The sequence below is a fragment of the Strix uralensis genome, chromosome 9, assembly GCF_047716275.1.
Source record: "Strix uralensis isolate ZFMK-TIS-50842 chromosome 9, bStrUra1, whole genome shotgun sequence".
Taxonomy (NCBI): domain Eukaryota; kingdom Metazoa; phylum Chordata; class Aves; order Strigiformes; family Strigidae; genus Strix; species Strix uralensis.
In genome coordinates, this window is record NC_133980.1 from 4,596,581 (window position 1) to 4,664,487 (window position 67,907).

The window sequence follows — 67,907 nt, forward strand, 5'->3', positions numbered from 1 at the left end:
CCTGTAATAAAAGTGATGAAAGAGAATACAGGCTTTTGAACTTCCAATCCTCCCCATGTCATGAGATTATGCATGAAGCACAGAAATTATTTCAAAACCAAACATTGTCTCTGTGTGTAATAGATGCAAAGCCAGAGCCCTTTGGCATCTATAGCACTCATCAGCATCACGGCCGGAGACTGCAAATCCTTCCACAAAATTCTGACAAACCTGATTACTAAAAAACTGTCAAATCTTCCCATGTCACGTGCAACCCAGCAATCAAATATGAGCCTAAACCAGCTTATCTGATAAATCCTATTTCCCAACCTGATTACCAAAGGATAAACTGCTACAACAAAACCCACCTTTTTTTTTTTTTTTTTTCCCACTGTTGCTCTGAGTTTTTAGAATATGCAGTTTATCTATATTTATCTGAAAAGAAATCACAAGCGTGACTGGGGAGACAAAGGGAAAGGAGCAATTTTAAATATGAGGTTTAAAGAAACTACGCAGCAAAACCTCACCAATCCCTTAGAACTGGCTAAGCATAAAGTTCACTGTCTCTTCTATTTCCACCTTAGGTCCTTTCCTTCTTTTATCTTTTCAGTCTCATCTGTGGCTCTTCTTGAATCTGTGGATTTGATTAAGGGCTTGTGCTTAAAATAAAGCTTCAAAATTATTTAATAACATTAAATCACACACGTGATAATGATGAGTCACGGCAGTGTCATGGAACCAAGACCCTTGAAAACAGTGTTAAATGGATGGCAAATGTTTGGCTAAGTGTTGTATTTAAATAAGCTTGCTTTGGTGTTGCTTATGCCTCAGCACACATTTTTTAGGACTAGGGCTATTGGTGTTTGAGTAATGTTTACTAAGACAAATGTCCATGGAAACAATTTTGAAATTATCGGTGTTCAGAAAATCTGTTTGTAGATAAAAAGAGTGATTGTTCAGGGACTAGAAGTATTTGTATACTCAGGATAATCAGGGAGAAGGATACAGCTGCTAGAAGAAGGCAGAGATAAACAAATTCAAATAGCAATTTTATTCAGGATCTTCCTTATAAACAGTCCTGGGTAAATTTTTAGTTATTATGAAAAATATTGCATTATTGTACAGTAAAGACACATGATACAGTTACATTATTTCTTATTGCTGATCATCCATTAATACTGCTACCAAAGCTGAATCTTTGTCTGTTTCTTGTACATAGAGTCTTTCTCTTGTTTTTTGAAAGAAGGTAAAGGACAGTGTTGAAAATCTCATCTCAGGAAACATTTTCCATTCTCTAATCATGTTAGTTTTATCCCCAAACAGTGTGCTGCATGCATGAATTGGTAAATCATATTCATTGCTTATGCAAGGCACAATATATTCATCCCACTGCATTCAGAAGATCAACGATACAGTGATTGTTTTATTAACATTAACATCATATTATTAATGTACAATATCAGCAGCTTCTTTATGCTAATAATGATTAATTGCACTTCTACTTTGGAAAACAGCCTACACCAGTGATGTATGAGAATAACATTTGGTGCAAGCATATATTCTGCAAAGCTTACAAATAATTTGGTATAACAGGTAAGTATATGACAAAGTCAATCAGTCTTATTAATTTCTTAGCAGATTTCATAAGACCATTCTGTTGTAGAAGTCAATCATTCTCCATTTTTTTGCTGGTTTTCACTGAACAGTCTCTCTGATGTCACCATAATCTGAGCATGCTAAATCATGATCTCTCCTAGATCTACCTCATTAACTCCACTGGAGTTGCACCATGTTTTATACAATCCAAACATTTCTGGAAGTTCTGAAATTCTGGGACTACATCTTTTTTAAAGAGAAGAGTGTGGAAATTTGTTCTAGAAATAATATATGTAATATGAAGTATTTTTAATAGAAATTTAATACTTAGTACATAATCAAGCAGGTTTCAGCCCTAGAAGAAGCCCAAACACTAGAAATTTAGTATGGATTCTGTGAGATACTGTGGTGGGTTGACCTTTGCTGGATGCCAGGTGCCCACCAAATCTGCTCTATCACTCTGCTCCTCAGCTGGGCAGGGGAGAGAAAGTATATCAAAAGGATCATGGGTTGAGATAAGGACAGGGAGAGATCACTCACCAATTACCATCATGGACAAAACAGACTCGACTTAGGAAATTAGTTTAATTTATTACCAATCAAATCAGAGTAGGACAATGAGAAATAAAATAAAGTCTTAAAACACCTTCCCCCCACCCCTCCCTTCTTCCTGGGCTCAACTTCACTCCTCATTTCTCTCCCTCCTCCCCGCCAGCAGCGCAGGGGAACAGGGAATGGGGGTTGTGGTCAGTTCATCACCCGTTGTCTCTGCTGCTCCTTCCTCCTCACACTCTTCCCCTGCTCCAGTGTGGGCTCCTTCCCACAGGGAGACAGTCCTCCATGAACTTCTCCAACATGAGTCCTTCCCACAGCTACAGTTCTTCACGAACTGCTCCAGCGTGGGTCCCCCACAGGGTTATAAGTGCTGCCAGCAAACCTGCTCCAGCACGGGCTCCTCTCTCCACAGGGCCACAGGTCCTGCCAGGAGCCTGCTCCAGTGTGGGCTTCCCACAGGGTCCCAGCCTCCTTCGGGCACATCCCCCTGCTCTGGCGTAGGGTCCTTCCCGGGCTGCAGGTGGGTCTCTGCTCCCCCGTGGGCCTCCCTGGGTGCAGGGCACAGCTGCCTCACCATGGGCTGCACCGCGGGCTGCAGGGGAATCTCTGCTCCGGGCCTGGAGCACCTCCTGCCCCCCTTCTTCTCTGGCCCTGGTGGCTGCAGAGTTGTTACTCTCACATGTTCTCACTCCTCTCTATGGCTGATGTTTTCTGTTGCACAGCTTTTTTTGCCCCTTCTTAAATACGTTATCCCAGAGGTGCTACCACTGTCGCTGATGGGCTCGGCCTTGGCCAGGGGTGGGTCCATCTTGGAGCCGGCTGGCGTTGGCTCCATCGGACATGGGGAAGCTTCTGGCAGCTTCTCACAGAAGCCACCCCTGTAGCCCCCCTGCTACCAAAACCTTGCCACACAAACCCAATACAGATAGACAGACAGAGTCAAAGTAAGAATTTTTAAACACTAATCATAGCATTGGCCCATGAAATGGTGGGGAAAGGTTCATAAAAATTCCTATTCTCAAAAGAACACTTCCAAATTAATTTTATTTCCAAAATAGGTCACTCCTTTTTATTAAACAACTATTGCTCTCTTGATTTCTTTTTTTTAGAGGAAAACTACAAGGCTGACATGAAATTTGGGAGGTATTTTTGACTGGAATGTACTTTTAAATGAGACCTACTTCTACTCTTCTTAGTTCTTTTCTACGTCTTGTACTAGTTCCTCTTGTTGAACATTCAAATTCAGGATGAGATTATGCCCTAATTTATTTCCTCTTCCTCTGTGTTGGTTGCAGAGCTTTTTTCTTTCCCCACTCTTTTCACTCTCATCACTTTTTCAAAAGGAGGTGGGATAAAAGAGGTATATTTATGGCAGTCCTTTGTGTTTTATTTTATATTTTTAAAAATGTGTTACATACTGGACCAGATCCATGGGTGCACACCTACAGACATTCAGGAACAAGAGAAGTCAAACAAAGTTGGCAAGTGGACAACAACTATATTTTATAGCATCTTGAGGGCAAGGTTTATTTTTTACCTAGCATATCCATAAGTGATATGATAAAGATGCAAGAAATATTCAAAACACTGAGTAGAATGCAATGAGACCTAAAAATATCACTGCGTTTGTATGTGAAAACATCAGCAGAGACTCAGATGGAGATTATCCAGATGGTGGAAACAGTAGAGCCAATTCCTCTCTGCATGAGATGCCCAACCCATCAGTCCATACGCAGTCCCCACACTGCAGCTGGCCAAATGACTACAGGCACTGTGACTCACGAGCGCTGTCCCTTTGCCCCTTTCCCCACCACCTGCACCCCCATAGATGAAGATGGGCCTGCTCCATCATGAATGCTTAGAAACAGGCATCTTCTCATTAGGTTTCCTGATAAGGAAGGAATTTATTACCATGGGCAGCTTGTCCCTCTTCTGCTTGCCACAGCATGAGAGCACCCACTGTAAAGATGGCAACCATGGTAACTGTAGCTGTATAGTTATATAGCTCGCATTTCTGACAAATTGGCGGCAAAGTGCTTCCCATATCTCTTTTAAAAGTAGCAATTATGGTATCTCCTGCATTTTATCTTGCAATAAACCACCTGATTTTAGAAGTTTTTAGGAAATATCAATACACAGTAGTTGCTACTTGCTGTTTGTTGGCCTCATAAACCCTGTTATTATTAATTTTGTTTTGCGTAACTGCATGCCAATTAATTTTCAGTTAAACGAACTTACCTAGGCAGGAACACACAATCCCCAACTGAGTAATACTTGTTCGCTTACCCTTCTCATTTTCTTCCCCAAATGAGCTGCAGACATTTTAGATACCCACTATAACTGTAAATCTCCAAAGCTGTCTAGGAGACGTGGTCTGTAGATAGAAGGATGCATTCCAAAATTTTTTCTAAATGCACTGGGATTGTGCCATGAAGATGAATTCTGGCAAAGCACTCATGTTTGAAAGGGACGCTCAACTATATTGCTTTTAATGTACTGGGTCTAATCCTCCAGGTTTTGTATTATTTCCTAGTGTTGTCAGGTCAACTTTAGAAATAGGTGACATATCAAGATATGAACAAGAAACTATTTTCTTAGACCTTTACCAACTAGAGGCAATTGTAGTGGATACATACGGTAGCTCTTCTGTGCTTGGTATAACCTATACCTGGACCAAAGTATTTATTGCATACAGTATCTTTGGAAGTATATGGCCCTTGAGACAACTGAACTGGCGTTAGTGCCAGAATAAGTTATGTTACAGCTAAATAATGTTACAACCAAAAGAAGATCATTGTGGTACAGGAAGAGGTGGGAAAAGGTTTAAAGGGAACTTTTCTTTCCCAAAGGCTCTATGTTTCTTCACCTTCCATCCTTACAATCTAAAAATGTTATCTCTATTACCTCAGCAATCTTTTTTTAAGACTTTACAGGTTATTTCTGTGTGCATGTACATTTTGGTAGCTTTTTTCCTCTTTTCTCTCTTTTATGCGTGTGTGAAAAATGAATAAATGCTAGGTGATAAAATAAAAGATATTTCATTAATAAAAGCTTTTCAGATCCTTACTTTATTAACCACTAGTACCACTACTCAGGGAAAAAAAATAATCCTTCACAATCAGAATTCCCAAGTGGATTCTCTTAGACAGAAAAAAAAAGGGTAAATAATAGCTGCATTAAAAAAATATGGAAAGTACCAATCTACTGCCTTCATTGCCTCATGATTATGTTACTTACATTTATCTGACAAAAACAAATACTTGCTATAAATGTAAAACAACATGATCTGAAGCAAAAGTACTGGTAGCCTGGCACACAATTGAACCATTTACATCAAGTAGACTGCAGTTATTGCTAACATACCCTGTTTTCCTGTCATATTTTGTATCTTTGTGACTAACCATGCACTGAAGAACTGTACACAAATGCTTCATTTAGGAACTTTTGATTTGTCATGAATGCTCTACAGCCATTAAATGAATTGCTGAATATTAAAAACCTTTGCTTTTTCATCTAAGTATGAAAAAGAATGACATATTTTATAGGATCAAATAATCATGTCCTTCTTCCTATATTCCTCTTTTTGGAATCTAAAAACCAATCTCACACTAAGAAATATTCATCTAAGTTTCCTACTCTGCATTTGTCAGATAAATTTTTATCATCATCATCATCATTTACATATACATGATATTTGGCACTAGCACACAGAAATACAAGAAGCCATCTTTCAACTTGTGATCCCTGCAGTAAAGTCTAACTTTAGGCAATTCCTGAGCTCACCTGAAGCCCTGTTGAGGCTGTGTAGCACAACATGCTCATACACTCTTTGCAACTCTCCCACAAAATCAGTCTTCACATCTACAAAGGAGCTCTTTAAGGGTGTGAGGTGAACTCCTAAAAATATTCATTAAGTATTCTTAAAAGGAAGAAAGACCCCAAAGGTTTGATGGTTCTATGAGTCAAAGGATCTTTCATATGAGATGGTTAAAGTGGCAGGGTGACATCATGTCTATACTTAATCAAATAAAGCCATGGTATTTTGGGAATACTGTTCCTGAAGAAAATGAGCCCCACATTGGCTAGGACTCAGACTTAGACTTCAACTGGTGCTCCATCCTGGGACATAGGATTTTATTTTAGATGGATTGGGAGTGTTATGATGACAGTTGTCATCGTGGTAGTTAGTAATTTCTATTTCTAGTCCAGGCTTGAAGTCTGAAGTGAAGAACCGTTGGAAAAATATTGTGAAGAAAAGATTTTGGTGCTCCAAAAGTGAAGATTATGTTGAGGCTCAAAAGGATGAAAAGAAGTGTTTGTACCAGAACCGATAAATTAATCTAAATGCTTCGAATATCCCTGTTTTATAAACAATGATTAAACTGTAATAAGGAATTAAAATCAGTACTGTTTGATTTCTCTTGCTAGTTATTTTTTCTAAATAGAGGACACTAGACATCTATGATGATGCTCTCTGACCCTTTGTACCAAACATGAAGAAAAAAAAAAAGATGTTGAAATGTTGTGCTTCAATAGTTACTGAAGTTGAACACATACATTCTAGACACCTCATTTCTGCAAAAACAGGAGCTGATTTTCCACTAACTGAGATAATTTTCTAGGTCTCAATGGAGACTCCTTAATCATATAGCTGTGAAAAAGGAAGGTCCATAGTGTTGCAATAATCTTTGTTTCTTGCCTGAAGATAAAGCAACCGGAATTACATTTGCAGCAGGAATAACCATGGCCTCTATCTTATTGATTTTCTATGCTATTGCAGATCTGGAATATTGTCTGCTTCTGCCCAGCTGGAGGTGTTCTGTGAATTTCTGAGATTTAAATATTTATTGTTCTTTCCATAATTTCTCTAACTTTTTCTGAGTTTTTCAACTCATCTAATCCTTAGACAATCTACACCTATGTAGAAGTAAAATCTTTAAAGTTGGCAAAAGCCAAAGTATTTTTAGAGAGGGCATCATGCATTGATTATTGCCAAATCTCAGTGGACTAAGACACTATGTTATTGTCAGCATTTTTATTGCTGCCATTGCTTTTTCTTTTTTTCCCTTTAATAGTTACAAGAGTCTCTAATATATTTTAGGCCAAACTGTTCCATGAGCTAGAAGGCAATGAGAACTTTTCATAAGAACCATATCCAGCTTTAAGAGACAGAAAAATGAATATACTTGCTGCGTTTCTGTCTCTATCACACATTGTCAGTCCACAAGCAAATAAAGAGAAATGCTGTTTCTGTTGGTTTTGATGAGTAAAGAGAATAATCTCGTTCTTTTCTTGATCTAGCTATCCCTTTGCAGACTATGGATAGCTTATATTTAATGTAAAAATGTTATAGAAATTGAAATGTGTGAAGGGTAGACAAAAAAAAAAATAATCTATTGGGATGCATAGGAACAGGAATTCATCAGGGGAGTTGGGCCCAGAATGCACACAGATAATTTGTGAATGATGAAGATTCTGCCCATCTGGAAAATGTTATGAAAAGTTTAATTTGATGCATTGTCTGAGAGGCAAAGCCCTCCTTGCTTCTGTTATCCTCTCTCTGCAGCTTGGTAAATATTTACCCTCTTAAAACAACCTTGCACATAGCACAAAGTCAAAAAGAGAAGCTCTGGCTCTTGGTCCCAAAGTGTTTATGGTCCTGTTGGAGCTGACAGGAGTGAAGCAGGGCTGGTGATAACCATAGACCACACAACAAATAACTAAATTAAAAATTCTGAGAACAATCTACCTGTTCTGCACATAGTGATGCATTTTAGTGGCTAGCAAAATTTTATTTCTGTATTTGTCTTTGATAAACAGCTTTTTATCTCTCCTGCTTTAGCTTATTCAGAAAAGAAAATCATATCAAGAGATTTTCTCCTTTCCTCATGACATAATTTGGCATACTCCCTGACATTAAGCAGACCTTTTTTTCAGATACTGATAGCACATTTATGTTCCCAAACAGACCCAGATAACCAAGGCCACTGCCAGCGAGAGACTTATTTGTGGTGTTTCTGTCAGAAAATGTGCAGTGTAACACAGGTCAAGTAAGCTGGGGCTTGAGTCAGAGAAAGGGAAAATTAACAGAAAACCCAGTTTACAACATCTTAAATAAAGCACTTGTTCAACTTGTTGTTTCCTCTGATTTTAATATTCAGGACACTCGGGCTGGCCTGAACCTGCTGTATTCAAGCTGTGCATACAGTACTCCTCCTCACAGGCATGCTAAATGATATTTTTATTTCTTCCGCTCCTCTCCTCTAGGTCAGACGGGAGTAGGGGTAGTGTCAGTGGGGGTGGTGTGACAGTTCAAACAGGAACCTCAGGATCCCCAGATTTCCTCCTGCATTTTGAGACGTGCCATTCCTGTGTCTCAGTGTCCCTTGTCAAACATACTGGGATGGAGGGAGGGCACCGAAGGAGTCCCCGGGAGAGCCGGAACGGAGCAGGTTCACTGCAGCTGCTTTCCACCAGCACGTGGAGGGAACAGAAACCCCTCCAGAAATGAGGTGTGGAGATAACTGATCTCCACTTGAAAGGACTTTAAGAAAACATGCAACTGCTCAAGTTACTGGGATCGGTGGGTGACAGAGAGAAGAGCTTCCCCTCTGTTCAATGCCTGCACAAGGCGAGCACTCTCGAAAACATGCTGGGCTCTTACCCAGGTACACACATTGTCAGCACCGGAGGTCTTTTCTCAGAAAATGTTTCTTCTTCTCCTCTTTGGTGTTTGCTATTGCTTAAGTAAGAGGAAGCATGGAATGAGAGTCAGAGCTATACAAACTCCAAGGATGTTTCTGCATTTTACAAGCCTGTTTGCTTATCTTCACTTGCTCTGGAGAGCATCTTTCAAACGATGTCTGCAAAGTCAAAACCTAGCATTGTCATCACGCTCATCCTTCAAAATAACGTAGATTTTTTTACCAAATTTCTAAGTAAAATCTAAAATCTTTCATAAATACTACATACCCAGAGGGCAGCTACAGAGCAAATAATATGGATGACATTGTGAGCATCCTAGCTAAACTCCTCCTAATATACAGCACAGTTCAGCAGAACAATTCTGCAGTGAATTTAATTAGCAGAGTTCTCATTTCTGCTTTTGTCACACACAAACTCTTCTTTGTACAAATAACATTATTTTCTTTTTTTGCTTTGCTTCTGTTATTCCCAGTGGCTATCTTTCTAGTGCCATTTTGCCATTTCTTACATGTTTCTCTGTACTGTAATTATGAAGGTGTGCTTTTCAAATATACTTTTTTGGTACTGAAATACAAAGGTTGGAACTACATGAAGAAAGGTAGAATAATTTTCACAGAATTATTTCAGTTACTTCAGAGACTGCACGTAATGTTTTTACAACTTTCCATAGATTTTCCTTTTCCCTATACTTGCACATATTTGGGAGTCACTCAGACAATAAGACATCCTGACTATCACAGCGTAGGAAAAGAAACTGCTGTGCCTCTATCTATTATGAGCACATAGTGCAGCCTACATAGATATTTTACACGAGACAAGTGGTTATTGTCAAAGAGACTGGTAATATCTTGCTTGAACATTTTCAAGCTGGCTCTAGGTCTGTATATGTAATGCCAGCAGTGATGGAGTAGGTACAATATTTCTACAGTAGCATAGTTCCCTGCAGACGTCAGTAGGTTTTATCAGGCTCAGAGGGAACGTCTGACTGTTTATTGTGCTGGTGAAGTTCTCCAGCTCTGAAGAGCTCAGACCAGATTAGGCTTTTAAAAAGTGCTGACACTTTAATTTTATATTTTAATACATTTCAACTAGGAGTGGGTCTGAACTTTTTTGTGAATTTTGATCATAAACAAACATGCAAAATGTTTCCCAGAGATTGCTCTACAGTCCATAATCTTGTATAATTTCAGGTCTGAAATGTGTAAACAGCACGATTAGGCAACATGAAAATTGCCATATAAGATAAAACTCCAAGAACTAAGTTTCTAAAATTCGCAGCAGACTTTGGGACTGGGTGGTAATAATTAAACATATAAACTCCATCTCTTAAGATAAACAACAGAAATCCACCGAGGCGGGCTGCGTCAAGGTACTGGATGGATATTCAGAGATGTCTACTTTAAAATATTTGTTCATCGGTATGTGAAGCCAGCTTTCTTGCATTAGCTTGAAACTCTCCCTCCAGCAAGGTTATAGAGTGCATTATAATTTCATAATAAGATGTAGTGAGGCATAGGATGAGCACAGTCTTCCCAATGATATGTATAAGACTATTCTGAACTGAAGGCACAAGGAGGTGCCTCACATTAAACAATGGGAAATTACACAGCCCAGTTAAAATATTGACTCAGAACTTTATGCAGCAAAGTGCTCCAGCTTAAGTTCATCCTTTTTCAGCAAAGCACTTATTTTTGTGGGTAGCATTAAGCACCAACATAAGTCAGTTGATTTTAATAGGGCTTTGCTGCATAGATGCAGCTTGTTGAAACTAAAACCAGAAAAACAGTTTAGCAAGGGCCATCCAGTTTTCCTGGCAGAGGCCAGGAAACATTAGCTCTTACATTAGCTCCCCTCTCTTGAGACGCCGAAGCAGAGACGAGATTTTTCTCCCTGCCAGCACAGCACCTTTGCCTTTCTCCAAGCCCTCAGCTCATTTGCTGGCCAAGGGACATGTCTGTCACCGTGCCAGGTGGTGAGGAGATGCTTCTACCCGAGCAGATTCACTCTGGTATGTGACCCAGGGCAATGGCATTTTGGCTATTCCCTTCCGTTTCCCGCTTGCATCTACCCCAGCATAACTCTTCTCATCACTCCTCAGAGCACAGCAGAGACAGTAATCAGCTATCTGACTCCATTTCCTTCCAGGCACCTGCTTGAATGAAAACTATCAAGCACTGTGATAGGATTAGAAGGATAACAACCTAAAACCTTACCCTGCCAGATCTGCAAGGCTGGTAGTGAAGGAACTAGAGGGACTTAAAAGTCCAAAAATTCTGTACCACATATGATCCACGACTGCAGTAATCCTGTTGATGGCAATTTTCTTACACACACACAAAGATAAAAAATAAGAAAAAATCCGTATTCTTAAGTCTACTGTTACACAACTATGATTTACCATCTCAGTATTCATCACAATGTTGAAGCCATAGCAAAGCAGGTAACCTCCATAGAATCCCCGGCTAAGACACTGGACTTTGCAGTGTCACACGTCGTTGTTCGTGAGATGGGAAGAAGTACGGAGAAGCGGGTGTATTGTCCCACGATGAGGTTTGCTACCATGACACTGCTCCTAACACGGGCCCTGCAGGAGCAAGCTGAAGCTGCTGAGATCTGCTTTATAAGGCCCTTGTACAGCAGCTAATCTTGTCCTATAATATATTATTGATATTTCCCTAAAGAAGGGGGATTCACCCTTTCTAATTATAAGAAGCTGCTAGAAAATATATGAAACCAATTAGTAATAAAAGACAGATATCAAGAGCATTGAATCCAGATTATCCATCGCAGATGTGAACTGGAGTCAGCTAATGGCAAAAGACTTCAGTCTCTAACTTCTCAGTTGAAATACTATGGCTGAGTTGGTGACTGTATTATAACACTATTTACAGGCACTGTGTGAAATCACAGTCATAATAAATCCAGAGAAAGTGCTAGTGAAATTGAGAAGGAAATTCGCACTTCATTGAATTCAGTGTCAACTTCCATTAAATTCAAAGGGACATGAGAGTCTTCACGGGGTTACTGAGCATCTGTAAACATTTCCAAATATGCCCCAAGTTACAGGTTTATTTTTCAGTTCAAAGAAATTGGCCAGGCAAAGGTACATTTATTTCTTATAGGCTTGATAAAAGAGAAAAAACATTTGAAAAATTGATCAATACCTTATGACATTTGGGGTCCTACATAGTTTGGGAACCCCACTGGATATGGGAAACCTAATCTAATATGATTTATGCTTTTTTTTTTTTTTTTACAGTACTTGGCAACACATATTCATTCTAGTGTGGCCTCAAAGGCACTTGGCATCCTCACGTTTCAGGTCTGATATGCTTCACGTTGAGGCACTGAACTAATGGACATATTTTACAGAATCACAGAATGGTTGAGGTTGGGAGGAAGCTCTGGAGATCATCTGGTTCAACCCCCCTGCTCAAGCAGGGCCACCTAGAGCCAGTTGCCAAGGATTGTGTCCAGAGGCTTTTGAGTATGTCCAAGAATGGAGACTACACAACCTCCCCGGGCAACCAGTTCTAGTGCTCAGTCACCCTCATAATAAAAAAGTGTTTCCTGCTGTTCCTGTGTTTCAGTTTTTGGTCACTGCCTCTTGTCCTGTCACCAGGCAGTACTGGAAAGAGCCTGGCTTTGTCCTCTTTGCACCCTCCCTTCAGGTATTTGTATACATTAATAAGATCTCACTTCAGCCTTCTCTTCTCTAGGATGAACAATCCCAGCTCTGTTTGGAGAATGCTTCCTCATTAGCTGTCTTCATCAAAAGGCAGAATATCAGCTAATCTCAAGGCAGGGGCAGCAAGATCTCTGGATTTTATATTAATGAATAGGAAGGTTGAAATAAGAAAAAAAAAAAACCACTGTGATGAGGTTAAAGAGGTCTTGTTCAAATGAAGCTTTTTGCCTAAAGAGAACAGAAAGAAAAGAAGAGAGGAAGGATATCTAAACATTTCAGTGATAAGCAATATTTAAAGTCTGCATCTCCCAGCAGTAATAGGAGAGGCAACCCTGTGTGCTACAAAAGTGAAGCTGGCATTTCACTCTTTTCTAAATCTTCCTGTGGTGAAGTTTATAGTCAACAAAACATTGCAATTCTTGGGCATGTGTGATGTGCTATTACTCATCCATTCATCTTAGTTATAAATACATGCTTAATTGTTTTGGAGTTTTTGTGTGTGTGTGTCAAAGCATAACCTGGACATTGACTTCTGTTGAAAGAGTTATCGACTTCTGTTGAAAGACTGGGGACTGGCTCAGCTGCTAAATCAGGGTTCACTTTAAAGCCTACAAACTTTCACTGAAAGGCTTTCATTGACTTCAATCACCTTTAGATGAGGTTTCTAGTGCAGATATTGAACCTATTTGTAGCAAAAAAATCTTAGAGAATGAAATCAAAAGATGACTGAAAAGAAAATCATAAAGTTTTCTTGAAATGTTGTTTTTTAATTGCTTCTCAGAGCTAAATGGGCAAACACAACAGCTGTGTTAAGCTCTACTAACCTGAAGCTTTAATAGTAATAAACAACTTGGAGTACTAGGAAAGCAAAATGATATTTGTTAAGAAATGGACTGCAGCTGAACTATGTGTATGGGAACACCATGGTTGGCAACCGTTATGGAAAATGACCTTGTCTTTTTATTTTTTATGATAGAGTAAAACAATACAGAGGTATCCTTTCTTAAGGTTCCACAACACTGAATAACAGTTGAGGCAACACAGAGAGGAAAAGCAAGAAATAGGAAGGACAGGGGAAAAAATACATGAGTAACTGAAACTACCTAATGCAATTTGGTAGGGATACAAAAGGAAAATAGAGAGATTACTTAGTTATTAGTGAGAGATATTAATTTACACCAAAGGAAAATGACCTAAGTGTTTTGGTTACGTGAATTTGGATTGAAACTGGAGATTAAAAAGTGTCACAATCAGGTGAACTCTGGATTCTGCTGTAGAAGAAAATGTATCTGTTCACATTATGTAGCTTTCCGGATTTTAATAATCTAAATATTGACTGGGATAGGTATTACACACACACACAAAATGAGAGGCTATTTAACTAGAGGAAATGGTACTTCTCTTGGAAGATTTGCTTGACTAATGAGTTTCTTCTTTTACTATTGTACATTTCGGGTTAGTCACAAATCCAGGTCTGAAGTTCAGTAGCTGTTTAATCTGGTTATGGGTGATGTTGCTTCTCTGTTTGGAATACTTGATGAGATAAAGTTCCACCAAAGGAAGCAGCAAAAAGTTTTCCTTCATTATGCAGGTGGTAGTGAAGAAAAACTACACTGTCAGCAGTTCTGACCACCTTTCTGGTTATGTTTGGCAATTCTGAGATCTACAATCAATCAATGAACTGAGCTTCTCCATATAGTATTGAATTATAGTGTGTCTCAGAAGCAGCTAAGATACCTGGCTAGGGGACTATAAAGTGAAGTCAAGCAGATAAGTCCTGATTCCCAAACAATGAATGAGAAGTTCCATAATTCAAACAGAAATACCCTTGGAGCAGTACACGTATTTATTGCAAACCACAATTCATTTCTTTACATTTTATTTTACAAATTCTCCATTACTTGCTTCAGTTACAGTGAAATGGCCTACTGTATTTCAAGATATTTCAAGCTGATCTTGTACTTCACTTTTCTATGTCAAGAAATATTCAGACAATTGAACAATCAGATTACTGAAAAGCTGTTAAGTGCTTTGTGATGCAAGGAAGTGTGAGCTATTTAAGAACTAATGTGAAAAATGGCAACTTACACACTATCAGGTAGGTCTAAAAGAGAAAAAAGGAAGAATAAGTCAATATGATTAGACAGGACTGTATTCAATGAGCACACTTTTGTTTTGAAATTGTGAGAGAATAATGTTATTTCTCAGGATATTTTCTTTTGGATTGTAGAAGAAGATACTTCTACTTTGTAACATGTATTTTGCCCTTGCAATCTCCATAGTTTGTAAAACTAATCTGATTGAAAAGAATTGGATGCACAGAAATGAGAATTTTTTTTACACTGGAGAAGTTAAAATGAATCTTCCATATTAAAAAATGCAAAGATTATTTATACAAGAGGTGTTCAATCAGTAATTTTTAAAGCAGAAATGAGGTCAAAAAGGAAAATGTTGCATTAATGATAGCTGTTTGGCAACTCTGCAGAGGTTTCTCTGGAATGAGAAGTTGTTGAGTTCATTTGAGTGGACACATCACAAAACCATTACTTTAAACAGCTGGTAACTTTGGCCAAAGGACTAAGTGAGCATTTGCCACTAAGTGCCACATAAAAACTGAATAAAACTTAGAATCGTAGAGTCTGTGTTTTGCTGCACTTTATCGATCGAGAATTCCCAAGCCCTCAGTACTGAACTAAATCTGCTCGATCAGAGGTTAAAAAGGTAGGTAAATATTAATGGATTAACTCCCACAACACCAATAGGCAAACTGAGACACAGGAGATTTAAATGACCGTGTCCTTCTTTTGCTCAGACTTTGAAGAGACCGAGCTTGCACTTGGTTTCTTTCTTGTGTGACGCATGCAGGAAAAGCCACTGCTGTGCGTTCTGAGCTTGTGTGCTTTTATCTGCAAAATTTGCAAAATGGGTAATTTAAGGCGGGGGGGGGAAGCAACTTCCCTGTAAAACCACAGCATTGCACTGAACAAGGTGTATGTGAGTGAGCAGCTGCTAAACAGACCCATGGCACATCCCAATGGGAATAGTGGGCCTGGGCCAGGCAGGAGTAGGAGGCAGGACTCTGACATAAACCCACTCCTCTTTGCTCCCAGACCTCGGGTTGGCCCAACTGCCTGACCTGCCCAGAGGGAAGCCATCCACCACTGATCCCCAAAGGGCGGCCAGCAGCACTGGTTTGTGTCCTAAACTGATGCATGTTGTGTGTAAACCCCTTTTTCATGCTGCCCCACTTTCCCTCACAGATACTGCAGTGCTGCCTGTAACAGTTATAGAGCTGCCTTTAGTGCAGTGTCAGAGAATGCCTGGTAGAATAAGTGACTGTTTTTAATTCTTATAGGATATCCTGATCACAGTAAATGAATGAAATCTGGCTTTCAAACACCAAAGCTGTATTCCAATTGCCAGCCTTTCACTTCCCAGTCTCAGAGATGCCCCCCTCCCATAGCACCATCATTTCTGCAATGTACAAGTTAACAGCCTGAGTTTATCTTCCTGAAATTCTACCACTCTAAAACATATTTAGGTTGCACTGAAAATCTACATCTGTCTTAGAAGGGACAAGGAAATTGGCAATGCAGAAAATTCAGTAATTCATGAGTCGTGTTCATAAATTGAGAAAATCCTTATATCAGAAAATACTTCTTTTTAATATTATGTGTCCAAAACATAGCACAAACTATGTTTTTAATAGTCTCCAGGATGGAAATATAACCAATGTCTATTAACATTTGAAAAAAATCTAAGAGCTTATGGTAATTGAAGATGGAGGGCCAAAGAATTTACCAGAGATGAGTGCCCATTTCCATCAAAATTTAAGTAAATGACAAACTATTAAGTCATTATCATGAAGTACAAAGGACTGCGAGAAAAGTGTAAAGATACTTTTAATTATAACATTTTCTATCAATATTTACAGAAGTAGATATACCCTACAGAAAGATGACAAGTATTTGTATGAAGAAAGGTCAAGAGGGTCAGAAAAAATGCACATTCTACAGAAAATAAGGGATATGGGCACTGTAATTAATGGATCAAATTGCCAAGGAATTGCAAAGAGGATCAGAGGGTAAAAAGATAATTAGCAGATCAAAGGGTAAGAAGCCAAGTGTTGAAATAAAGTGGTAGTAATACAGACAGCTAAAGAGGAATTATTGACCAATAATTGTATTGCTTTAGGCAATGTATGCTTTGCTAGAACCATTTTTAACAAGGTTTTTAATGGACTAGTCTATTTTTATAAATGTGGAATTATGAATGTCAAATGCCATGAATTCATTGTAGAGCCAGAGTGCACTAACAGTAACCTAGTTTTTAGGAGTTTGTAACAGTAATACCAATGGGAAATAGAAGGAATTCAGGCTGCAGTGGCTGGTTACATGGTCAAGGGAGCTTCCTTTGAATACAGAAATAACATAGAGTGTGATTTTCAAGGATTTGGCATAAGGCTTGTTCATCATATCAGCATAAATTTATTCAATATAAGTTTATTCTGGAGTGGGTAATTTTCTGGGCTAAAGCTTCCATGAACCGTCTCCATTGCCCTGAGTTTTATTTCCTTTGTTATTCAAGAGGGTTCAAAAGTCTGCCAACAGAAGACCATCTATTTTCACGCTACAGCACACCTGCCTCACCAGTAACGAGGCTCGATTGAATGAGTGAAAAGCTAATGGGGATCCAGGGGTTTCCAATTGTCCCCTGAAGTACTACCTCTGCCTAAGTGGAGATTTCAGTCCTGTTTTCATCTGACATTGAGTCCTGCTATGGATGACACCAAGGGATGTGTTTAGCCAGAGGTTAAGTAGGTGGAAAGAGCAGCTAAGCAGCTAAGTACCCTGTTTGTACTTTATATTTACTGACTTCAGCATAAAGTGTTGTAAGAAACCTCATACCATTGTTGCCTTACCCCTGTTTGAGGTAGCTAAAGTCATTATTCTGGCAGTTTTGTGCCCAGGGATAGGAAAAAAATTCAATGAGATTTTCTTTATTGCTTTGTTTGTTCTGAAGTGTTGTCAAATTGCATTTCTCAGGCCCAGTCCAGCTGTTTCTTGAAGTAAGAGTAGAGATCTGTAGGCTGAGTTTTGTCTAAGATCCCTTTTTGCAGACCTGGACCCACAGGGGATAGTTACAGGCTTGGGAGCTCCTGTAGTGGTTGGCTGTCAATACTCCTCTCTAGAAAGGGGTTCTTGAATATACTGTTCTTAATATTTTTAATAATACATATGCTATCTGAGTCTGGATAAGGATGGGAACTGCTACAGCAGATCAGATTTATGGTACTATTAAACGAATCTGTTGAGAACCTTGATGAGGTATCAGAAGATCCCCGGGTGAGCTGAAGGCATTTTGCCAGGGATAGGCAGGGGATAATTTTGGTTTCTACTTCCATTTTTCTGAGTCTAGTCATTAGCAAAATAATAGAAACATGTAAAATATAAAGTAAATGAATTGGTGGCATTTTTAGTTAGCATCTAATGGATTTTCCTCTGCAAAGAGGAGTACATAAATACAAATTGTTCACAGCTTTACTCTCTCATTTAGCTTGTCATTAAGAGAAATATGTGAAAAAAGTATGTTCCAAGGTGTGGAATTTTTTCTTAAATAGTAAATACCTCCCAGATTACTAAGTGATAGAGAAGATTGAAAGTGTCAGTCACAGGAGCTCTTGTGCTTCTGCTGAAGGCAATGACAAAACTTTAATTAACTCAAAGTCACCCAATGGTCTAAAACTGGTAGTGCTGAGGTCATTCCCAAAGATAAATGCAATATAAAAGTCTTAGTGAATAGAGGCAACTGTGTGTACATAAATATATATTTGCAGTTTTGCTTTGTAATAATCGTTCCTGGACTCAGAATTATACCTGCAGCGAGAGCTACAAGATCAAGCTCTTTTAGACAGCAGAGATGGGAAAAACTGTAACTATCCAAATCACTGTAGCACTGAAAACAAAACATGAAATGGGATGAACATCTAGATAAAAAAACATGCTGAAAGATAACAAAGTAAAATTTTTCTGCAATTCTAACTCCTAATTTTAAAAAAATAGTTAAATGTATTTGCTTGAAGTCAGGAAAAATGAGGCATGGTTAAAGTTATTTAATGACTGATGTAACTTCAGCTAGCAGTATCTATAAAATTTGTAGCTCTGTAATTAGTGAGTTAGAAAAGTTTAATATTTCAGAAGTATCACTTTGGATGTGTAATTCCAGCTGGTTCTCACAGTCCTAAATAAGGTTCATGTGAGTTACTTTCTAAACAATTCTTGATAAATGATCAGTCACATCTCTTGCTGCTTTTTCTGGGTTAACACCCTAATTGTCTCACATAGGAGATAATAAAATAAGATCAATCTAAAAACCTCAGTTGAAATGTATCTATTTTGTAAGAGATGGTGCTGTAATAGGTGCCTGTAATAGGGGAAGGATGATGAGGTACCCTGAAGTGATTAGACATGCTGCAAGAGTGAATTTAATTTGGAAGATTGAGAGGTGTGGAGATAACCACTTTCTGCCTACACACTTTTACCACTACTCAGTATAACTGAGGACTTATAAATACTTTATAAATTAAAGAAATTAACCAGAGCACTCCCAAACTGTAAGAACCACCTACACCATTTGTACATTGTTCTATTAATAGTGGCTAAAACATTAGCTCCAGCAAATGTGGCATATATTAAAATGGAGCAGAATTGAAAAGATCAGAAGCTGGTGTTCTTTTCCAGGCAAATACACGGATTTTGAGGGACTAGATACATTTCAGTTTTAAAACAACAGTAATTTCCTGGCTATCTCCAGATCCCTGACTAGAATGACAGTATTTTTAAAAAGACGGTGATGTAACGACCAGATTCACTAAATCTCAACAAACAGACACACATACCCCACCTCTCTATGTTTCCTCAAGCTGCTGTGATGTTATCAGGAAGGAAACTTTTTCATCATTCACATTTGTGTAACAGACCCTGTGCTGGAATTAAGCTTCATTTTACCTCCTAATTTTCCCCAAACTAACTGAAATCATTATGTGATTAAATCCCCGCCTCACCCCCCAGCCCAGCACTTCTGCTTGCAACATGCCTAGAAGCCTTACTTAATCTCACCTGCTATCCAATTAAAAGCCTCTCAAAAATTCACACCTGTGCTAATTGTAGATTCACATCACTGCTTTGTAGTCATTAAGTCTATGAGCTAAAGTTTTTATGAGTGCAACTTATCTAGTTTATCAACAAAATGCTGGAAGGTTTACGTGCTAAAACAAGATAATCAGTATTCATGCTTCAAGATTTCAGCAGGGGTCAGAAAGGAATTATCTTGTCTTATGAAGCATTTCAAAATGGCTAATTATGTTTGTTCATAAAATTTGGTCCTAAAACAATTGAAATCAGAGTAAAAGCTTTTGAACTTTTAACTGTGAACAACTAATTTGGCTGAGGTGTTGATCATTTTATTCTTCAGTAAAGACCAAAAAGATACACTTTGAAAATATACAAAACCTATAACATATAAGTTTCCATCTCCATGTGGCTTGCAAAGGTTGGAAACGTACTGTTGAGAGACAATTGTTGATGAACCTATATTTCTATGTATGTATGTGTGCACAGATGCATATTCTCTAAGAGACACATGATTTTAAAGCAGTGGTCCTCTCAGCTCACAGAACCAAGTCAAGGTTGTTAAATATTATCTGTTTGCACACAGTTGCCAAACGCATCTTGTAGATCCCAAAGATACAGTATTCAAAGTCTAAAATATTCTATTTTGCTAGAGATTTTTTTTTTATAAAAAGAAGTTTCTTCACCCTTATACAGCAGCAATCTCCTAGCAATAGAAAACCCATCTAGAACCTTAGACAGATGAGGACAAATGAAAACAGAGCAATGAGAGAGAAATACTTGTAATTCAGCCAGGAACCTTTTTTTTTTCCTAATGGATTCTTGCTCCCAATCCACCCAGAGTAAATCAACGGGCATACTACAGATGGATCAGCCGTGGTAAACATATACAGCTGCACATATCTGTTACACAGGTGCTTGGTTTTAGACTTGCTGGCTAGCCAAGAGCAGTCAGAGTTTTTGGCAAATGCCCGTAGTTCCATGGATTGGAAGAGAAAAGACAGTGAGAAAGTAGTCAGCTGGCACTAGCACTTTCCATAGCAGCCCCCAAGCCTGAGCCAAACCTGCCGGTCTCATTCCTCACCCCATATTCTGAATCGCTGTCAAATTCCTAAACTTATTTTGCAATTCAGTGGGAGGTTTTTTGGCTGGAGTTACTGGAACAGAGACACTGGGATACTTAGTACTTCTGTGTACAGTATTAAGCCCTTCAATTGTTGACCATTCTGGGGCAAAAGTGCTTGTGTGTGGTTTTTATGGTCTTTTTTTTCAGCCCCCCCCCCCCCCCCTCCCCCCCGCTTTGGTTTTGAGTGAGGTTTTTTCCACTCTTTTTTTTTTTTTCCCCCCTCAGCTTTTATTTTTTCCCCTCATTTGGGCTTTTTTCCTCTTGTTTTTTTTGTTGTGTTTTGGGTTTGTTTGGTTTTTTTTTTTTTTTTTTCCCCCAACTGGAGGGGAAGTAAGGGCAAGAACCCTCTGTGAGACAGGCTGGCATTTGGCAGTGGCAGCACAGGCTTCTCTTTACTAGCTGGACATGTTGCAGGTGTAACTGAAGTATGGTGACGTTCATGTCCCTCTAAATAGCTGCTGCTGATGTTGCAGAACTGGTGCTGAGCCAGTAGAAATGCATGAACCATAATCAAGCCAGAGAAGACAACGTTATGATGATGACAGAGACAAATATATATCTCTTCACTGTTAACATTACGTTCAGATTAATCTATGTTATATCTGCCTGTGACAACGGGCCAAATCACTTGCTGATGATCTGTTGTGATAGGAACATTAGAGAGGCCTACAGAGGTCATAATAAGCTTATACATCATGAAATAGATACACATTTTTCTGACATTTCCATCAGTTTTTCATAATCTAAGATAATTTTCTTTCCAACGCTCTACTTAATATTTTTTAAAAAAGGGACTTGTATTCCTTATGTTGCAAAGATACCTTTCCAAATATGAACTGATAGAGTTTTGCCTCCACTTCTTGATATTAAGAGACACATAAGAGTTGTCTATTCATGAAGATCTAAACTGGGCATGTATATCTATGTGTTTATAGGTAGTAATCTCTGCTCTATAAATAGCCTGAGCCTCTAGTGACCTGAGAGGGCCAAAAAGCCAGGCTTCCCCTTAAGCAGAAATTTGGCTTTAACAGTATGATAAACCTAGAGTGATGGCCAGGGCTTAGGACAGCAAGGCCTGATCACCCGTCCCAAAAATCCAAGCTATGAGTGTAAAATCTGCAATTGGGAGGAAGCCTGGAAACCTTGGGGGCATCTTAGTTCTGCTAGAGACAACTTTTGGGGTCTGAGGGCTCCTGTTCAAAGCCAGAAAACTTCAACCTTAGTTGGTCCAGCTATGCAGACCAGGGTGCCCTAGACCAGGCACCCTGAACACCCCTACTCCTCCAGTTTTTGATACTCCAGCAGGAGCACAGATGGGATTTCATTCAAATAATGCTTAACTTTACTGAAAGCTTATCTAATCCAAATTCCTTTAGACAAAACATTTAAAATGCAAAACCTGGTAGTTTTAATTAAACAGAGTTTTGCTGGGAAATTTCTGACTTCAGTCCACTTATGAGTCTCTCTAAAATATGTGTGAAATGTCTGTAATTTAATCAGCATGCTGTTAGCTTATAAACCTAATGACAACTGGTTTAATGCCAACATTTTTGTTGGCACTGCAGTTCATTTTGTTATAATCTTTCAGCAACTCTGGGACTAAATTCAGAATTCTTGCTTTGGATATCAAGAATGGTAAGAAAGAATCAACACATTTTCTTTGGTTTCACAGAGAAACCTTGGTTTCTTCCCTCTTTTGAGCCAAAAGAAAACATTAATTAACAACATTACATCTTCAGGGAGGTCTGGGTGAGATAGCCCTCTAATGTGTAATCAGCATTTTAAGCAATGACACAGTATCCTCAAACAATTTCCAGCATAAGTTTGTTTGACCTTTAGTTTGAAACTACCCACAATGGGGACTGGTTTTTTTTCACTCTTCATTACCTTAGCCACTTCCATCCAAGTACTCAAGGCTTTCCTATTTTTTGCATAAGTGTGGGATATGAATATATGACTACATGATATATTGATTTCATATGAATGATAAATGGAGATATTATTTCCCAGCATATGAAAAAATACAAAGCTAGCAATTTATTCACACCAAGAACATCAGTAAAACCACACTTCAAAAAGTTGTTTAACCTTTATTTTAATCTGCTTTTCTTTCCTCTTCCCTCCACCCTCATTCCTTCTTAGGAACATCACAAGCATGGTATGCATACTGTGGAAAGGATATTAGCCTTCAAATAGACGTTATCCACCCTAGCTCACAGTACATACAGACAAAGGACACCTTCCCAGCAAAATATTTTACAAACTGCTTTGCAATTCGCCCTTCCCAAAGGTTATTTGTGTATTTTAATTAGCTCAAGTTTTTTTCCCCCCATTGATTAGGCTGATTAGACAGTGAAATATAGCTAAGAGAAGGATAGCAAAATAGACAAATACTGCTTTTATCGTGCTTGGGTGTAGCTGATGCTGTGAAAGCTCACTGTGGCAGATCAGCACCCAACAGGTCTACGAGCCACACCACATATATAAAATGGGGAGTGCCAGAATGGGCTCAGTGATGGACTGGAAGTTCATCCCTCTGTGACTTTTCTAGTAGCTCATCTCTGGCATGAGGAATATCCAATAAATAACCAATACACTGTAGATTGACACAGCTCTCCATGCAAATATTAATAGCAGTAACTATGCTAATGTATGTAATGAACTAATTACCCGTGGTATAAACATGAAGTGCTGCATGAAGAGGGCTTTTTAATCCCAGATAATTTCAAGTTTTAATCAGCTTGCTCAAAAAGAACCACGTTTTTTGATTGCACAGCTTTGATTGTGTTCTCTGGAAATACTGTGCTAAAAGGTGGTTTTCCATAATTTAGTCAGGAAATAATTGTATTCTCTTAGAAATAACTATCATCTCTTGCAGAACTTGGCCTTTCTGCAAAAATAAATCCTTGCAGTGTAGGTATCCTGTGTGGTCAAAATGATGGCCTGAAAGAGAACACTCTCTGTTCATTATCTAGATCTCTTCAGTCTACTCAATTCAAGAAGGAATTTTGCAAGAGCTCGCAATCACTAGAACAGAAAATAGATGCACTGTAATGCTATTACATTTACAGAAAGCTTCAGGATAATTTATTTATGAGATGGGTTGTTGCTTTTACATACTCCTTATGTTTATCAAATTTTTGGCATTTATTCTTCCCAGTTGGGCCAGTGAAAAGCAGCCAATTAAGGTGTTATTCAGGCATAAAACTTCCAACCCCATCCAGAAGCAGGGAAGTAGGAAGAAGAATTACCCAAGGGTTGTTTGGTTTTTTTTTTTTTTAGAAGCTCCTAATAGATTTGGCTCAAGCAGGTAGAAAGGGGTATAGGAGATGCCTATTTGCATGGTAACTAGAGCTCACTTGACCATGTCAAAGAGCTGGTTCCTTCCCACCAAGGTCACAATGTCCCTCTGCAGTGACATCCTTCCCCAAGAGGAGCAAGGGCTTTGCAGCCAGGTCCTACTGTCCTGCTGAGAGCTGGCTGGCTGAGCAGGGCTTTCATGGATGATTGCTGATGAACCTGCTGACATGCAGATCAATGATCTTCTGCAGGTATAAAAATTGTCTGACATGTTCCAGTAAACATGGAGCTGTCCCTCAACTAGGACACAACTCAGTGGACAAAAAATACCATAATTGGAGCTTACGTCCTTAGCAGAGACTTTTACCAGTTGAAGACACTGGGTGCCTGAGCAGGGAAAGATGTGAGTTTGTTACTTTGTGAATCTGTAGGTCTTTACTCCTTGAAAAGTGAGGATAGCAGAAGCATAGGCACCAGTTTTTCTGGCTTGTTTCACTGTTGCACAGAGTGCCGATGATTTAGACCTTCAATACATAGTTTGAATACTTTCCTACTATGGCTTTGTTCTACAGATTTGGCCATAAAGATGCAATGATTCGGGCTTTAATGGCAGTCTTAAAACTTTTTGGTCTAACAAGCAAATATCATCTGGTGTGTCCAGCAAAGTTATTATCTCTTTATGTTTATGTCAATTAAATTATGTCTGAAGCAAGGTTTAAGTGCGGTGGCATTACAGTTAAACATCAAACCCGATTGTGTTTTGCATGGCAAGTGTAAAACACTGCTATTTCTATTAAAAAAAATCCATTTTTCTATAACAGATTACATTGTTTCTTTGAAGTGTGAATTTAAGCAGCTAGTGTTTATAATAATATGTACATCATTAATCTTCAGACTTTAATCTCTATAGCCCTATTTAACACAGTGAAGCTTCAAAGGGTACGGATGCCTTATATTGTTTATTGAGATATGAGGTAAAATATAAATGAAAGATCTGGGGAATCAAAATTATATCCGTAACATTTTTTAAATCCGCATAATGTATTTAATGCTAGATGTGTTAGAAAGCTACCTGTATATTTGCCTGATGAGCAGTAATACGGACATACTGGAAAGGGTAAACATATTAATTAGAGCCTGCACATCTCTCCTTCTTGCTAGTGTAATCATTAAATTGATTTTTCCAGTCTGACATGTAATTGTTCCAGCGATGGAATCCTGCTTTCCACTCTCGTTCTGCTTCATCAATATTTCCTGTAAAACATGAAATGGGATACATTAATCTAAATTTGAATCTCTTTATATGCTAATTGAAAAATAATTTTGATTATCAATGTCATTTGCTCCAAATACATTGCAGGATGGTCTTTTGTCTCTTTTCTTAAACCTGGAATGACTGAAAATTCAGTGATTAATACTTTATCTTTAAATCAGGAAGGAAGGATTGCAAAGATATTCTGGCACACTGCATGCTAATAAATGTACTTATGTATGTGCTTGTTGCTTCTGTCCATAAAATTCATCATTTTAACATCACCTTTTTTTTTTTTTTTAAAATCCTCAAAATATTACTTTGGTTCAGTATACTCTACAGTGAAACCTACATATCCTAAAGACTACGCTACGCAAACTGAGACAGGTGCTTGCAGAGATACAGTGAAATCATAGCTTTGTTCCAGGCAATGACGGTACTGCCATCAGTTTCAATGGATTTCAATGGATGGCCAGGATTTTCACCCTACTGTGGAATAAATCCACAAGTTTAATGTGTAAGGGGAACAAGTTTGGAGAGGGATACTGTAAAATGTGCACTATGTCAACATGAAACCATCTTCTCTTTTCTTTCTCATTCTAGCCTATAAAGCATTTGCCGACTAATCCTCTGTCCCAAGGCAATATTTACTGCCAAATTTGTTACAGACATCAGAGAAGAGGGTGAGGATAAGAAGAGTAATAAAAATATATCATTTTACAAGGTTCCCAGAGTATTTTACGGACAGGGATCACTTCCTTCGGTCCCAGAAGGTAATTAATGCTAGGGAGAAATGCAGTGACCTTGCAGGAACAACCCATATAACAACTAAAGGAAAGATAACGTATGTAGGCTGTATCGCATACTGTGGCTTATTATTTTGGATCAGTCGCAGACTTTTTCTTAAAGTGTAGAAGCCATTTATAATCTATGAATGCCTTTATTCATTCTGGACCTAATTATCTCAGTGTCCCATATTGACATAGCTTGCTTCCAGAAAAATTTGGTAATCTTGTTTGTGAGATAACAGTTCCATGGTTTCTTTATGCTCTTTTGACTTTATGTTCTTCTGCTGCAGTAGACTATAGGTCCTTTCCCTCCATAAATACACCCTTTTCCCCTTTTTTATGATCTGCCAGCACTGCAAGTTTAACTGGTTATGTGAAAATGAAATACTTTTGTGTTTTACACATCAGTAGTAGAAAATATTCTGGAAAGAGAGTCAACAGATTCAGAGATTTAGTTTGGAGAAGCATCCAGTAATTTGGTTGCTTATCTGCAGTTTAATTCAACATTTCCAAACCTGTTTGGTCTGGAAATCCAGATGGCAATTTAATGAGACTTTGAAATGAGATTTACATTACTTCTTGCTTTCAGTGAGACCAGAAATAAAACCAAGATACTTTTTCCTGGGGAGGGTCTGGACTTCTGTTTGTAGTCAAAAGGGAAAATGTGAAGAACAAATATAGAAAAAATTATTAAAAATTAACCGCACTCCTCTCGCCCAGTTCAAAGATGTAAATAAGCTTGGTTATATCAGAGACCAAAGAAAAGTTCAGAACATTTTAAATTTTTTTTTCTGCAGACCACAATGACCAATAACTCAAAGAGGATTTGTAAATGCTGGTAACAATAAAACCACGTTTTGATAACTAAGCTAGGCAGATATCCCTTTCAGAACTATGGGGAGAAGACATGCACAGCATTTTACTTTCCTGACTCCAAGAACTCGCCTTTGCATGTTTCTTAATTTAAAGATGTAGCCAAGGTCTTGGGTAAAGCCAAAGTTTCACATATATCAAATGGATTGGTAATTTAGAGCATGAAGCAGTACTAGTTTTACTTGGAGAAAAATTCCTCAACTGTGTTTCTTGTCTTACTCTTGATTATGGGTATCCGGTTTTATTTATCCAGGCAAAGCCTCCACTTATGAATTAAAAGAAACTCCTGTTCCTTCTTTAATTATTCAGGTTTAAATGTGTTTGAAGTCTGCCCAAATACTTTAGAAACTGGAATAGCTCTAGCATACACACATCTTCAATTAAAAGTCACTGTTTTAGAGTATAAATTATGAGGCATTTCAGTGCTTCTTAAAGATCGTGGTGAAGAAGTGAGTCAGCTAGAGAAAGCAGACAACAAGGAATTCAGAGTAGCCACCATTATGAATCTAAAAGACAAAAGGGGGAAGGAAAACACTGAAATAAGAACTTGGATTCCCATTTGTTTGCTTTTTTCAGTGATAAGATCCAAATTGAAGTCACAAGTCAATGCATCCCATTATCACCAACATCATCAATCTCTTTGAAGCAACCACCCATGACTTAGATGAGCTGACAGCTAGAAGGCAAAAAAAAAAAAAAAAAAAAAAGATTAGAGATTTCAACTTGACCGATAATTACAGCTCAGAGCACTGGGTTACTACAATGCACTGCAATACTACGGAAGTCAGCTAATAATACGGTGAGGTTATTTTGCTATATGTAGTCATTTAGGCAATCCCAAACTTTATAGTAATCCCAATTAGCCTCATGCAAAGCCCAGTAAAGTTTACAAGGAGAAAAGGGGATATTTCGGTAGGCGATGAATCATACCTCAGTGCTCAGAAAGGTCCCAGTTTAACAGACCAAAAAAATGAAAGTGCTTTTTTTATTCTTCAGCAGTGTCAGTGCAGACAGCTGGCACTTCTTTTCTTTCCACACAGGCATACAGCCCTGCTGTAATGCCATTAAAGTAAAAGTTAAATTTATCTCCATACCATCACTTGCTGAACTGCTAGATGTGCCAATAAAGTGCTAATCTTAAATGTATTTTTGTGGTATTAACATTAAGATTGGGAAAAAAGCCATATAGCAGTTATGATATAGTGTAATTAATAAGGGCTGACAAGTTAGAATTAATTTTTCTGTCCTCAACAGCTCATAAATACGGGTACCTGCAAACTTCTTGATTCATTAGTATGATAAATGCTACGAGTTTATCTGTGCTGTAGATTCTCATGGTGATAGTTTCTGCACAAATGTTCAGAAAGGAGAAAACAAATAGTACGTGTACTTCAGTATCTCAATTCAGTGTTCTTTAGTCACACACTCTGAATATCAATGATTTTTTAACTACAACAATATATTTGTTTTCATATGTATTTTTAAGGACTTCAGATTTTTTTTATTTTTTGAACTTTCTTCTTTCAAAAGTCAGTAGAGGTCTCTGGGAGATGAAATACTGTAAGGGCTGATATTTCTCCTATGACCTGGGATGCAAGGTACTGGAGTTAGAAAGAAATCGAATTGTTAAGGTACATAGTTTATTGCCCATAGGTGGACTGAGTACATCCTAACTTTGTTGGTGTGTTAATTTTGACTAGTTCACTTTTCTGCATGCATAATGAGTGCAGTATCTAGCTCTATGGAAATTGAAAACTAATTTTGATGTTGAATTTTCTAATTAGTTGCATTTTTAATATTCTTACTACCCCAAGTATTTAGCTCTATAGAATCCAGACACTATTTGGAGGATCATAGTAAATAAAATTATTTTGGTTTTTCACTGATCAAGAGGTTGAACTTTTCTCTGTCTCCTCATTCAAAGTCTTTTTAGAGTTGTTTTAAAATGTAATGTATTTACATTACCTACTTTGATGTTTGGTCTCTCTATAGATGAGATATGATGCAGTAATATCAAATAAAATAGAAAAATACGTATTGGGCACACTAAAACAGTAATGGAACACAAATGGAAAGCTTGGCTGCCTGCAGCTTTCCATAATCAAGAGGAAACGGGCACATATAAATAGTTAGGGCTCTAGATGCATTAAAGATTATGTTAAGGAGGTAGAGTCTAACATAGATGCTTTTATAATTATCATATGATTGCTCTAAAAGCTACTTAAGAGTCACTTACTGTTTACTGTCCCTCTAGTGTGTTTCTTTTAGAAACAGTCATCAGAAAAAGTTCTGGTGATTGTCCCAGTGCTCACTCCCTCAAATGAAATATTAAAAGCTGAATGCTCCCAGCTTGTCTTAGGGTGACTGGGAATGGAGGGTATTCTCAGTGCTTTCACAAGAGGGTTGAAACCTGTGTAGAAATTATGTCTAGTTGGAATTGAGAGCCCACGTAAGGCACGTCTTGGTCCAGTTTACTGGCTAGAGATTATTATTAAGCTAGACAGAAAGCTACAAGTTTTGACTCATGTCTTCAATTATAGTTTTATATATTGAAATTGAAGGGGAAGACATTGAGAAATCTTCCAAAATCATACAAAATACTTGAGATATTAAATCCAATATTTTATATATGTCTATTACTGTTATTTTAGTGTGTGAGGCTTTATTTTTTTCTTATTAGTTTTTCTCAATCCATAACCATGGTATTTTTTTTTTTTTAATATGTCAGATTTTGTTGCTTGAAGAAAATGGAAAATACCTAACTATAAACATGGCAGGGAATAACATTTTTCCTCTCTCATATATTTAATTGCCTCAAGGAACCTGTCTTACCCAGCCTGTCATGGAAACAGGCTTGCTCAGATGCTGAACACCTTTGGAGTTGGCCATTACATGTCGAGAAGAGCTCAGCAGGGGTAGCAAGCCTTGTGCTAGGAGTGGAGCAGTAGCTAAACAACTGCTTTGTTACCAAGAGCATCCATGTCAAATTCTAACCACTTGGCACAACAAGAAATCCCCCTGCAATTTCTGAAAAATAAGTTGGTTTGATTGTCCTCTTAAGGTTCTACCTGATATAATTCCACTTTGTCTATCTGAACCCTACTTGAACTATAACTTGCAATAATGATAACATATAAAAAATGCTTACTTCTTGTTCTCTGTCATCTTATATTATGTTAAAGCAACCTTTCAAATATTTGAAATATTTCAATGGAAGAAATTATAGAAAAGATAGACCCTCAGAAAATGAGGAAATAAGTGTATTTATGTCATGCACTGTCCTTTGGGCATAAAAGGAGATAGAAATGCAAAATAATATTTCAGTGAAGAAAATTATTACAATATAAATTATTATTTCATGTTTGTAACCAGAATCTTAAAGATATGTTTATCAGAACTGTATAAGATTGTATAGGGGAAATAAATATAATAACATAGTATTTCTGGTACAATATTTCAAGGGTTGATAGATGTAGGTACATGGCAAAACAGCACTACTTCTTGACAATATCCAGGCGTGATGGTTCTTTCCTTTTTTGCTAAAAATATGCTCAGGATTTTTTAAAATCAAATTACGTAAATTTATGTTGTAAATTACTGAATATGGCAAAGTGATGTATTTATGCCTCCTGGCAGATCCACAGTGTTGCTTTGTCATTCTTCATACCACAGGACCATGCAAAGCAACTCTACTGTCCTGCCAAGGTGTGCTGGGCTATGTCTGGTGATGTGCTCTCTTCTGCTCTGTCACAGAGCGTTTGGTTGTGCACAGTCCATTTGCAAGACACACGCTACTCAATAGGGGTTCACAGACAGGTTAAAGAATTATGTAAAATAGTTCAGTTCCCCTGGCTCAGCATAAAGGGCTTGTCAGAATTTTTGAAACCTCCCTAAAATCCATCCTTAATTTGGTATACTGTGATTTTAAAATCGCAGCGTATGCTTTATAAATTATTCATTTACCTACTGATTTTGCTTCTCTTGATTTAATTGAAAAACATCTATTGAATTGAGAGGGTATAAAAGTTGAGCCATAATACAGTTATAGGCTCAAATGAGGAAGGAATAAATTATTTCAGAAAGAATCATCTGTGCACCATGAAAGTTTACAAATTTTTAAGACTAACATTCAAACTGAATCTTAGAGAAAGCTTGTAAATTACCAATTAACATTTTAAAAGTGTATCTTATTTTTGAAATGAGACTTTCCTCCCCACCCCAGACAAACTGCAGAATGCCATTCCAGAGCTGCAAAATCACTTTATAAAACCAATTCCTTTCGAAGTCCAGAAGCACAGAGGCTTGGTCTGTCTGGTGGGCTTTGCAAAAACAGTGGCATAAGGCTTCTAAAGAAAATCCAAGTCCTTTCTGTTCAACTGAGTTTAAAGTTTCAAATAGCCCATTGTACTTTTCTAGGTAGTGAAATCTCATAAATTTAGTGTATACACAGTCAGGCACAAATCAGTTCTGTTTTGCATAGGCAAATCCTGAAGTCTTTGGGTTGTTGTCAATGGCTAACACTCTACAAATAAAACACAAGGTGCTCTCATGTGAGATGTAGAACAGATGCTGCCCTGCTTGGCAGCAGCAACACACTTAATATCCTCTGTGGATTAGTTGCATGATAATATAATCCCGTAAATAATTGATAATATAATCCCAATATAACATCCCACAATGTACCTCAGATACATGAAGCTTATATGGAACATCTAAAGCCTCCAGAGATCCCAGTGCAAGCTCCCCCCTTAGCAACATCTCTCCTGCTCTCTCCAGCACCCCAGGATCCCAGAGCCAGGCAATGCCAAGACCCTTGCAGGGGGCAGTTTGACAACAGAAGTTTCCAGCACTCTAAAATGTCTCACATTGTGGCTGCATCTGCATTTTGGGGCCCGAGAAGCTCCACACCACATAAATCGTGGGCCTTGGCCTGTCCCCAGGTTTTGTCCTAGGATATAACAGGGTGCCACAGGGTGTTGAGCCCATGGCCAGAAGCACAGGGCACATTAGACACCCTCACCACAGCATGGACAGTTTTGTCCAATCTGAACATCTCATGGAAATTCAGTTAAAAATAGGAATTTAAAGGTTTAAACTCAAGTATCATGTTAATATCAAGCAAATGATCCTTGTATAAAAGTTCTAGAAAAGCATCTAAAAAATCATCTTTACCTGTCATTTCCAGGACTTTGGGAAAAAAAATATTCCAGAATCGACACTGCTGAGCACGCAACTTTGTCAGTATCTCTGAAGTGTCGGTATTTAATGTCAAATATTTTTGTTCAGTACTAGTGAAGACTGGCCATCTTGTTCCATTAATCAGGGTCCCATTTGGAGTTCTAAATGAGAAAAGAAGCATTTCATCTAGAATGAGAAATTACCTCAGCACATCAATAAAACATTATTTGGTTTTTATTTAACAGTTATTTCAGCTTAAATATGTTAGTTTGGAATTACTGAAGTATACTTTGGTAAGTAACAGGAAAAAAGGAAGGTAAATTTGATTTAACTTCATTTGAAAAAAAAAAAAAAAGAAAATAATTTGTATTCCCCTTTTTGGGTGTTCTGGATTCACTTAAGGGGAAAAAAGTTAATAAACAGCCATACACAAACTACACTTGTTGAATCGAGATTCTCACAGAAGCTGTAATTTATTATGGATGACTTAAGAACAAACCAACCAATCAGTCTGGGAGGTTGAGTTGTTTATGTTTTAGTTTGAATGTTGCTGATCCCTTCAGATAGACAAATAGATTGGACTAAATAGCTCAGATAAAAATGCAAGTAAAGGTACAAATAATGTCTAAACTTTGGATAAGAGCTGTATTGGGAGAAAAAAAGGACAATATGTAGTATCTACATGACTAGAGGAAAAAATAATTGGTTTAAGTGAGTAGAAGAACAAGATGGGGAGCATTGCATTAGGGAACAAATGTGACAGAATATGATTTTCAGAAAAATCAGTACATTTATACTTTAAACAATCATAAATCACCATTAGCTTAGAAGAGGTTAAGAATACAAATTAAACATCTTATTGCATTGCAAGCAGAAGGACTCATTTTCTTTTCTGGAAGCTGGTATCAGGGAATCTGGGGTTTAGGGCTGAACAACAGTAGTTGATGATTCTTGGTGGGATAAATTAAGAGCACTGTTAGTTAAGTTAATTTGGTTATCTCTACTTTACTTTTCACCAAGACTCTTCCCAGAAGACAGTGGTCAGAGAGGAGTCCAGGGCGTGTGGAGCCCACTTGAGTTCTGCTTGCCAAGAGTAGGAGCAAGGTACCGGGTGTAGGTGGGAGCAGTCGGAGCACAAGATTCAGCTGCTGAAATAATATCAATATCTCTTAGTTGATTTGGAACCAATCAAGTGTTCGGCCCATGTTTTAGTATTCTGGAGTCTTTGGCATTGACTGCTTACATGATGTTAGAGTAAGAGATTCAGCATATTTCCTGAATTGCTCACTTCTTTACTAATTTTTCTTTACTAATTCAGCTCTGATTAACCTATGGCACCGTTTTTAACTGCACATTTATTTGTGGCTCATAAGAATGATAGCTTAAGCAGAGCTTGCACTTCAGTTCAAGAGCAGAACGCTAACGGTGCTGTCAGTATTCATTTAAAAGCTTTTATGCTATGAAAAAAATCATGACATTCCACATTATAATTTACAGGTGTGGGGGGATTACACAATGGCTACAGATGTATTTTACTAAAAATGATTGAAAGATCTGTCAGATGAAAACAGCATTTTGAAATACATGAACCTGCTGATTATGACATTCTCTGCATTTCAAGGAATTTTCCTGTTCAAAGAAATGTCCAGTAATTTCCTTTTTAGCTCCATTATTGAAAATTTCCCAAGTTAAAAACTAGCTCCCAGTTACAGCAAAACAGAGATCACAGGAGTATAATTTTTAACTGTTAAGAACAAGTTATGATTATAACCTCGTTGTTCTATCATAATTGCTGTTCATTCCTTCTTGCTAATAACTTCATGATGAGAATTGCAGTGCCCACAATAAGCTGTAAAATTCCATGTTCTTTGCACCAAACTCAAAGTTTAATAATATTCATATTATTATAAAATAAAAAAGTATTGTGAGAATATCTTTACTGAACAGAAGGGAATCCAATACACTGCACAACCTTGTCTCTGCCCATCTATGTTTGGATGGACAATCTTTGCTGACAGATTATAGGAACTTGCTGCTACTGAAACAAAGCTCAAAATTTCCACAGAAACCTCCATCCTATCATCTTTAGCAATTCCTCAAAACTTTGTCCTTTCATCTTCTGGTACCAGTCAATCATGTCTTCTTCAGTATGTTCCAGTTTTGTCCACCTTGGTGCTGTCAATGAGGCCTGAAGGTGTGTCCTGAAAGGGCTTGGGCCACACACATCTTCAGGACAGACCTCTATCTTGTGCATCTACCTTGTCAAACACTAATCACCCTTCTTAGACCTCTGCCCATATCTATAAGCTCCAGTCAGGGAAGATCTTCATTTTGTAAAATGTGAGGTTCTTCACCGAATATTTCAGAAAGAAGCTAACTCCTTTTCTACACATTTTTTTTATGTTTACAGGAGCAAGTCTTATGGCAATTAAGAAATACAATTATTTGAATTGCTTCCAGAGAATAAATGCAAGAGAGAAGAGGAAAAAAACCCAACAAACAAACAACCCCCCAAAACCCCACAACCCTGTATTTAAACTTTAGTGTAAACAGAATTTGCTTCATTATTTCAGCTATGTTTTTTCTTTGCTTATGCCCTGAAGTTGTAAGCTGGACTCTCTCTACTCTGTGATAGTGGTACGGCAGTTCATTTATAGTTAATTATTTTAAGATATGTCTTTAAGGCAGTAAAACTTTTTTTCTCATTAGCTCAAAAAACAGACTGCCTTCGTGGACTCAGTCTCCAGTAAAGCTTCTCTCATGCTCTCCCTTTACACAAACATGTGCTCTCCTTGAAGTTCATGAGCCTTATTTAATCTTATGCTCAGTGGAAGTTGCTTGATATTACTCATTGTTACTAAGATCAGGTTCTCCTCCCTTTGGGTATTGTATGTCCATAACTGTCAAAATGTTTAATTCTCAAGACTCATTTACAGCAAGCGTACTAGATTTAACATAGGAGTGAAGAGGGTTTTAGAGGAGTTTATTCACTGATCATTCCTGTATATTTAATGTTCATCTTCAACAACTTTAGAAAGTTAATTTGATTCAGCTACAACCACCTGAACACAGTTCTGTTAATCATAATAAACATACAGACATTACTATTCTCATTAATATGATCAATATAGCCAGAAATACTAGTTCACTGCATATTTATTAATATTCACATAACATTACTTTTACAGATAGTTTATCATACACATACACAAAAAAATGTAATACATCATCTAAGTTGGGGTTTTTTTGTAAGCATTCATGATATAAAGTACCTGTAAAATATTCACTTTATTTTTGTGAGTGAGCTCTGAATAGTTTTCACTCTGCTGTGGTATCACCATTTAACAGAGATGTTCTTTTGTATTGTTAAGTTATATTTTGATATAGTCCACAATGAAAAATTTTCTCTGATAAGTCTCCTGAAAACAGTTTTAGGCATCATTTACCTTCCTAATGAGTGTTGTAAACACTAACTGTACCACACGCCAGCTTAGATTGTCCCAAGCTTTCCCTGTATTCCTATTTAGCTGCTCTATTTGTAAATGGATCAGGTTAACATGTTGGGTGTTTCTCTAGAGGAAAAGAAAAACAAAACCCACATCATTTTAGCTGTCTAACACAGATGAATTATACCAACCCAAACTCACTAAGAGATTCACAGGCTGAAACACAATTTTACCTCCAGTCCCCAGTAGCCCCTTCCTCCAGACAGAAAAATATTTGTTCTGCCTGGCTGAAGCTGTTCATAGAGATATTGCTCCCCGAGAGGAAGCGTACACTAATTTCACCTGAGCAGTGTGTTGTTGCTCTTAATTGTCTCTTCAGTTGCAGCTGGCTTTCCTCTGACCCACTCTGAGAAGGGCTCAGAGAACTCGTTTTCCTACAGCTCACCCTGGAGAGGATTTCCCGTTCCTCTCGGCTGTGTGGGGCCACGGGCTGGTGGCCCCTCCGTGCACAGCCTCCCTCCCTCCTGCGCTCCCCAAGGCAGCAGCAACCCTGCCTCTCACAGGCACTTAGTAAGGCAATTTCTTCCTCTGTGCCTTCTGCAGGTTGTCGCCAGGCTGGCATTTTGATGGCATGTGTCTCGTTAGCCGAACGGGTTGCCCCCTGAGATTAATGAAAGGTTATGATAATGCTGCTGCACCCTCCGCTTCCCCCGCACTGTAAGAATTGAAATCAAATGGAGACCTGTTCCTCCTTGGTGAGACTTTATTGACTTCACTCTGGTTGTAACCGCTAATGCTTATTTTCAATGTGGCCCCCTTTTCTTTTAAACAGCTGGTTCAAAGGGAGGAGAGAGTGAATGTGAATCATTTTTATTAGCTTTCATGGTTCCTTGTAGCTGTCAGGCAGCACTGGCAATCAGCTGTTTTTCATGGGATGGCGTTTTACCATGTGTTACCATGGGCACAAGATAACAGGGAGGGGAAACGGCCTTAGAGCAAATGCAGCAGCAACAATAACCCCGTCCTTCCAGATTTTCTACAGTTGTATTATGAAGCCTTTCAGAATTATGGAAATAGTCAGTTTAGCATCAAATAAGAAGCGTACTGTAAATGTTCCACCCCAGGGGTAGCTCTGGGAATGAGGGACAGTCCAGCACGTGCCTATACTGCAATCCAAAGGAGCTGGGGAAGCTCACGCAGCTGTACCCAAGGTGGCTTCAGAGCAGCCACATGAAGGCTACCGCAGCACAGCGTGGTTTCCAGTCCAGCAAACCCCGGTGCAGCAGCCCAGTACAGGTATAAAACCTGACAGGACTGAATGTAATTAATAATGTCTTTGTGCTTGTAGAAACACAGAATGAACTGCTTTTTCTGTAGCATTGTAAATTTTGGTTGTGTTGTCTCCTAATACATTTTCTGCCAGGTGAAAGGGAGTAAGATAGCACAGGGTAGAGAAATCCAAGGTTCAGGAAAAATGAACAAGAAGACAAGAAGACATCAGCTGGGCGATAGGATTAACAGTTGATCTCAGAGAGTAAGAGGCTAGAACCAGAGTTATGTGGTTTACAACAGAAGTAAAGATGCCAAACTATCAACTGGCACCACAGGTTAAGCTGTCACTGTGCCACAAGTAAACACGCCTGCTTGCTTTAACGAAGTTACAGGTAGATTTAAAAAAAAATGATAGGATGGTAAGGGCTCCTGGATAACATCATCACGTCATGGGTCCCCATCAAAGCTCTGGTGTCCAAATCTTTGGTCCTTTGAGGGACAGGCTAGGCCAGCCTCTTGTGCTTCTTCTGGCAGTATGGCTAAAGCTTGTGTCCCTCCTGCTCATGCCTCAATCAAGAAATGATCCTGTTGACTTCAGAGGAGTCACGATGGAGATATCCTACGCTTTGAGGAAAGGCCACAAGATTTGTATCTTAAAAATTTATCTCAGTTTTACCATTGCTTTATTAGTTGTGTTGTGTAGGACACATCCATTAATCATGCTGGCACTAAACATACCCAATCAAAATATCTTTATTTGTCTAATGCAAATGGATGAAATGTGGGGGTTTAGTGTTGTTTTTTTTTTCCCCAGCCTGGAAGAAAATAGTTTGTTGTTTTCCGTCTTCTCCCCTTGGACAGGAGGGCACTCAGAATGAGCCGGAGAGCTGACGAGGAGCACCAGGCACGCCTGTGCTACCTCAGCCCTCTGGAGCAGCACTCGCTGCAGAGGGGCGGGAAGTGTTTGGGGCATTAGTCAGGCAAATGTATCCAGATGTCTCACATAATTTCTAAAGGCCACGATGCACGATATTTATACCTGTGTTCATTTTCTCATTGCAACACAATGACTGCCAGGTTAACAGCAATTTTAGGCTGTGGCGTGGTCCCCAGGGGGCTGACAGAGTAGCAACAGTGCATGTTTGTATAAGGCTTTGATCACATGTTACGACTGGGAGCTTAAAAGATACTTTCCAGCCCAGTCCTATTAAAAAGAAGAGCAGATTTTATTGTTAAGTACTGGTGGAATCTTCTCAAACCCTCAAACAATTTGGCTTAATGCTGGTTTCTTCATACCAGGCTATTAGTTTCAGATGACTCACTGTTAAGTAGACACTGGAGAGGGCAGTGAGGTTGAAGACTCAAAGTCCTTAACCTGAGCAGCAGTCCTAGCTATTGGAACAAAGAAAATGAACCTGTTCTGGAAACTTTCCTTAGAAAGGTTAGCAAGGCAAAAGATGAAGAAATATCTGTAACACCTGTAAAAAACCCCTGTTAACTGTACAAACATCCCCAGAGGCTCTAATTACTGTATAAGTTTTCTGTTCAGAGATTGAGACCTGTATAGTGAAAGGCTCTCACTGCGTGAATACGTGGATTGCCTCTGATGCAATATCACCATCAATTGGGTCCACCTATGTATGATTCAGTATAATGAATTTATTCTTAGATTTTTAAAATTCAGAACATTTTCCCAAGTCAGCTAATTATCTACTAAAATGATTTGATGGACTCCCTGGATGAAATCTTTACATTATGCCAAAATATTTTACATTAAATTGTACACTTTGAGGCTTTTGTTATTAGAAACTGCAAAAGCAAAGACAAGATGACAGGGGCATTTTTCTGTCCATTACCCAAATTTTATGAATTAGCCCATTTAGAATAACAAGACAAGGGGAAATGTCACCCCTAAATAAGTGAATTGGAAAGCTGACACGCTATCACTTCACAAATACATATATTACTTTTGATGTCTCTACTGCTACCAGTTAGTGGTCTTTATACATGATGCTGCATAACAAGTTACCTTGCTAGTTTTTATTTAATTGGGAGACCTCTTCAGAGTATTCCTTAATATCAGCTACTCACTAACCATCCTATCTATTGAACTTATGTGGACTCTCTGTACAAATGCGTTGTCACACTTAATATTTTATTTTAAAATATTCTCTTAAGGTCTTTATCCTCTTAGACTAATGGGAAAGACAGCAGCTATCTAATCTATCAGTTGAAAAGGGTGAGTGGTGCCATTTATAATAGCCAAGTTCTAAAAACTACTGTACTGAAAGGTGACATCTCAGACACGGGTATTCTCAGCCTGTGCAATACTGGATGATTGCAAAGCATCCATGATCATCTGTTTTATACACTAAGCTTCCCTAGAGCCTCGTGGCAAAAATTGCAAAAATCACTGGTTCTGTTTCTGTGATGCTTGAGCCTTACCCAGATTCCCACTGTAACGAATGAAAGGACTCATAAGATTGAGTCTGAGAGAGGTTGCAGATTTGAATCCTTCAAATTACTTTTCCTCAGCAGCTGTTTATGGGAAGTTCATTATATTCTGTTGTGCTCAGTTCTCACTCACAGATCACATACATGAGTTCATAATCTAGTGACTATAAAGTGCCTCTGAGCCTCAGCAAAAGGAAACTGCTTTGCAAGTTATATTGTAGGTAAATATTATTTCTTCTGCTGATCCTTGAAGAAACCTGTAGGATCCAGCTGGCATACTTTTTAACTGACAGAAACTGGAGAAGGACCTTTGCAGCTAGGCTTTCTTACATCTTCACAGGCTAAAAAAAGCTCAGGATATTCCTTCCAGATTCCAGCTTGGTGACAGCAGTTGTGTGTTTAAATGTCTTAAACTATAAATTCTCGTGGTATGTGCTATTACAACCAATATCGGTTTCAGGAAATGAAGCAACAAGCTGTTGCTTCTTTTTTGTTCTTATTGTGTTCTGCTCAAAACAGCCTCAATGAAGCACCCATCAAGTTGAAATGATTCTTGCTTGTGAATGTCTTGGTGAATTCCTGCTATATATAAGGGATTGGCAAGGTAGGTCTTAAGGTATTGGCCATAAATAATATAGTATTTGAGAAATTTAGATCCAGGATGTTCTGCCTTAGCTCTTTGGGCATGCTTGCAATGCATTTAGGAGCTCAGTGCCTCAAATCCCTGGCTCCTGGACTGGAGTCTGCTCTGGTATCAGGGGTAATAATGAGCTGGGTCAACTGAGCCGGGGCTAATGAGCCCTTCAGACCCTGTCTGTGCATGCCTAACCTCCTGGGCCCATGCTGGCACTCCTGCACGTAGGTCTGCTCTGCTGTGAAAATGTTTCAGCAAAGCTTGGTACTATTTCAGCAACCTGCCCCAAACTGCACCATCTTTATAACATAGGATGGGATGTGATTCTTATACGAGGTCTGGAACATCAGTCCGACCATTCTGTCTCAGAGTCATTAGAAACTTCAAAGTTTCAAGTTATATCAAGTTGTAATGTCCTTTCCTGAGCAACTGGTAAAGTTAAACATAACCAGATCTTTCTCTAAATTTAGTTTAATTAATAATGAAGATCCACACTGATTTAAATGAGAGCAATGTCCCAATATCCTCTGGGTCCTGCTGAGTGAGGACCAACAGACCTTTGTCTCCTGTCCTCTCAGTGAGTCTATACTATGGCCCTAAAGCCCTGACAGTCAGAGATCCCTCAGTATCTCTGATGGTACGTCCCAAATACATGCATGTTCTGCACTGTTTTGAAGAGGGTGTAAAGAAGAGACTGAGACCATGCTGAATCTCACAGCTTTCTCATCAAAGAGTATTATTTCTGGCCAAAGAAAAGAAAACAGCTCTGAAAATTGAAAGAGTCTATGATGCTGGAAGCTGCCACAGTGAGAAGAGTGATTAGCAAGAGGAAAAAGAAAAAAAAAAACAGCGAATAATCTTCAACCTCCTGGTATAACTTCAAGAAGACAGAAGATTTGAAGCTAAATTGACTTCAGGGAAATGGACGAAATTTTGACATTAATCTAGAGATAATTTTAAAATTTTAAAATTTAAATTTAAAGATGTTTTATCCTGTCTTGTTTTAAGAAATAATTATCACTCAGTGTGATGCTCACAGTCACACTAAGCTGAATGTGACAAGTGTCTAATATAAAATACCCACAACATATAGTTTTAGTCATTTACATATTTAGATTATGTATTGTGATAAAGCAGTAAAGTATTTTATTCCTTCTGCTTAACATGACTTGCATCTGATGCATTATTTTGCATGGCATTTGAAGACCAGTCCAGCACTTTTCGAGGTGAATCAACTTACTAGTTAGGGGCTGATCCAAATCCAGACAAATGGAACAGGCTGATTGACTTCAAAAGCTTTGGATCAGGTCCCAGCTGGAGAAATACCTGTAGCTGTTTACAAAAGAAGCTTCTCTCCTCCTGGACAGAATTCACAATGATGATTTCACACCTTCTCAGGGACTCCAGGTTCTGGTGTGAATATTCACAGTTCGTATTTATGTCTCTTTTGAATAGACATAAGAGAGGCAATGCTATGGCTTAGTCCTTCTTTATTCTAAAGGAACATTTTTGACTTTTTTTTTTTTAATGTTCCTGTAAAGTGTTTTGTAAGATCCTTATGCCCTTTCGTATGGTATCAATTTTAACTTTCAAGGACCACTTTTCAAAGCTGTTATTTTTTTTACACTCCTAGCTGCAGCAAGAAATCAAATGAAACTACAGTTTTTAATCTTACTTGCAGAGGTTGAAGAGGGCTATTTGGAAATGGAAGAAGGTGCTGAACCCTGTTGAGACCTTGAAGGAGGAAGTAACTTCTGTAGAAGGTAAGTAAACGAATAAGTAGACAGGAAGGCATATGGCACTTGCCCTTTTACTGATCCTCTGAAACTGTCTTATCTCCTCCACAAACTCACTTCTCCCTCTCATGACCTGGAAAAACTTAAACTTACATAGTAACCAGTATTGCTCCCTGGGAGAAACCTAAAGAGAGTGTCTAAAGGGAGAGAAAAATGTTTTTATTGCCATGGAACTATTAATACTGTGTTTTAAATTCCCAGTGGCTTTGGTAAAATTTGTCAGCCCAGTTGGTTGTGAGAAAGAGTGAGTACTGTACTCATATGTATATGATTGCTGTTTCCATCTCTTGCTTTCTCTCCCATTAATAGAGTTCATCCCAGACACTCAGAAATTGTTAGATAAATGGATTCAGTGCTTTCCTTATCTCAAGACCAAATTTTCAATAGCAACTGTGTAGTAGATACTATACTAGGATATGATATTTGAGATTTGTTTTCAGTTGTAATTGCCCTAATCATGATTTCTTTTCAAGATGGATGCTCCACATAGCCCTACACCAACTAAAATCATCTAGATTCATTGTGTCCTGACAGATTTCATCATAGTAGCTTTTTTCTTGATATTTTCCACTACTGCCACTGTTTTATTTCTGTGAATGGTAGGAAGAGCATGAGTCACAAACTTTAACTACCATGTAATCTAGGCCAAATTGAGAAGTCCTATAAATAAAACCATTAGGTAGCTTTCAGTAGCATGTATATGTGTTATTGCTTCATCTGAAACAGAACCACTGATACTTCATGATGGGAAATATAAATAAGAAGCTATACTGTTCATAACAACCCCAAAAAAGATATTTAAAACTAAAAAAAAAAAAGATTAATTTCTTATCCCTGTTACAAATTCATTGTAAATTTGACATTTACAAGTGGAAGTTACATGTAATTTTCTTTGATAAACACATTCAAATTATGTCCCAGCATTACAACATCCTCTGAGTCTGATTTGAACTACACCAAGAGGGAGATCTCCAAATACCAACATTTGGACTGAGAGTCATGAGAGGCATGCTCACAAGAAGAAATAGTGTGTAAAGAGGGGAGGATATCTGAGCCTATTCAAAGTCCTTCTCTTTCAAAATCAAGGGGGCTTTTGTGGAAATTATAGTATGCAGACTACTTCATAGCTAGGAAAAAACAACTGTTAAACCTCTAACCTTTTCCAGTTGTATAGACAATTCACTCGGAGGCTACTCCTTGAGAACACCATGGTGAATAACATTCATGGGAGGCAGATATTTAAAACTTCGTTAGTTAAAATAAAATCACAGTGTTTGAACAGCAGTTCCAGTAGAGAAAGCATCTATCTGGTGTAAGTTTGAGGCAACACTCTGTAGAGTTTGTATTGTATGAAATTAGAAAGTTGTCTTATGTTCCCTCAAGGAAACGTAGTGAACACAGATGGTGGCCAGAGATGCCTTGGAAAGCAGACAATGGCAGGTTTTAGTTTTACATCTGCGCTATCATATAATTGTGTAACATCAGTAACTGTAAGTATGAAATGCCTGATTTCTACTTATGCAGCTTCTAGATTTGTGGGGACATAATCTCACAAATCCTGTGACTAAATTGCTAACTACATTTACCCACAACTGACTTCTCTTGCAGCTGATTGAAAAAAAATTAAACACATATTGAGCTACCTTCAAAAATATGGTGTTAGGTAACCTCTGCTGCTCCTCATTTCCTCTTTTCTCCCCTTTGCCACTTCCCTGAAACAAGCCAATCTCTTGCGTTAGGGAGTAAATTAAAATGTGTACTGAAAGGTTTCCATTCTTCATGTGAAATTTCTCAGTAGGACTTCAGATTAGTGTTCCAGAACCACCTGGAAAAATGGGGTTTGCAGACCTTTTAAACTTCAATTTCTGTCTTTTGATGATGAAACAAGGACTAAGCTGCAGAAAATCAGCACAGAAGAAGAGTGCCCCTAAAAAGAGGATTAACTGTGGGTGAACACTAATTAGAATTTCACAGTGACTTTTGCAACCATGTGTTTACATGCCTGCAAAAGTTATGATATAGGGAAAGTAATCCCTAATCCTAGATTATCTCTGAAGTGTATTGTTCTTATATGTGAACCTGCCTTACACAGAAGTTCATGCATGCATTTCCTTCATTTCACTGTTCACAAACCCTTTCCCCCCCAAAATGTTTAGCAAATGTCTCAGACATTTTCTTCTCTTATCTTTGCATCTCTTTTTGTGCTCTCTCTCTTCTTTATGTCTTTTCTTGTTCACCTAGCCTCTTGCATCAGTTAGCATTTCCCTTTCTTGTTTTCCCACCTTCCTTACTCATGTACTTTCCATCAAACACTGAATTATTTCCACCCGGGCTTCTTATTCCCACTCCCAAATTTGAAGTAGCGATCATACCATGATTTTATTTCAACTCTTGGAACAGTTGAAACATTGAACAGTCTTCATTCCTCTCCTTTCCCCAAAACATATGCACATAGGCTCTCTGCCAGGTTCTGGGCACAGCAGGGAAGCATGTCCAGTACAAGGCTCTTCTACCTGTCTCTCTTGCAAGAATAGGAAAAGCCACATCCAAGACATTTCCCTCTTCTTTTACAGGGTCAGCCAAAGGCAGCATAGCTCTACAAAAACCCACCTCAAAGAGATCCACTTTATTATTTATTTTTTTGTGCCTGTGCATGCATGTTTTTATGTCTTTGCCTTCGACTGCAGACATGGGGAGTTCACCTTGCTCAGGCCCAGGACCATGAATTATCACTTGTGGGTTTGATCCTGCAGCCTTTGACAACTGTATTAGAGCTTACCCTTTTCTATAAAGCACTGACAGTGTTATATTCAAGGCAAACCTTTGCATCATAGTTATAGAGTTTAGTTTTATGTCTCATTCAATTACTCCTACAATATTTGGACATTTCCTTAATAGATGTTCTCATCATATGTTTGAAAATAATAGTTTGACTCATCTGTTGTAGAGAACAAAATCTGTATGGACAGGATTGCATTTGCTGCACATATGGAAAGTAACAAGACATCTTCTTGTAATTTTAAAATATCTGCAATAATATTAAGCCAATTTAAACCATTTGAATCTCAGACCTATTTTCAAAAGATGACTGAATCAAATACTCCTGGTTTCAATTTTGAAATTCAATGACAGCTTGTCAGCTTGCAAGCCAGAAAGAGAGAGATGACTGCCAAATGAGAGTGTCTAGTTACTGATTTTTTCCATGATGCACTATTTCCAAATAGATTGCTAAAAAGGTGTTTCCATTACTGCTTCTGAATATAACAATATGTACAGGCCCTGGAAAGATGATGAGTCACTTTTAAGAACCCAAAAACCAAAAGTGAAGTTGGAGAAATAGAAGTAAGTTTCCTAAGATCTGACCCTTTTTTTGTTCATGACTCTGATTTCCACAGTTTTTTCAATGGCTCAGAGGTGATTCCAGTAAAAGAAAACAAGCACGAGAATGCATGTGCCCTTTTGGGTCAAAATTAAAGCTTTGCTTTTCCCTAACATGGGAAGGGAGGAGTTTGCTTTCCATATATATTTTTGTACTTTTAGAAACCTCTCTCATGCCTCGTTTATACTCCTTGTTTTTTTACCTCACACCCAGAAATCTCGTGTTCTGGATTCTTGACCTGATACAGTAAAATCACCAGTTAAGATGACAAATTACTTATTCTAGGTAAACGTGAGATGCCAGAAGCATCAACCTCAGGGAAAGGCTCCTCTTGGTCCCACTGAGCTGTAGCTCCAGTGTGTTTGAAGACCCTGTGAGGAGCAGCACCAGGTCTCAGCTGAGTAGCTGACAGGCACCTGCTTCTGTCCCTGTGAACGTGCGCTAATCTCAGAAAGAAATACAACCCACAGTAAATGGCTGAATGGTACATAAAACTTCCTAGTTTCCGAAGTATTAGAAAATTAAAGGTGGTTGGAGTTATTTTATTTTTTCCTTTTTTTTTTTTTTTTCCCCAGTATATTCATTCCCTTCCATACATAGAGTATATAGGTCCCCAGTTCAATCTGCTGTCTGGACTCTATATGAGGCTGTTGTTTCTGTTCTCACTGTTCTGAAACTACTCTCTATAAACATGTTGTGATAAGTTGGTAACAAAAGCACTGAAATTTATTATATGTCTACCAGTGGAACATCAGGGAAAGGCAATAATAACCAGGCAAAGTGCTTCAGAGCTTTAGTGGGACAATCAAAGCCTCACAAATTCCCCTAAAACATGGGAGGAAATATTTCAAAGGCTTCACTTTATAGAAAAAGCTGCAAAGATTTGTTTCAGCAGTTGTAAAACTGGCAGTGAGACAAGTTTTGCTGGTTTCCTTTTATCTGAAACGTTTTTCACAAAGCCTTAAAAATATTATCTTTGTATGTTCCACTACATTCTTATTTGAGTTTTCATCTCATCTGATTTGTCTGTCTTCTTGTCACTATACGTCACTCATGTCTAAAGAATACAGTTACCAAATCTAATGAATAAAGTAACGCAAAAGGCATAACCTAGCAACCACTGATTTGGGATGCCATATATTTTTTCATGATAAATAAAACTTCCTCTTACTACAGTTAGCAGAGCATTCTGCTGGTTATGATTGATAGTACCTGTTAGTGTCACTTGCTTACTTTCAAAAGCTTTCTGAAGAATAACAAAAGTGCAGCAGAGAAATGAATTTTAAAAGTGTTTAAAAAGAGAAATTCAAATTCTTTCACCATGGATGTCACATAAAAGGTTCCAGAAAGCTTTCAGGAGAAGGCCACGGAAATCTAACATAATATTGTTAAAATGAACTTTACTTATACACAAACATAATCATACCGAGCCTCATCCAGCCCCTTCTGTATGATATCACACTACGGTTTCCTGCTGAATACAATTCGGCCACGTCTCTTTGCCTGTCTAATTTTGATGATGTCTGGAATTTTATCAAATTATTTTAAGGCTAGCAATTGATATTCAACTGCCAATGTTCTTGAATACAAGAATCAGCTGGGGAGACCCTAGGTCAGGGTAAATGGAAGATTTTAAAATCAAAATGTAGATCAAGAACATCGATTTTGGAATCTGTCCTTTCCTATAACCCAAATATTTTATTATACTTGATATATTCAGATAGCACCAGTAACAACCCTCTTTCTTCCCTCATTGGTAGAAAAGAAATTCTTTGAGAGTGTGATGAAAACGTTCTTTCAAGGCTCAACTACATGCAAAAAAAGTATTTTATGAAATGATGCTAATAGCACTAGGAACAGCTGGGATACTTGGTTGACCTTACCAAAAGTTCAGTCATTAAAAAATTGTAGTGATAATGAAACTGCAGAAGTGTTCAAGTGATGGAAAAAGAATTGCCACAGCTCGAAGCTTTTGTCTTCCAACCCCAGGAATTTATTGGCAGTTTATTAATAGTTACCTTTCTCTGTACCTTAACGGACATCAGTATCCACTTCAAGACTGACTTCACAGCTGGAAGTAGCCCAGAGGGCTGATCCTAAACATCACTACCAGGAATCTTATGGGCCTCCCAGTCTGTCCTTTCTTCAAGTTGCTCCATGTTAACTGCTTGAACAGTCAGACCCATGAGGTAATTTGTTTCTTTTATTCATTCTTTTCAGTCTACGTGATATGAAGTAACATTATTTATATGGGTAAATACTGCAGACAGTGATTAGCAGCCTGTCCCTACATGCAGTAGCAGAGGTAGTTATGGTACCCATAGTTCCCAGGGGTTCCCATGCTGCTGAATCCGCTTCTGGATAATGAATCTGCAGGGAATTGCATGACTGAAAAGCAGTGGCTTATTGTCAAAGAAGACTACTTCAGCAGGGTCTTCACAGAAGATACAGACCATGTAAATATATGGCAGATTCCTAAAAATGACACTATTCCCCTGGGTACTCAAGAGAGATATTATTGGTGTATAACGCCAGCATCTAACTTCAAGCCTCACAGGCAAAATGTCTGTTCCTGTCTCCTACTGAATCCTGTATGTTACCTATTCCCCATTCATATTCAAACCCAGAAAATCTTTAACCCTGTTAATGATGAGTCACTTTTAAGAACCCAAAAACCAAAAGTGAAGTTGGAGAAATAGAAGTAAGTTTCCTAAGATCTGACCCTTTTTTTGTTCATGACTCTGATTTCCACAATTTTTTTCATGGCTCAGAGGTGATTCCAGTAAAAGACAACGAGCACAAGAATGCACGTCTCTTTGCCTGTCTAATTTTGATGATGTCTGGAATTTTATCAAATTATTTTAAGGCTAGCAATTGATATTCAACTGCCAATGTTCTTGAATACAAGAATCAGCTGGGGAGACCCTAGGTCAGGGTAAATGGAGGATTTTAAAATCAAAATGTAGATCTGATATTTATTGTATGTAGACACCAAAATGTAGACACTGATATTTATTTTTAGCAAGGATGTGAAATAAGAAGTGCCTAGAGAATTGGCAAATTCCATGAGCTATTGATAGGGGTGGTGATTGAGTGGGAAGCTCTTGGGCTGGCTGACAGTCTCCTTTTGTTTACTGAGAAAGGTAAAACTCAAGAATTTCACATACACTCTTGGGATCCTTTGAAGGAGTCACTTCTCTTTTTCTCCCTAACATCTTTTGTTTTGTTCTTACATGACATTAGGTATTTCTCAGAAACGGAAAATACTATTACCAGGCATTTGGACCTTTGACTTTTCATATCACCATTTTTATTCCTACTACTCATGTGAGAATGAAAACCAGAGATCACTAAGGTCAAAGTATGGGCTTGAAAACCCCTTGTGAGAAACACAGAGCAACAGGCTGTGGTGCCAGCGGTAACATGGAGCACACTGCTCCGCAGGCAGTGAGCTGAGTCACCTCTCAGACCCTCCAAACCAGAAAGTACCAGGAGAAAACCGCTTTCTTTCAGCTTTTGTTGACTCTACCTTATCTCTTTTCCTCTGCAGGCTGCTCTTCTCTCCCTTGTGCTTTTGTACTTCTGCACATTAGAATATTAGGTCAAACACCCTCACTAAAAATTGCGCTGTACACTATTTTTGATTTTAATCTTTTTGCTTGATTTTCTCGTTATCTACTGGAGACATCAATGGTAAAGTAATTTTCCCCTCAGATATTTGCCCTTTGATCATGTCAGAGTTTACTAGAAACATTATGTCAAATGGGGCTTCCCCAGTTCTTTATAAATGTTTACTGTGTGCTCAAAGGTGCCAGGAAAACAAGGACCAGCTATTACTTTCAGAATTATTAACAATTTTTATTATTTTTCCACTTATTGTACACTATGAACGATTTGTTACAGAGCCTTAGGGGTCTGTGTTTTGGATGATGATGAAAGTGTCACATAATGATTTAATACTGATCTGATCTTTTACTGTTACATAAATTGCATGATTATATTGTTTACCCTGATAGTGATGGTTTGGATACTTGTGGTTGAAGCAGAGGGAGAGATTATTTGCTGTTTGCTGTGGAAACCACTTGAAATTCAATCTGTAGGCTAATCTAATTATAGTGCAAATGATAATCAGATTAGATGACGGGACTGTCTTCTATAAACTTAAACCTGAATGTACCTTATGTTGTCTAATTTTAGCTAGCTACAGTGACAGGGACAGTGTACTCTATTTTGCACAGCAGATTATTGAGATTTTTTTATATATACCCATAAAAATTATATACATATATAAATAATTAAATATATATAATACAGTGGAAACCAAGAGTTCACAGAAATGTAAATATTGTTCTGCAAAATCTAATATAGACCTGAATTTCTCTTTTCTTACTAAGAAATAGTTCTGTTTAATGGAAAGATCTGCTATCTCTCATATAAGATTCTGATTGCAAACTCCTGTATGGGAGGTTGTAAAGCTGCAGTATGTAATAAGAAGCCTTCACCCAGTTTAGTCTCCCCTAAGGGCCTAATGACACCAGCTTCAAAGCAATGTTGTCCTAACATGTCTTCAGGATGCACGAATTGTTACCAGGCTTTACCTGACCTCATTCTGGAAATCTATCAGATGCATTTTTGGCACTGATAAATCAACCACAAGCTCAATTCCAGAACGTACACCACTGTTGAATGCTTTTCTCTGTGCTATGGTCTTTCACACCAAATTCATATGGAGTGGTGTCATCAGGCTCCGAGTAAAGAGGGAAGCAGGAAGAGCTCATAGATTAAATTTTAGATTAAATTTTACAAGAATAAAACCTGTGTTAAAACATTATGCATGGATGAGTATAGCTATCTGTGTAGCCATTTTCTGAGTTTTAATATGTTCATCACTTATGGTAAAAAAAATTACAGGCTCCAACATATAAAGCGGATAGAAGTTGTTAATGTAATTAATATTCCTGTGTATCAAGGCAAACAGTCAATCACACCTATTGATGACCAAATCTGTTAAAAAAAAAAACAACAATGCACATAAAAATAAGATGTGAGTCCACCTTGGAATGTAACGTGAAGGGACTGCACAGGGCTCAGGCAGCAGCCGGGCTGCCCGTGGGTCGGTGCCAGCCGCCCCGTGCAGCGTGTTCCAGAGCCACGGCAGAAGGGGCGACCGCGGGACCAGGGCTGATCATGGAGCCGCTGCGCCCCGGCAGGCATCCAGCAGCTCCTGGCATAACACCACGGTCAAGGCAAATATTACTTTCCTTGGATGAGTAAACAGGGGAATATCAGTTTGAACTAGAGGGGATGGATGACAGCGGTAATTAGGGCTCTTTGGGGAGGGCAGTGTTTAATTCCAACAAGGAAAGCTCCAACAAGGTGTTGATGAATCACAGTTTTGGAGAAGATGCATAATTATTATTTAAGGACTTGAAAAAATGAATTACAGTGAAAGCCTCAAGAGTATAACCTATTTTATTTAACAAAAAAAAAAGAGATTAAGGGTTATTTGTATAGAGCTTAGAACTATCTCTATATGGAACACAAATCATAAAGTAAAGCTTAGAAATTGTCAAACAAAATAGAGCCTCTAGAAAATGGAGAAGTAGAATAGGCAAAACGCAAAACTTCTTTTTATAACTGTAAATGTTTTAAGTGTAATTAAGCTTTAGAACAACCTACCAATATTTGTTCTGGACTTTCCGTCACTGGAAATATTTAAGTCCCACCTGTGTTTTGTGTTATGTACAAGGTTTTATGAACTAAATGAGCACAGTGGTCTCCTCTGATTTCTAATCTATTAAGAAAAATAATTAGATCCTTTTCCAAAGTTGATTTCAGTCTTTACAAATCTACATATCCTTCACAAACCAAAAGAAAAGACCACCATGGAAGTAAAATTAAAGCAGGATTTTAAAATTTAAGTCATTTAAACATTTTTAAAGAATGAATTAAGTGTTTGAGTCTATGTTTTCACAAGTACAGATTTTTATATACATAATTTTCTCAGGAGAGAGAACAAACTGAGCTTCAGAGAAGACAAGCAACCTGCCTATCCCATCAGGCTTGCAGCCCTGAGACTAATCGTACATAACTGCGGTAGCGGCTCTTTTTCTTACTGCACTGAAATGTTTTAATTTCAAACTGAATATTGCAGCAAGAGAACCCCACAACCCTGCCATGCAGCCCAAGGGCTGTCTCACTCCTCTCTGACTCCAGCTAAATAGGCTGAATGAGGGGTTGTATTTAATCCATTTCAAACATCTAAATGAAATATGTTTATTTGCTTCTTATACAGACTAGGACATATTTCACTTAAAGATGAGTCTAATGGAAATAGCAAGTGATTTGTCATTGGCTTCAGTGAAGCCCAGGATTATACTTACAGTACACATGGGAAGATAGGCTTTCTGAAAAGAGCAGCCTGCAATCCCAATCACTTCATCATGTGAACATAATATACCTCCATATTATACACCTGCATGTTCTGAGAAAATTACATTTTAAAGGAAATTGGGCTTTTTGTTCCTACTTCTACTGTTGGAAGTCTTTCCCAGAATTTGAAATATTTTGTTTCTAAAACCTGAAACCATCACCTTCCTTTGTAACAGCTGCTGCCATGGCAAAAAAAATGGTTTGCATTTGCTTTTATGGGTGGATACACATTGTTTCCTTAAGTTCATCCAATACAGTGAGTTGCACATCAACAGTTTATTTTACTAAGACAGTGATTTTATCAGAACTAAAATAGGAATTCTGGATAGCCAAATAATTAATCCTTCCTCATCGTTCTCATCAGGCTTCAAATCACCACCAAAAGTTAAGCTTTTTCCACCTGTGAAACAACAAGTAAAGACCAATCAAACCAACTTCCGCAGTAAACTTACCCGGTTTTCGCAAAAGTTGCCCAGTATCTCAGCATGGACCGGCTTAAGATTTCTTCAGCTTTGGTGTAATTCACTCTTCTTTCTAGGGGCAATCCAAACACAAACTCGATCTCATAACCATGCATTACTCCCATCCACTCTGGCCAAGGGAGCTTTGAGGATCGATGTTCAAAGAAATAAAAGAATGCGTTGTGTCCTAATTGTGCAAACTTTTTTGTGAATTCCATTGCAGGACATATTATATTGTAGTCACCAATAACATCATCCATGGCATCACGGTAATGTTCTGGCTTTTGCTCATTTTCCCAATCTGTGTACTGAAAAATGATTGATTCTATTGCAAGTTGGCTTGCTTCTGGGAAGGACAGAGTTAAAGCTGCTTCAAATTGTGTTTTATTGATCAAGCTATCACTATCCTTGCTGAAGCCAGGGACTCCATATACTAGAAATGCTGATCCTTCATCTTTATTAACACCGACTAAGATCTGTGTTTGTTTGAAAAGGCCATTCTCAATCAACGTTTCTGGCATGTCTGAGAGAAAATCACCATCCACAGTTGGACAAAAATATATTCGTAAAATAGAGTCATATGTTACAACAAAAATTTCATTCTCCAGTATATCCTTTGGGTCCTTGTCTTGGAGGCAGAGAATTAGCTCTGTCTCATTGCTGGTGGGACACTGGAGTTGTTTAGCTAAAGCCACTGTTCTGTTTCTGGCTTCAGATGCTGTTATTGCAGCCCAAGGGGCATTTGCAGATCCACTTTGCATGATGGCTCTTGTGAATAAAGGATGGCTTTTAGGAGAAAGGATATGGTAGCTGACAGAAGCCGAGCCAGCGCTCTCTCCAAATATAGTCACGCTTTTCGGATTGCCTCCAAATGCTGCTATGTTCTCCTGGACCCACTGAAGTGCCAGTCTTTGATCAAATAAACCTGCATTTCCAGGAGCTTCCTGGTTTCCTGGCAAAGCCAAAAATCCTAATGCACCAGTCCTGTAGTTCATGGAAACTACAATGACTCTTTCTACCCTGGCTAGAAACTTGCCATCATAGACTGGTAGGGAAGTCGCCCCAGTCTCAAAGCCACCACCATATATCCACACCATGACAGTTGCATTCTTGGGTTTGGGAGAAGGAATCCATACATTAAGGTATAAGCAGTCTTCACTTAGGTGAGTTTTTGGATTCCACATCTCTGATCCAGGAAATCCTGGGTAGGTTGTGTCTAGAAGCTGGTAACAAGAGTTTGCATGTTTTGTGGCATCCCAGACATCTGACCACTTCTCACGAGGTTCTGGTTTTTGAAATCTCAGTCTACCAATGGGTGGCTGTCCATAAGGTATTCCAAGGAAGGCTGTCACAGTCCCCCCCAGTACCTGCAGGTTCGTCCCTCTGACTCTGCCTTTCTTGGTTGTAATGATGTTATCTTCAGGCATTACCTTCCTGATGAACATATACAGGAGAAGAAGCCACATAAAAAATCTGGTATAGAGACTTGTACCATTTGTCCAAATCATGATATCTGAAACACAGGAAAAAAGAAATTCAGAATTAGTATTGCAATGTGTTAGTACCAGAGACAAAACAGTTTATTCAAAAAGGGTGTAGGTCATCCCAAGGTCATTGAAAATAAGATGGTGCTGCCACACAAAGCTCAGCAGTTTTTAACCATAAGTTCTTGTTAGTTGTGTTGCAAAGATTGTGTTTAGTGTTTAGTATTTAGTATTTGGTACATGATGCAGAAAAACTCTAACTAAAGAAATAAAAAAGCATAGGACTAAAGAGCCAGACCGGGGAAGGTAAAGTCATATAAGCAGACGCTGACTACTTCAGTTAGCAGATGACTTAACCACTTCATTTCCACTGGCAGGATGAACAGGATATTTTATGACCCATGACAGAAGATGCCATGCCCGACTAGCCATTATTCTGTTAGAGGTTACTCTGGCAATTTGTATTCTCAAATCAATAAAGAGTGATAACAAACATCACTAGACACAGATTTTTCCAGACATAAACACGCATCCCATGAACACTGAAAAGGAGCTTGAAGCCAAGTCTTAATCCAGGGATCTCCAGGTCCACATAAGCTTTGAACTTGTGTCACAGTAGATGCCTGGGCAAAACCATTGAGATGGCATTGTTATAAACTCCTGCTCATATGTCTTAGGATCTGAAGGTGTTTTAACAAGTGAAGTACGTGAAGAACCTCTGAACTGACTGTCAGTTTGTCAGCTCCTGTGGGTGACTGTGTACAGAGGTATGCCAAGACCTAAATGAAACATTTCTTTCAAGATCTTTTTTTTCTAAAGCAACTTAATCAAGTTTATAACCATCATGAGAAGCAGGCATACTACTACTACTTAGAATGAACATTAAAATGCTAAAAGGCTAAGGATTTTTTAATATATGAAGGTGGTGACTAATAATTTAAGTATGGCCTGGTCTTTGCTTCCTGAAAACTTTTCAAAGTGATAATTAATATTATTTTAAAGCTAAGGGTATAGATTTTTATTATGTACCATATTTAAGGATACTAAAGTCCAATTTACCCCAACTTTTTCAAATACTATAAAAACTCCAGTATCTTCCCCTTGAAAGTGAAAGTCAGAAAAAGACTATTTGCGTAAACCCATTTCTATAGCTTACATACTTGAAAATGCTTAACAAAGCTTCCTTCTATTTTTTGCTTGTTGCCCTGTTGTACATAGTGTACTCTGTCCTGCCACTTTAAACAGGCCATTCTTTGTTAATGAGAAGCACTTGTGTCCTTAAAAGGAATGAGGCTAATTTCTGTGGAAACTACAGCTGTGGCCTAATCTGAGCTCCTCCTTCTTGTTTACATATTCTTGGAAATCAACTAAGAAAACACAGGGGGGAAAAGTGGAAGATTTTGCGCAGAGGTTCCTAACTTTGAGATAGCATCAAAGGAGGAGGGAAGAATCTTCGGAGACAATATTTTTAGCATTCATCTAAATGGAAAACAGATTAATTTAGAAAACATAAACATCTATGACTTTGTCTTTTTATTAAAAAAGAAAAAAAAAAGATAATTTGGTGAATGGGAGCAATAGATTTCAGAGTTGGTCTAACACTCCAGCTTCAGCTGCAAATGGCCCCATGTATGCCAAACTTTAGAGATGTGAGTGGACGACTCACATGGTCCAGCAACTCCTGAGGAGTTTGGGTAAGCAGAGACTCTCTCCAGCAGCCTGCAGCACCCGCACAGGAGGCTCACATCATTTAGTGGCACTTAGCTCCCACTCCATGTGCCAGCCATTTTTTGTTCCACTCATTCCTGTAATAAAATCTTGTAAGAGTTGGGTGAGAAAAGGTATGTAAAGATTAGCTTAGGGCTGAACTCTTTCACCCTATCTCACAGTCAATCAAGGCAACTGGGGTGGCTGTGAGAAATGTTAATAGGAGGGCTCTAGCTGGGTATTTTTGCACCCAGTGCACAGCACTGTGAGATGGGAGAAGTAATTTCTCTAAGTCTGTTGTTTCACTGACACCATCTTTCTTCACATACTCACTTCTAACATGTCACCCAGGACTGAACCACAACAACAAGCTGGAAATAATAAGAGATTTCAAACATTGCCATTATGAAGAAGAGAAAATAACACCAAGAACAGCGAGAGACATTAAAGTTCCTAAAGCTTTTAATATCTAAATAGTAATTAAAATTAATTCCCCTCTGTACTTTCCTGTTAATTAAAAAGGAATGGGATGGGATGGGATGGGAGGAAAACACTGCAAAACACAGAAGCATAACTTTTGACCTCTGATAAATTTTAGACGTGAACTTTAGGAAGAAAAAGACTAACAAAAAATTTGTGTCTGTACATTTTTAATTAGCTCTGCAAAAGGCCAGGTGTCATTTTAAAGAAAAAGTTTGAAATAGATCAAGCTTGAAAACCACAGAAGTTTTGTACTACTGAATGTGAGGACTTGTCTAGTCTCAACTTACTCTGCTAATATTAACAGAAGTAGAAAGTGAGAAATGATTATTATTACACCTTGAATGTATGGCAAATATTACATTTAATAAGGTTTTTAATGCTGCATTAAAACAAACTCAACAACGTAAAGCATACTGAGCAAAACAAACATTACTTGATTATTACTATGAGAATAAAAGGGTCAGAAGATTGCTTTAGCTCATCAACCTTAACTGAACAGAGATATATCATATAATGTATTTGCATACTTTAAAAAGCTGCTTCTGTAGTAGTTTCCTCCAGCAAAAGTTAAACAGACTATACTTTTGTATTCTTATTCAGCAAGGGAACACAATTTATTTCAATGACTCTTTCCTCTCCTTGCAAATCTTTGCCCAGCCAAAAAATCTATACACAAGACTATATAATCACTATTTAAATAGAAAACATGGTTGAATTAATAAGTGATTTCTAGTTCAGCTTAATTTACTTAACCCAGGATCCCTTGAATAATACCAAGGTCTGATACACACGCCTGCTTACTCGTTCCATTTGCAGAGCAGCGTGAGTTTTCCCAAGAGAGCAACAAATGGGCAGAGCATAACATTTTAAAAGATCACAATCCCCGTGCAAATCAAGCTGAACTGTAAATTATCCTGGCAGACAGAGACGGGTAAATAGAGAATCACTTACCCCACTTCTATTACAAGAACTACAAAGTTTTTAAGAGTCAGGATCTTTGAATACTTCAGGGAAAATGCAGTATGCAGCTGCTGCTTTAAGCCTGTAAATTGGACAGTACTGACATTATAATCAACTGTTTCTGACACAAAGCTCGCGAGAGTTGGCAGCAGCAACTTGATCTGCAGGCAGCCGTTCCTTACTATCTGACATCTGCTCAAAGGCTAATGGTATAGTTGTAGAAATGCTACAGAGAGAAACCCATTTTGGAGAAAATCAGGCATGAGCTTTTTATAGGAAAAGGAAGATGTGGTAATTTGTTCTTAGCACAGGGCAACAATTTTATAATCTAGAAAGATAAACAGAATTACAAATATAATAAAATCCTGCCTCTCTTTCCTTCATCTTGCTTAGAGCACCAATCTCACCTGTACTTTTTTGCTATTGTACAGCTCAAGTTTAGCACCATTTTAAAGTACCTCAAACTTTTATTCTCACTGTAAGATGAGTAGTTATTTTTGGGTTTAAGCAACTGTGGCAGATAAAAAAAGGAGTGTCCTCTGCACAGACATGTCAACAACTGGCAAGCATTAGTTGTATTCCTTGATTCACGGCCATCTGTAGGCTACAGCAGAAATCTGCGTTGTCCTCTTCTGATGTTAGGGTTAAAAATGGTACCCATATGGTGTCACACGCTGCTTTCTCTCTCTTAAGCTTCAAATAGGAAGTCACCCATGCTGCTCAGTACACCTGATACCCTCCTTCTGCCTGAACCTCCTAAGCATCGTTTCCACCAGAATTCAGTACTGCAGGTGCAAAGCCAGTCTAAACTACAGGTCAGAGTTGTAGCACAGCTGGGGACATGTCCCACAGTGAGGGGGGGGATATTTAAATTGCAAATATTTTGAGGTACAAATGAAGGCATAATAGAGAAGAGGGGTGGAGAAGATAAATAAATAACATACACCCCCCTTACAAAATGTCTTGTCAAACCCATATCCCTGAGCCACCACGCGAAACCAGAAAACCACCCCTTGGTGGTGGGGCTGCATCTTCTCTCCAGCAGCATCTTCTCTCTAGCTCTGCTCTGAAAAAAGCAACTTTTGCACAATTTAAGGTTTTCTTCTACCGAGAGCCTTTGCTTCCCCCTTTAGAGCTGAAGACAATTACTTTCCCTCTGTTTAATAATCAAACTACAGCTCTGCTTCAATTACACAAAAGCAATATTTGGCAATGCATAGAACAGGAATAAAGCAGAAATAAAAAGTTAAGTATGAAGTTTATAGACCTTAACATGGAGACTACAAATGATTTTTAAAAGCTAGCATGTGAAATAGTGTTTTAATAGAGAAAAAGTCAAGAAAGCATGGTCTACCTTTTACAGTCTACCTTTGGGATCAGACATTCAATAGGTATATTGCAGGGACGTGTCCATTGGAGAGAATATGTCCCAGTCTAAACCTAAGCCAGGTTATAAATCTGTAAACATTCAGCTTGAAAGTGTCAATTATAGTTGGGAATTCAGAATTCTTAGCCAAGATTGTTATCTCAGTAATGTAAATAGAAATATTTAATAACAAAATCAGATTAAGTTGGAATCAACTCTAGTGGCAACTCCTACTGATCAAAACTTTTCAAGTGCAGTTTCCTGCAGGAAGGGCTAAGTTGTGCTCTTTAAATTAAGGCAGTTTTCAGTGTTCTTTGATGTGCACATTCACTGACTTTCTCTAGTGCCTTTTCAACCCATTTGGAAACATGGCCAGGTGACACACGTTTGCTGTGACATCAGAGGAATGAATCATAAGCTCCAAATCTTGTTAGAGGCCACTTTTAAATAAGGTATTTCTGATGCTTATGACAAATCATTGTATTCTCAACCCTCATCACTGCCTTGAGCAGTAGAGAAACAGTAGGAGACTCAAACACTAAAAATGCTGTTTCTGGCTTCATTTATTTTCCAGCATTGGCCATGTTGCCCTACATCTGCTGTCACAACCCCTCCCTTCTCATCTTCTCGCCCCTCTCTGCTCCCCTTTACAGTGCCCACAGCACCTGAAACAGCCTCCTGCTCCAAGACAGACACAGTTACTAAATGCAAAATGCAGAGTATTTCTATGCGCTCTGGCAAGGTGACCCTGGGATAAGTGAATCAGCTGTCTCCGACTGTTTCTTGGGCAGTAGGAAACACTGAGTTCAGCCTTGGAATTAACTGGATGTCTTCAGGGAAGAGGGGCATTAGGACAGACTGACTGTTATATTTCTCAACTATTATACTTTAGTCTAATGTTAGACTATTATGCTGTACTTTTCAAGAAAACTAAGCCCTCTTCTATATTTTTTTCCTTTAATTAAAAAATTAACATATAAATTAAAGTTTCACAACTGTGTGCTGTGAGAGGAAACACTTATTTTAGTTATTACTTAGCTTAGTAAAAATACCTGAGTGAAAATTAGAGATTAAATACATTTAGTGCCTCTAGTAATTCTCTGTAGAGTGGTCATTTTCTCAGTTTTCCTTTGGGAGCTTGAAAGGAAAGGAGGTACAAACCAGTAGAGAGAACACTATATATATGTGTGTGTGTGTATATAAGAGCTGTTATACATACATATATATATATACATGTACACTGGTACTTTTAAATATCTCTATCCATCTATCAACCTATCTGTCTATAATGCTGGGGTTTTTTGAGGTTATGTAAATTTTTATTTAAGGCAAGGTTCTTAAAAATCATCACCAAAGATAAAAGTGGCTTTTCATTGTTTAATGTGTACATATGAAACAGATGTCACACCAACATAAAAATTTTGATACAAGAGATGTCCAAGTCTCTTAAGAAATTAAAGCAAAGGCCAGCTCTAGGAAAGATGGACATTTAGTAGGCTAAGAAGCTTAGAGAATTTAAACAATATGTATTATAGAAATATCAAACATTTTTGTTATGATTTAGTTCATTATTAAACTGCCCTTCAGGGTATTATTACCTAAGCATATGCAGATGTTTACACTTATGAGTATTCTAAATTACGCCCATTCTGTGTTATCTTCAGGACTTACCTAATAGTGCTGAAAAATCTATGATAGATAAAACTGTTTGTAAAAAGATGTATCTAATATTTCTAACGGAAAACACATGCCTCTCTCCCAAGGTGTCCTCTGAGCTTTCAAGGTCTACTTGTACGTGAAGAGTCCATTCACGAGGTTTGATCCTGCCCTTCCAAGCCATCTACAGCCTCAGAAAGAGCACCTGGGCTCCAGTAAGGACAACTGGGCTGAAAAGCTTTGCAAATGTCACTTAAAAGTAAAGGATATCGCATAAGAAGTGTGTGCATGTGTGAGGAAATATTTACATGCTAATAGTGTGTAAAAGTAGGAAACATTCTTATTTTTTTAATTGCTGAGAGGAAAATCGAAAGGCAAATTATAGCTAAACTATCTGAAATGTCATTTGTATGAATATATGGGGAGGTTTTGTTTAAACTCCAGCCTTGCTATGCTCCCTTGGGGGGGCTTGGCTGTCTCTGATGCCCAGCTGAGTTTTCACGCTGAGCATCTGTGTGACCTTGGCTCAAACCTCTGAGAAAATCGCTATGTTGTGAGAAAAAGCTGTGAGGAAAACAAGTAAACTCAAGCTGTACAAGATATGAAAGGTGAAACTGCTGACAGGGGTAAGATATCCAAGATGGGGACAGTTAGCAGCTCAAGGACTCGGAGGGAAAAACACCAAAGCTGCAAGCTGTGAAATCTTCAGGTAAAAACCACAGAAGATGGGAGCTCAGCAGCAGCAAGGAACTACTGATGGTCAGCTTTGGGGCTTTCATTCATGTTATTCTACTGTGCATATTAGGAAATAAATCATTGCCTTTACTTTTAAGTCGAGTATACCCTGCTTGCAGAGCATCTTTCTATGTCCAAATACAGTGACCCTGAAAGGTTACACCTTTCTCCTCTTTCTGTATTTCTTTTGCAAATGTCATACTTGGTGTTGCACACACCACCTGTGTATACCCATGAATGTAAAACAGGGACACCCTAATTAAACCTGGGGAGAGCTGAAGTGTTGCTAAAGGTCAGACCAGTTTGAAATTCTGTTGTTATTCTGGTTATTCAAAGAAGCCTCACTCCAGGAGCTTCCAGGACTAGCAGAATTTCCCAACAATAGATCTGAAGGGTAATTTGATAATATTAGGAATGGTGTCTTAGATGCATACCATGAAAATGGATACCAATTTATTAAGTATACAGAAGACACTAACACTCATATAAGCCATTAAGCATGATTATATTTTCCTCTTATTGGTTCAATTATGATCCGCTGTACCTTTTTCCTTATTACTCTAATTATAGGTTGGTATAATTTCCTCTTTATTAGCACAATTATGGTCTGTAGTTTTATAAAATTTTTTGAGAAATCAAAGCCAATGAGAAAATATAACCAGTTAAAAGATAAAGGTATGATTATTATTATTATTATTATTATTATTATTATTATTATTATTATTATTATTATTATTATTATTATTATTATTTCTTTTGAATGTTCACTTACTCTTAATTCCTTATGGTACTCTTACATAACTCAGTATTTTGTCTCATCTAGGGATCAGATTCAATAAAGAAAATAAAAAATGATTAATGTATACACAGTATGTCTTGCATGACATTATTGCAGCCTGGTGTGTAGCTTGTAAGAAAATGTGATTCTGTGTTTCCTTTTTCTTTCTTATGGATAGTAAAGATTTAATTGTTTAAAATTATGTAAAGATATCTGAACAACTAGCTTGGTTGCTGGTAATCACTTACTGAAGCAGTGTGAAGTTCACAACGCCAATATATACTCTCATACCCAAACTCTGTGAATAACTAAGAAGTTTGATGGATAAATGAGCTCATTTGAATCCGTTATGTAGAATTTGACTCTGAAAGGTGGAAACTCTTCAAATTCCTAGTTCTCCCAATTCTCACTCTTTATTTTAGGCCGTATTAATAACATGATCCTCCATCCTTCAGTTTCTACATCCACAAGAGAGATACTAATCTCTAATGAAAAATGCCATAGACATGTTCAAAGGTATAGCTTAAGCCACTGCAGTTTTCAGATTTCAATTTCATCGAGCATGTTGAAAATAGGAATGAAAGAATTGAGCCTTAGATCAGGACCTGCTGGGACCTGCAGGTGGGAAGTTACAGAGGAAACAAGTTCAGTGTGCCCCAGTCCACTCTCCAATAAATGGGTCACAGCACCTGGATATGCCACAACTGTGGATTTTAGTGGAAATAATTAGGTGTTTTGTCATGAGATAAAAATTCAGATCCACTGGAGCCCTGTCATTGCTCTGCGTGGGTCTGAAGCCTGTGGGAGAGGAGATTTGAAAGGTTACTGCAGCCCACGGGCAATGAAGGCGTCTGGGCTGCACCTTTCCAGTATCTTTGCTCAAGTAGGAGAACGGCAGTGTCAATGTTGGTCAACAGCAAGTCACATGTTTTATTTTTCCTCACTGTGACTGCATCAGAGCAAAACTAAAAAATATTCCAGAGCCATTTCTCCTTTATCTTCTATAATTCACAGCTGATTGATTTCTTTGCCTACATGTCTCATGAAAGAAATATAACTTTAGGAAAAATAGAAGACCCTGGAAGAAGTTATGCTTATTTTGCTTACACACGTAGGTGCACACCAACCTCTGCCATAGGGTCATGCCCAGAGACCATTATGCTTACGAAAGCTCAGGCACTGCTGAAGACTCTTGTAGTCCCATTAGAGAAGAAAAACTTCTCAGGCTGAGAGACTTAACAGAAGGCCTCTTCGTTCTGTGGATGTGCAAGTGTTGTGTAATCATGAAAAATCTCATTATAAACATCTGTGCAAACTTTTCAGGAAGATGCCACGAACGGTGAATATCGGGTAATTCAGCACAGTGCCATCTGCTTGAAAAACAGAGTTGTCAGAACAGCTGGCTTAGTGGTAAAGTACAGTAGCCTCCCTCAGGTGTTGCTATATGTCTATATACTAAGTACATAACATTAACTCAAAGGTAATATGATGTTCAAAATATGCTCAATATGAAGTTCAAGGATACAAGTCAAAATATTAAGGGCATTTTGATTCCAATAGTATCCTTAAAACATTAATCATGTTAGGAAACATCATTTCATAAATAGTTAGAATTATTCTTCATCAGTAATCTTCATTAGTTTCTTAACAGTACATTCTGCTCATGATTATTCTGCCCTGTGAAGATGCCTGATGGATTAACCCACCCCATAAACTTATCTTTTCTTCCCCTCACCTTTGTTTGCATGAAGATAATCATACAAGCCTGAAACAACACTGACTTTTCCCAGTCCCTTTCCCCCTATCATGTAGTAGCATTTTAACACCAAAAACAATCCGTAAGTGTATTTTCCCTTAGCAGGGGCTGCAGCAGGTTGAAACAGGAAACGAAAACGTCAGTGCACTGACAGAACATGGCACCACGGGCAGACCTTGCGGACCTCAGCTGGGGAGAAGAGGCAATTTTAGCAGTTGCAGGAATGTTACGATTCTCTGCTCATTCTCTCACTTTTGCCTGAAGGGAGGTTCAGTACAAAATGCACAAAGACAGTCTGCAACCTGAAAGACTTTCTATTTAAGTTATCAGACCAAGGATACTGGGAAATTGAAAGATGTGCCCAAGATCATAAGAAAGACTGAATTGCATTCAGACACCCAGAACTTTAAAACACAATCCTCCTTGCTTTGTTTTAAATCCCCCAGTTTTATATCTGCAGTGTGGTAGGTTTTCTCTCAATATATTACTAAAAACTGAAGAGGTTTTTGATGGTTATCTTGAATAAAAGCAGCATTTCTATCCATTTTCCACAGTAAACAGAAGTCAGCCCTTGGGATTCAGAGGTTGCATTTTCTAAAAGTCACCACAGGCAATAATCAAAAGAAGTTACTGCAGAATACTCCTGGGCTCTGGAGCTGGTAGATGTACCATGGGGAAGGACAGCCACTTCAGAGCAGTCTGCCCAGGAGCTGCCAGTGCCTCTTGCTGGAGCCACCACCACAGCTGTGAGTCTTTTGTGCACAATAATTAATCATAATAAAGGTTGTACTGAGGATTTGGTCTGGAAATGGATTCAGAAGGCACAGATGGAATATCATGGCACAAAACCATGTGCCTTCATTTTTGCCAAAGCAGAGACTCACTCGCATTGAAGAAAACCCACAGGTAGGCAGGCAGGGGCTGCTGAGTGAGTTTTACATGGTTTGCCTTTCATTGCCTATCCTGCAGGAACAGAGCTTTAACAAAATGTCAGTCTATTTCCCAGTGCCGCTGGAGGAATAAAGTGCAATGGCTAAGACTTGCTCAGTGAAAACATTCAAGTGACTTTAATTTTCGTGTTCATGCAAATAAAATCCCATCACCAGCTGATGAAAACATCGAAGATTCTGAATGTCTCACAAAGAAATGCAAGTGCCTGTGGTGTTGGCTTTCTGATTAAGCACACTTGTACTTATATCAAATATGAACTGTTCTCCCCGGCAAAAGGGCATTTATCAGTGTTTAGGATTTAACCATGTGAAAAGTGAAAAGCAATTTGCTAACTCTCTTATGCTGCCTTTTCTCTCCTCCTCCTTTTATTCCCCCCCCCTCAATTTTTTGTCAACTATTCTGTGTTGCCAAAAAATGTGCAGCGATGTTCTTACATGCAGAGTATAAAAAATAGTTTTTCTAATAAATGTTAACAGCAGCCATAAAACAGCAAAATAAAATAACACTAAGAAAAACAATCAATAAAAATCTGTACAAGAATTAAGTATTGGTGCATGAAATAGAAAAAGGGGCTGAATCAGACTGCTTTATAGAGAAACCTGGAAGCTATTTCAAGAGAAGATGGGCAAGGAGTAAAATTTATCAAATGTTGCTGAGATAATTATACTAGAACAGACAGGAAACAAGATGTTTGACCGAAGGGAATGTAAGTGAATGGATCCAGCTCTTCTCTGTGCTTCCCAAATCATTGTCCTTTTGGGCTTAAGTGATCCCAGTGAGTCACCATGCAAATGATTTTAAGCTAATGCTGAGACAGATGTTTCAGTGATGGGTGCCTGGGCAGTAGGAATTTAGTTCGTGCTAAGCACCTGATGCGTAGGCAATGGGGATTTGGTCTATGGAATCAGTCTAGAGCTTGTCCAAACTGGGGGGGGGGGGGGGGGGGGGAAGAAAAAAGAGCAAAGAAATAAAAGAATAAAAGTCCTGCAGTGTATACACCATCAGATCCTCAGAACTGGTTCTTCTGTTGCTTTCACCGAGCTGTCCTACCTGCCATCACAGCCGCAGTGTGTCCATGAGTACCTCTCTATCCCAATATACACACCCTGACAAGTCCAACTCATCTCTGCAAACAAACCCAAAAACCACCTGGTCGGCAAGCAGAAAATGGGACTGTGCACAGCCAGTACCTAACAGCCTTCAGAACTGAGACAGGGTAAATATAGATAAGCATTTATTTTGTATGATCAAATAAAGAGTCAATAAGATCAATACGTATAAGCAGCTCCAAGCTCTGGTTATGTGGGATTTGGTGTCTGTTCTGTGGACTAAGAGCTTTTTACCCCTGAGCAGCATGGGGTTAAACATGGGAAGACAATTCCTGCCTTAAGCAGCTGGAGGGATTTTTCAAGCTCTTCCTTCAGTACCTCCAGCGTTCTGGATATGGGATTGCTATGGGATGAGCTATCAAAGGGCTGTGCAACAGGCGTGTTCCTGTCCGTATAGTATGCTACACTTGAGTCAAAATATGACCCAGGAGCCCAAGGATTTATGGGTATTAAGCGGAGATCTTCCAGCTTGGTCATTTCTGTTACATATGTAGCTTCAACAGCAGAGGCTACAGAAGTGCTTCCTGTGCCTCAGCGGATATTCAATGAATCACAGAATCATCTAGGTTGGAAAGGACCTTGAAGATCCTCTACCGTTAACCTAGCACTGACAGATCCCAACTACACCATATCCCTAAGTGCTATGTCAATAAAGCGGCTGAAAGACAGACATACTGCCTCCTCCTCCTCACCAAAGATCCTGAGAGGGGGAAAACACAGGCTGCTAAAACCAACAGCCTCACTTCTATAATGGGGGTGAGATTCTCCAAGCATAGTAAAACCCCAAATATCTGCCAGAGATAGTATTGACACCACAGTAAATGCCCAATCCAGTGATGATAACCAGCAGTTGACATAGCAAACATCCAAAGAGCAACTTTGGTTTACTGCTTTGTGGCACTCGAGAAAGCATTCCCTCTGCCCCATTACTGGGTTAAAGGTCTTTACCAAGATCTCTTTGAATTTATTGTAGCGATATTTTACTGTACATTTATACAGAGCAAACCTTTCTCTCATAAAGCTGTACTGGGTCTTCACTCCATGACTGGAGTTTCAGTCATGATCAGAACTTTTCATGTAATGGGCTGTGCAAGGAGATCAGCTGTGAGCAGTCTTAGTGAAAAAAAGCTTTCAATTTAAGATAAGTGGCATCTGGTGGAAGCAGAAAGATGGGACACACACTCTGAAAACCACAAAGCAACATTTGTCAGCACATATAGCATATACCCACATGAAGGTAAGGCAATAGAAGGTGACAAAGTTGTGTGGAAATGTTTATGGGAAGCTCCTTCCCATGCACTGACGAACAGAGAGGTGTTTGCCTGAGATAGGGTCAGCCAGAAACGAAGTCTGGAGTTTCTGGCAGGAGTTGGCAACTCAACAGCAGTGAAAATAAGAGGTAGGTTGAGGGCAGGCAGTGAGGACAAGTCGTTCAGATCTGGAGTGCAAGCATCTGCCTGCTAGCTCCTGTTGTCCCCATGGTGCCTCAAAGTTGCATGAAATAAGCCTGATCTTGGCTCACATTAACTCATTTATTATAAATCTTTGGCATGGCATACAAGAGAATGTCAGTAAAAATGGAGCTGTTAACGCATGGATTTTTAGCGTTATATACAATATGTCTGGCATGACTGTAGTGCTGGTAGCAGGAAGGACTCCAGTGCCGTCACGATGCAATATGCCAGAGCCTGCCGCAGTTATTAGCATGTCTACCTTTGACAAGATGCCTTAAGAGTTTCTCCACGGGACAGCTGCTATATTACATCATGTCAGTGCACAGGATAGAGCTATTAATGACTTTTAATGCGATACTCCGTATCCTGACAATGCATGCTATTAGGCAGTCCTTAATCACCGGATTGCGGATATTGATATACCAACCCTAAGAGCTCTAAAGATGTACAGTGCCAAAGTGTGCTACCCATGTCTGCAACAGTATATAGTAAAACCATTAGGCAAAGATTCAAAATGTTATTTAGTTCAAAGGAAAATGATGAAAATTCAAGCCTGCACGTCCACAGATCCAGTGTATGCTAAAAGTAATCTGAATTTTCATATTCCAGGTGTCCACCTATTCTTGGGTTAATGACTAAGTGTTACAACCAGCTTTTCAAAAAATATAACAAAAAATATTGCTGCTCATTTTCCTGGCAGACTGCTTGCATCACTTTAATTTAGGAAGCAAACAATTTTACAATAATCACAGACATGTAAATGAGCCAAAAATGGTGTTTATTTTGTTGCTTTCCAAATTTAAGCTGACCTAAATAATTTAATACAAAATTTGTAGCGCTGAGAACACAATTTGGTGGACACATATGGGAACACATCGAATTTGTGCTACAGAATTGTTACTCCTCTGAGTAACAGATGATTCACTCTCTAAATGTACTGTAAATGCTGATACAGCCTTTGCTTTGGTGGCACGAATGGCACTGTGAAAACAATACAGACCCTCTCTATGTCCCTTCCATCTAACATAGAAAAAGGAGAGCTTTCTCCTACCCAAGCATGAGAAGTGGGTACGTGCTTATTCTCTGAGTGGGTGTTTGATACTCAGTTGTGAAGGTTGGCAGATGTTCCCAAGCAACACATTAAGTTGTTGATGACCAATTCTTTTTGCTAATATGAAAATAAGGAACAACTTCAGCAAACAGGAGGGGAAGCGGAGCAGGGGACTGATCGCATCAGCCGTGTGCCCATGCTGCCCCAGACACTACACAGCAGTTACAGCAGCAGGGGCTGATGGAGACATGGCAGCTCAACCCAGCTGCCTTGAGGCTCTGCACCCAGTAATCAACACTGTCACCTGCTTTGTAAGCAAAGCAAAAAGCAGGGTCTGAACTGATGGGTTATAATTAGTGCATGAAGAGAACAT

General features: G+C 38.5%; 1 protein-coding gene across 1 annotated transcript; it reads right to left on the reverse strand.

Annotated features, from left to right (window-relative positions):
• Window positions 1-22,853: 22,853 nt before the first annotated feature.
• BCHE (butyrylcholinesterase) lies at window positions 22,854-56,783 on the reverse strand. Its single transcript, XM_074878455.1, has 4 exons — window positions 56,670-56,783; window positions 52,036-53,557; window positions 32,165-32,331; window positions 22,854-25,333 (listed from the first exon to the last, which is right to left on the reverse strand). The coding sequence occupies exons 2-4, from the start codon at window positions 53,550-53,552 to the stop codon at window positions 25,206-25,208; spliced, it is 1,812 nt and encodes a 603-aa protein (XP_074734556.1). The 5' UTR covers window positions 53,553-53,557; window positions 56,670-56,783; the 3' UTR covers window positions 22,854-25,205.
• Window positions 56,784-67,907: the final 11,124 nt, after the last annotated feature.

Excerpts from the sequence above, each read along its gene's own strand:
- BCHE (XM_074878455.1), bottom strand. The coding sequence starts at position 53,552 with ATGATTTGGACAAATGGTACAAGTCTCTATACCAGATTTTTTATGTGG. Across the intron at positions 32,332-52,035 it reads GCAACTTTTGCGAAAACCGG|AACTCCAAATGGGACCCTGA; the intron begins GTAAGTTTACTG and ends TTTCTCATTTAG. Across the intron at positions 25,334-32,164 it reads CAAAGTCCTGGAAATGACAG|GAAATATTGATGAAGCAGAA; the intron begins GTAAAGATGATT and ends CATGTTTTACAG.